Source organism: Helianthus annuus, chromosome 9 (assembly GCF_002127325.2).
Source record: "Helianthus annuus cultivar XRQ/B chromosome 9, HanXRQr2.0-SUNRISE, whole genome shotgun sequence".
Classification (NCBI taxonomy): Eukaryota; Viridiplantae; Streptophyta; class Magnoliopsida; order Asterales; family Asteraceae; genus Helianthus; species Helianthus annuus.
Genome location: NC_035441.2, coordinates 128,821,763 through 128,887,932, shown reverse-complemented (window position 1 = coordinate 128,887,932; position 66,170 = coordinate 128,821,763). Strand labels below are relative to the sequence as shown.

Sequence of the window (66,170 nt, the reverse complement as noted above, 5' to 3'; positions counted from 1 at the left end):
ACACAATTACTTGTCGTATCTTGTACAACATAGCAAAAATACGGACTTCCACCCCATTATCGACATCATTAATTCATCAAAATAACTCTACATTCTCACCGCCGACGCGCCCATCTATATTTCCATACTTAGAGAATTTTGTGCAAATGCAAAATTATCCCATGCAAAACAAAAAACCCTTTTTCATTACTTCCACCGTCAATAAAGAACATGTGGAAATCACCACGTAATCCATCTCCACCATGTTCCATCTAGAGCGTATGATAGGTATAGAAACTTACCCCAGAAATGAATTACAAGCTGAATTCATAGAAAGGGGCTATGATGGTCAGATGGTGGGAGCAACACTTTTTAAACCAAAGTTCCCACCTGAAATGAAATTCTTTTTCTATACTCTCTTGGTTTGCCTCTCTGCTAAAACCACTACTTTTAATGAAATTCCCCCAAAAACTCAGTATTTGGGGTATGCTATTTTGAAGAATTCAAACCATAAGCTTTCTCAGACACTGTTTCTTAAATTTGAGGGCAATCAAGAGTGGTACTGGCAATCCTTTTCTTATCTATCCAAGGTTGTTGAGCTTTTACCTGAAAAACGTTTTAAGAAAAGGAAGTTTTGAAAAAGGTGAAGCAATTCAAAGCAACAGTCTTTCTAAAGAAACTTTTACTCACATGATGGCCAAAATCCATGAAAATGTGGTGATTGAAAACGTTTTAGAAAACCAAGCAACAGATGTTACAACATCTGTTGTTGGGCCCACTGCTCCTAGTGACCATGGTGGAAATCCTAGCACTGTGGAACCTACACCAGACATTTCCAAACAAACCACATCCATTCCCATCCCCAAATCAAAAAGAAAATCCACAAAAAGGGTATCTCAGGGGGTTGAGATTATAGAGATCCCTGTTGCAGCACAAAGTAACAAACTCAAACATCTGTTGTTACTTCTTCACAACAGATGCAAACATCTCCACCAAGCCAAACTCCTCACTCCTCCTCACAAAAGGAAGGTGTTGTAAGCATAGGGGACACAAATCAAGGGGAGATACATCATTTAATTATCTCGTCTCGAGCCTCTCTCCCAGGGCCGCTTCTCCTTCATCACCACCACCTACTTCAATAGTCCATTCACCCTTACAAAAATTGCTTGATGCAATTGATACATCTGACTTGTAAATACCTAGTTCCTCTCAACAATAAATTAAAAAGAATTCACTCCAACAAGTGACTAGGGCAAGTTCAGGGATCATTGTTATCCCACAAGCAAAGGAGGCTACACCTACTGTATCCAAAGAGATGCATGTTGGTATTTCAAGTGGGGCAGCTATTACAACTGTTGAGACAACAGTCTTACAGTTGGACAATAGTTACATTACTAAAACCCCCTTGAAGGCAACAACTCTTGAGACAATAGTCTCTAAATCAGTTGGAAGTCCCTAGTACCAAGAACAAGTGGCACTTGATATAAAACCAAGCATAACCACCTCTGGTGGGAATTCAGATTATCTTGTTAACTCAAGTGTTGGATTAAACTATCAAAAATTAACGAAGAGGGTAACCAACTTAGAAACATATGTTGGGGAGATAAAGGACATGATGCAAATCTTGCTCAAAAATTCCAAACCCAGACCAACAAATGTAGAAATTGCAAAAGAAATGTGGGAACATGTTCAACCGTACCTACATCTTCAGAAGCAAGCTATTGAAGAACGATATACCATACAGGGGCTTGCTAGACAAACAGTGGATGCCAGATATCAAGATACACAGGCAGAAGTTAAAGCCATCAAATACTTTATCTTTGAAAACACTAGACAAGCTCTTACTCTCCCAAAATATGATGATGCCAAAAAGGGGGAGATAGAAGATTGCATGAGGAAGCTCCCACCCTTAGTCAAAAAGGCTGGTAAAAAGCCTGACACTGTTGCACTCAAAAGGGCTAGAAAAGAAGAACTTGACAAAGAAATTGTGTAGCAGAAAAGAAGGGATACAAGGGTAGGTAACTTACAGATCATAGTGCAGGAGATCATTAAAAGAAAGAAATCCAAGACAACCAAGGTTCTTCAACAGAGGTTCCAACAAAGGTCAGTCCAAGCATTGTTGTATCTGGTCAAACCACTACTCCTAGGGTTGTAAACGAATCGAACGAACAAGAACAAGGCCTTGTTCGTGTTCGTTCGTTAAGGAAATAAAGGTGTTCACGAACGCTTCATGAACACTTACCTTATGAGATTTTATGTTCATGTTCGTTCATTAAGGAAACATGCGTGTTCAATGAACGGTTCGTGAACAGAAATAAATTTGGCGAACGCGACGAAGGATAAGATAAATGTCCCAGGGAGTAGCAATGGAACTTGAATCCCTTATTCTGGAACGGGTGTCGATCTTATTCGTCGATGTGAATAATGAGAAAGGAAAGGGGAATGGTGCTGATGCGTGTGTAGTGTTATAGGTTTTTATGTATATTTTTAGCCTTTTTTAACACTTTAGTCAAGTTTTAAATTTATAAAACACGATATTCTACTAACACTAAACAAACATATGGGCAAGTGCACCCATCGTGAGCGTAGTATAGCGTTGGTAAGATACCGAGGTCATCCAAGGACACAAGAGCTTTTAATACCGGTTTATCCTCAACGTCTAATCAAATCGAAATTTTAGAAAAAGGTTTTAAACATGAAAATAAAAACTAAAAATGCTGAAAAATAAGATAAAATAAAAACAGATAGACAAGATGAATCACTTGGATTTGACTCGCCTTTAGTGTAACCTTTGATGTTTTCCGCACTTTTACACTTTTTAAGAGATTATCTTAATTATAGTAGTAGGCCCTTCTTTTGAAGGTGACGTTACCCTTAATCCAGTAGTTTGAGTCAGCAAGGATACAATCCTAAAGGGTCGGAATATTGAAAGATAATTAATTAAGTTATTAATGCGTAATGTGGTAGGCCCCTCTTTTGAAGGTGACGTTACCCTCGGCTAAGTGGTTTGAGTCAGCAGGGATACAATCCCAAGTAGCCGGGTTAATGTATTAATAGTAGTTTACATATGAGGGGATCAAGTCATTCGCACCCCCGCCATCCAATACCAGTGGGTATTGAAGGAGGTCCTAGTAAGCTTGACCCAGGTCCTTGCAGGATCTATACAGTGAACAAGGCAAGAACCTTACCAAACCATTCCCTTAACCCCCGACCAGGTAGCCAACATATCTCTATATAGACCGTAGAGATATGAATGGTGTAAATCTTCTATTTTATATAGACAGTAAAATAACGCCAAGACACCACGGACAAATGATAAGGAAGTTTCACCTTCAACATAAGAAACTAGTTATTAAAGTCATTAATACAAAACCAAATAAAAAGTGCGAAAAGATTAAAAACAAAAGTATTACACTAAATGCTTGTCTTCACCAAGTGATGTAAGAGAGTTAGGCAAACATGGCCTTTGATTGTCAAGAACTCTTACTATCAATCTTCGATCCCGAGACTACTACACACACTCTATGATGGATGATGGATGATGGTGGTGGATGAGGGTGTTGTGATGGTGGTGGAGTGTGGGTGAAGTGGGAGAGAGGTGGTTTGCCAAGTGATGCCTTTGAAGTGAACCAAGCACCTCTATTTATAGCCTGCACAGAAGCCCGGACACGGCCCCGTGTCCATTGGGCACGTCCCCGTGTCCATCCACTTTCTCTTTCTTCATTAATTGCAGTTTGTCTGCATTAGTTGACCACGCCCCCGTGTCCGTTGGGCACGGCCCCGTGTGCAGAAGCGTATCTGTACTATCAAGATTTGATTGGATTCTGCGAATCTTAGCGTTGACCACGACCGTGTTGAGCTGGGCACGCCCCCGTGTTGGGAAATAGAAGCTTCTACAACTTTGTCTTTTCTGCAGACACTTAGGCACGCCCCCGTGTCCGCTGGGCACGGGGCATGTTCAGCCTTCTGATCTCTTGTTTTTGCTTGGAAAAATGTTGTCGAGGGGTCGAGCATGCCACATTTATTCCTTTTCTTGTATTTATGTTAGATTTAGCTGCATTTTTGCTTCTTTTGTTTATTTGCGCTCATTTAATCTTGAAAATACAAAAGGAAGACAAAAGCACACTTTTTCCAACATTAGTACTAAAAAGGGTTAGTTTTATGCCTCACTTGATGTAATTTATATGTTGCATTTTACACACATCAGTGCATAAACAAAGTGAAATAGGGTTTTCTAGTTTAATTGTTAGAGTAATAAAATTAATAAAAATTTAACAATATAAAAAGTAAAGATAAAATATATGAAAGTACACAAATCTTTAAATAAAACACAAACAAACGAACGCAAATGAACAAATGTTTTCACGAATATCTTACCGAACGTTCACAAACACAATTGAACGAACAAGACCTCTGTTCATGTTCGTTCATTTAACTAATCAAACAAAATTTCTTGTTCATGTTTGTTCGTTTATTAAATGAACGAAGATAAACGAACTTTGAACCGAACGGTTCACGAATTGTTCATTGAATGTTCGGTTTGTTTATATCTCTAACTACTCCACCTATCACCCAAACCGTTGTTCCCACCTCCACTACTCAAATCACCACTATTTCCACTGCCAAAACATTTGTTCCCACTACAAAGATGATAACAGAGGTTACAACTATCCAAACACCTCCTTCAAAGTCTTCCAAAGGACTTCTGAAAAGAAAACCAACCACAACACTTCCACAACCTTCATAAATAACACAAAAATCACAAACCAAAACCAGGAGAATTAAATTCACTATCCAAGAAGATGATGAAGAAACTCCTGATACATCTCTAATCAAAACCACAACCACTGTTACTTTTCTACCCTCCACCACCACAACATTAACTACCACAACTTCCACACCTACTATCCTTAATCCACTGGAATTAGAAAATGTATAAAAAAAGATACAATCTTTCTATTCCACAACTGACCCTAGCCAAGTTACCTTTCCATCCCTCAAAAGATATCAAAAGCCCAAAAAATGTACAAGAATACCTTGAGGTGAAACTTGTGCAGGCTGAGAAGATAGTTGCTTTCAAAAACAAGGGTAAAAGTGATAAGGAGGCTCAGCAAATCATGTCTGCAGAGTTTACAAAAGTAAACGAACTTGAAGACTATGCTAAAGAGGTCAGTTAAAAGGCATCTCATGAACCAGTTTGCAACCCTAATCTCAAAAAGGATCTAAGGGAAGACTATCTGGACTTCATCATGAAGAATAAGCCCTACAGAGCTTCAAGAGCTCAATATACTGGATGGCTTATGGAAGAAATAGCCAGAATTTAGTTAATGAATGTCTGTTCTAGGGGGAGATTGTTAGACCTACAAAATAACAGATGATATCCAAAAGCCAAAGCATGATCTACTGATCAAGAAATAAGCAAAAGATTGAACCAGACTCTCCCCAAAGATAGTGAATCTTGAACACCTATTCAGAACATCTGTTCAAGATCATGGCTAACATCTGATGAAGACTTGGAACCGCTGTTCAAGAGTACAAGCATCTATTAAAGACTAGCATCTGTTGAAGACCAAAGCCCTATATTAGTTAAGGTCTGTTGTAGAAGACCAAACATCTGTTAGGCTAAATAGATGTTTGGACAACTGCAATAGAGGATAGTTTAGACAGTGTTTTCTCAATGCAGCGGTACTTATTTCATAAATGTTTTAGTATAGTCTAGATCAGATGATAGGATTTGCTTAGATGTTTGCAAACATCTGAGGAATATTTTCTGTTAGGAATGTTAGATGTCACTATCAGGGTGACGTCAACTGATCTCATAATAGAGCTTTCATACTTGTATAAATAGATCACACATGTTAGTGATTTATTTATTACACACCATCACATTTTCTCTAGTACGAACTGATTTGTTTGTGTGATCAATTGAGGGGGAGTTTGTAGAGTCAATCAAGTTGTAAAACTTTTGAATCATTAATATTCATTGAAAACAATCGTTGATGATAACTCCCAGTTTGTGAATATTATTGTGATAATCAATATTTGTTTGCAAACAAAGAAACTCAATTTCTAACAATGTAGAAAGTCACGGGGACTTCACAGGGGTATCAGAGTATGATGCTTGGTTCAGAATGGTCTAACCGCCTTCCTGATCACCATTGCTCTTGATTTGATGTTTGTTTCCGCTAAATATCACGAAGACGTAAAATTTTAGTGAGATTTTGATGAGTTTAGAGTGTGTTTCTGGATTGTGGATCAAAATCAATGTGTTTTGATGTGTTCAGATGGATTTTATGCAAAAAAAAAAAATGAAGAAATTTGAGCTATTTTGAGTGTTTCTAAGATGAATCAGCGTTTTTTGGAAAAGTGTTGGTGATAACTGTTAGTTCCGGATTATTGGAAGTTTGTTACATTTGTTAGAAGCATTGAAATTTCAGTACTGTACTATTGAGAAGTTTAGAAGTATTGAGTTAAGAAGTATTTAGTTCAGAAGTATTGATTTGTTAATACTCAATAGTATTTAAAAGGTTAGAGGTATTAAATGTTCAGTAGTATTATGAGTTCATAAGTTTTATATGTTCAGAATTATTGAGTTTCAGAAGTTATTATTGTTCCATAGTATTTTTAAATCTTAGTGTGAAGTCACACTTTGATTGATACTTCATAAAGGATTAATTCAGAAAATTGTATTACGAAAGTTAGTTTATTCCGAGGTTTACCAAAGACTTTAGAAGTTTGCTTGTTCCAAAGACTGTTGGTTCTGAAGTTTTAACTACAGTCCGGAAGTGTTGGATAGTTCGGAAGATTATATACATCATGTAGTGGTTCGGAGAACTCTAAGTGTTTCGAGTTATATTGGTTTGTTCACTGTTAAGTTCCGGAGAAGTGTAGTTTAGGATTACTTGATGTTCTAAAGAAAAAGAGACTTGGACTTAGGATTTTTTGCAAAGAAAAGGGGGAGTAAACCTTTTTTTAAATTATTTGTTTCTTTTCAAAAACAAAAAGCTCGCGGTGTATAATAGATACAAGTTCGTGTTGCAATCTTAAGACTAGCTAAGGATTGATCTTATCGGTGGCGAAATGTTTTTTACACGAGGCAATTATAAGCTCACATGGGTGATTGATTTTTATCAAGTATATCCATGTTTTAATCAAGTGTGTTCGTGATGAAGTTGATTTCTCGATTGACAATTAGTTGAAGGTTGAGCTTTTATCTTATGCCGATTAGAGTAGAGAAGAATAGTATTATTGGTCCCTCTTCCAAGATTCGGTGCTAGTCGGATTCTTAAAATAAGTTGGAGGTTCTTACATTGAGGGGGAGATCGGAAATGAAAGCCATCGGGGATTTTTTTGGATTCGTGAAGATATGAGATTGAATCATGAAGATACATGGCGAAATGAGATCATACATGTAAGGTTGAAGACTTTGGTCAAGCTTTGGTGGATGTACGTTTTCGGATTTCAGTTTGTTATTCACTTATCGAACAGAACTTCATGTTTGGTTGTGAAGTTTGAAGTATTTGATGCTGGGCATTGGAAATCCGTCGTTTCTATCTTTTGCCAGTTAACCTTGAAGATCACCAGATCGAGCGATGTTCTTACATTAGGTTGTAGGTTGGTTCACGTTAGAATCTTATGTTCTGATGCGTGGTCTGCTGCACCGTCCTCTCTTCCTTTGGAGTCAGCTTTATTAGGGACGGATGTCCCTTAGGATATGGAAAGGGTTCATGGTTGTGCTTAGCTTTGTCAACCTTTATAGTTCAAACCCGTGACCTCTTTCTATGTGTCCCAATCAGTTGGAACTCGCAACCGGTTTTTCTTGTTCCGCTATGTCTGACCGTGGCTGTTTGTGGCCGCCACAACCGCATATAAGCCATATTTTTAGGGACTCGTGGCTAGGGGCTTCCTCGTACTTCGTGTGTTTGGTGACTATGGCGTACCCGTTGTCGCGTCCGACGGGTCTACACTAGTTCACCGAATCATCCATGTTATGGAATTTCCAATGAAACACTTTGGGGTTATAAAACAATTTTATTAAATGTACGACAACTTAATGTATATAAATAAATGTTATACCTGTTCAGTTTTAAACTCCCTAGGTTCGTCGTCACCTTTACCCCCAAACATCGATCCTCCATTACCAGGCGGCGATTCTCTACTACCGGACAGCGGTGGATCACTTCCGTGATAGTCACCTAACCCAAAATCGTTGGGATTAACTATAGCATTATTACCCTGATAGGCATCCAAACCCCACAGATCTTGACTAGAATCAGACACAAGACTTAGATCGAATGGAAGATTTAAATCAAACAACCTTGAATTGTCATTTTGATTCAAATCATATGTCGTTTGAGTCGGCTCGCTAGTCGAGTCTCCACCGAAAAAATATTTGTCACCACAAAACGACATTTTTAGCTTAATATAACTTGAATACAGAGAGAATATAGAAGAAATGAATAGAAGTTAATGAAAATGAATAAGACTATGATCGTTTATATAGTAAGTTTTTATGGAATATTACGCCTTGTCAAATTATTAACGCGCGCATCGAGAAAGATTACGTCGAATCAAATAACTCACACTAGAATCGAGGAATCTTACGTCAAATCAAGGAACCTTACATCGAGTTACACGCTTATCAAGGAATATTATGTCGATTCATAGAATCTTACGTCGAGTCACACACGTATCGTGGAATATTACGTCTAATCAACAAATTAAAAGAAATAAAGCAATATATACAGACCGTACAACGTTATACAACCCGCATACAGTGGTCGTAAACAATGTATACGAGCAACATATAGTGGTCGTAAACAATGTATACGAGCAACCCAAATCTTATTTTCACACCCTGTATACAATTCGTACCTATAACGTTATACGACTCGTATACAATGTGTGAAAATAAGATTTTGAGCTGTGACTTTATTAACTCCCTTTATAAATGGGCTATGATAGAACGAAAAGAGAAAACAAAATCAATGTGACCTAATACGAAATTCGAATTAAGTTTAGTTCAAATTATAGATTTCTAGATTCCCTTTCTAAAAATGAAAATACAATCAAAGGTACAGACAGAGCTCTAGCAGTATCTAGATAACTTAAAGGACTTTCTTTAAAGGGAGGTCGCGTGACAAAGTATCATACGCAAGTCATGGGTTTTATCATAATGGGCCTTCGAATGGTGAAGACCATAGAGTGGTCGGGAGTAGTCCACATATTAAAAAAAAAAAAACAATGAAGATGAAAATATATAATTAAAAAGGGCTGTACCTACATAGTTTCGGGTTTGGGATAATTTCCGTAATCCAAGGGAAAAGAAAGATGCGGGCAGCGGCCTTTGAAACTCCACCTCTCTCAACGCTCCGTCGTTCAACCATCATTCCGGCCACCGTCTGCGGTGGCAGCAGCTTCTTCAACTCATATAACAGTAATAAATGCGCTCTTACTATTTCACCTCCAGCTTCTTACAGTTATCGCCACAAAAGCAAGCACTTGAATGTTAGGGTTAATGCTGCAAATGCCCCCTCCGATGATCCCTACAACTCTACTAACCAACTTGCTGTTCTTCTTGAAGTTGAAGGGTAATTCATTTCCTTAATTTTAAGTTAGTTTCTTACTAGAAGAACTGAATTTATGAATTTTGCTGGTTAACCTAGGGCTTATACTATGCCTAGGGCATGTTTGGTTAGTTGTAGTTAATTTCATTATAAAATGTGTTTGTATGAAGCCTTTTTATATTGTTTCTATAGTTCTAGGGGTGATTATGTCAATAAGAAGCTTGGTTTTAAATTGCGTGATGCGCTTCGATGCGTTTAGTCCAAAAATCTGATGCGCGATGCGAGCGCTACGTGATGCGTTCTTTATAAAAAAATAGTTAAAAATTATTTATACATAAAAACTTATAAAAACATACTTAAAGTAAAACAACTGACGTAATTAGAAGGTAAGAGTTGTGGTTTTTTGGTTCAAATCAAGCATAAAAACCGAACACAGTTCATAAAATCTGGAAAAAAGCATAAGAAACAATGTTGCGTGCATCAGAGCGCATTATGCGAAATGCGTGCAATATTCTCGCATCACGTAAACGCATCGCATCAGCTGTTGCGATGCGCTCTCATTAGCGCATCGGGCGCATCACGCATTATGCGCGCATTTTAAAACCAAGATAAGAAGTAAATTTTAAATTCCATTTCACTCTGCCAACCAAACAAGCAACACATTGTGCTTCATTCAAGTTCTAATTTCTTCAAATGTTCCTTAAATGTATATGTACATTGTTGTCGAATGCACAATCTAGTAAGTAACAACATAGGACTAGCTTACTGCCTTGGTTTTAAAATGCATGCATCAGGAGCACATAATGTGTGCATCACATAATGCGGCGCCTTATGCAATTGACTAGTATTTGAACAAATTTACCGCAATGGCAATGGGTATGAGTTTTTATGATTCAGCAATGAGTTGAGCATTTGAACTTTGACTAGAGATGATGAAAATATCTTATATTTTTGTGTTTAAAAGTTGACGGATTAAAATATTATCTATAAATAATGCTTTAGTATGTTTAACAACAAACGCCGTGTGCGCATTATGCGTTGGCTTTTGGGATCAAAATGCATCGGATCGCCACACGCTTTTTAAAACCTAGCTTGCTAGTTGCTACTAGCTTATATGTTTGAACTGTTGAATTGATCTAGTTACGTTAAGTGTAGTAAAGTTGGAGCCATAGTTGTTAATGGCGAATAGCGACAAATAGCGATAAGGTACCTATATGCTACATAGTGAATAGCGACTGCTATTCTATAAATAGTGATACACTAGAATTTTTTTTATATGTATATTATACCAAAATACCTTGGTATATATGCTATTCTACATGTATATTTAACAAAAACCTATAATCCAACTATTTTATAGCTATATTTAATTGCTATTTATATTTAAAAAAAAAACTGTCGCTATTCTCGCTATCAGTCGTTATAACCCTAATAGCGACACTACATTGCTTCGCTTCGTAGCGCACTATAGCGATCGCAATAGCCGTTATTGACAACTATGGTTGGAGCTAATTTAGTGGTTACATTTTTCTCATTAAGTTGCAATGATTTGATTTAAGGTCGAGCTGTAAGGCTCCCTCATTGTGACCGGAGTGGAATCTTGTAAAAGCTATTTAACTTGTGGTTTTTCAATGATCTTTGACCATTTATCAGGGTTCTCATGGATGTATACCGTGATTGCCAGCGCGAGGCCTTTAATCTAGGTGAGTTGTAACAGTAAATTGATGGGGTGTTTTTTTTTATTGTTTTTAAATATTATTTTGTATGATCCCACAGGAATGGGTAGCAAGTTCATAAATTGATTTTTTGTTTTTCTTATTTGTCCAGCATTTAAGAACATGGGATTGGATTGTGCAAATTGGACGGAACCAATCTACTTAGATCTCGTAAGGTGTGATATCTATTAACTTCATATATGTAATTATTTTGTTGAACACGTAAACTGAAAAACCAGATGGCATGGCCATTCTAAAACATTCTTGCCATTTTTTGGGACAAAAGTACATAATGAATTTGTTTGGATCTTCCTGTATTCTCTATCTATTTGTTTTACTTCATTCCACTGTACTACTTCTGTGTTTAACTGTTTCCGATAGTATTTATATTGAATATTTTTCGATTTTTCTAACGTGTAATAAAGATTAGGGTCTGTTAACTTGGAGGCTAAGTAGTTAATGCAGTAAAATATCGGATATCGGTCAAGGACCGATATTTGAGATATCAGTTATCGTGGTGGGATAATGGTAATTTTATTGTCATGCTATGTTTATATATATAGCAATTTAACACTAACAATTTAGTATACTCTCCTATCATTAACAAAGTAACCTTTTGCAACTTGCAAAACACTAACAGTTGTAGCAAGTTGGAACTGATTAAGACTTAAAACACTAACATTTAACACTAACAACTAACAATTAAGACTTAAAACACTAATAGAAATAATAAGAAGAAAGACGAATGGTAGAACTAAGAAGAAAGGTACTGATATCGGGGAAATCGGTGATATATCGGTCAATATCGCCGATATCATCGTACCAATATTCTGGCCAATATTTTTCACCGATATCTCACCAGGGGACCAATAACCGATATATCAGTGATATATCGGGATATTAACTACATAGCTTGGATGGTCTTTTGGCATTGTTTTTTTTTTGGTATGGGACTAGCATTAAAACCTTGAAGTTGTATGTTGTGAGCAACTGTAGGCTGATCCTAGAAAGCATACAAGTTGTGCCAAAACACACATAAAACATAGCAAATGGACACTTTTGGCTCGCAAACAGACCTGACTTGTACCTTGACTCATGATTTTTTTGGTTGACTCAGACCTAGTTGAGTCAACTCAACTCAACTCAACAAAGTAGTATCACATTTCCATCATTTCAAGGATATGAGGGTTCTTATTATTATTTTGCTCCTTGAACTGAGCCTTACCTTTTCGATTTTCAGTTGAGTTTGTTGCGAAAGATTTTCGTCTTAATCATTCTCATTTTCATATTATAAACAGTTGACAGCATTTGCTGGGTGCTGGCGTCATTTCTTTTGTATTAAAGGGTGCTACATTGATGAGGGGTGTTTGGGGTTCGGGCATCTGAACTTAGTCTGTTCTCTTTCTTGGTGGAAAGATTATGTTTATGTATGATTTGAAGATCAACCAAACCCTTGAGTGCATAACTTGTGAGGGAGAGTGAAAGCAGGATCTAACTGTCCTTCACCACTTTGAACTCTATTATTAATTTGTATAATATATTAATATTACGGATTTCATTTAGACTTTAATTTTTGTTACAATATTAAGTATTAGGGGACATTGCAGGTGTATTACACACACTAGCTTATTTACCTGTGCATTACACGGGCAGATTAAGAAAAAGTTAAAATTAATTATGAAATAACATTTAATGGTTATTAAGTAACAAACTAATCATAGTTGGTAGTTGTAAGTAAAAAACAAAAAACAAAAAAATAGATAATTTAATAGAAAAGGATTTAATTCGCGTATATAAATTTGTAATTATGTATGCTAGATAAATACAGATTATAAATTACAAATGTAATACAATTTATTTCTAAGAAAATTATGTATTACTTTTGTTTGTTTTGTAACTAGTTGATTATGGAAGAGGGTAACATAAAACTTTTGATAATAATATAGTTTACATGCTTTCTTAATATATTTTGTCATGAAAAATAATACCATAAGATAGCATAAAGTTTCAAAGAAAATGAAGTGCATGGTAGATGGAGAAAAATACCACTTTGATTAATCTTGGAACCATAATTAGTCGTTTGAGTTGGAATAAGAAAAGAGCATTAAAGTATTCTCCTTTAGTCTTTTTGTTTCATCTTTTTTTTTTTCTTTTTGCCATGAACTTACAAGAGAGGTTTTAATATCTTGTACTCCGTCACTTGGGTTTCTTTTCTCTAATATCTAAGAAACTTCAATTTTCATATGTGATCCAACTTGTCAATAACCATCAAACTTATGTGTTTGCTATTGGTGATTCTTACGTACCGGTTCACTTTGTAGGAAATGCTTTGGTGGTGAGGAGGAAATGCTAACATTGTACTTTAATAAGGTAATTTATTAAAAATATGGCTAACATATATTGTCATTCCATGACATGGCGTTTGCTTTTGCTAATCCATCTCTCAGATAGGTTGGCCTACTTCACTTCCCACTAATGAAAAAGGAAGTTTCATGAAAAGAGTTCTGCGAGAGAAGGTATGATTAACATTATTATTTTTTTCAGTTTCTTTTAGTTTTTAAAGTTTTTGTTAGTTAAAATATCATATCATTTATATGGCTTTTGATCATGTGGCATGTTTAGCGTAGTATAAAGCCTATAAGGATTATGCAGTTTGTAATAAACAGGCCTTAAGTGCATGTATATGAGAGAATCACTTGACATGTGTCTAGTTAACTAGTATTGCTTCACGAATATCTAAGCAGGTTGCGTATCTGCCTCTACCTAATAATATTAATTTATTATTCTTATAATTAATATCATCTGATTTTTTTTATTATTATTACGATTACTGCTTTTCTTTTTTGTTGTTGATATGCCAAGACAATGGGACTTGTTGGCAGCAAAAAGCATTGGAAGATATTGTCAAGTCAAAATCTTTGCCTCTAAGACCTGGTGTTGAAGAGTGAGTCGTCTTAACACTTCTTTATAGATGATATTTATCATTACTTCAGTTCCGTGTGTACTTTGTACCATCAGTTCTTTTTTTTTTGACTAAATTACAAGTTTTGTCCTTTACGTTAACACCATTTTTCAGGCGCTATCCTTTCGCGCAAAAGTCGACGAGTTTTGTACTTAACGTTTCAAAATCCTGCACGTTATGTCCTTTAGCCCTAACCCAGTTAGATTTTTCTGTTAAATCAGATTGCACAAGGGTAGTTTGGTCTTTTTACCCATATATTTTAAAATTCATATTTAATAAAAACAAATAAAACAATATATATAAAGATTAATGTGAATCATCTTCTTTCTCAACCCATAGCCCTCTCTGTTCATCCCTTACACCCCCATTTGCTCTCTCTCTACCTGCAAACGCCAGCAATCATCGTCCCCCACCAGCAACCACCCGCAACCACCTAATATATTCATCTTATCCACCTCATTTTGTTCTAAACCATGGCCCTCCCACACAAATCATCAAACACACCCATGTCTTGTATCTGAGGGAGAGAGATTTGAGACAGAGCAGTCAAATTATCAGTCGACGACCTCCCATTCATGGCAGAAGAACAAGCCTCGATTCGTGCGGCGGTGTAAGAGATGAACAGATCTATATTTTCGTGAACAGATCTAGGGTCAAATCATCAAGCCCAACTGGTTAGATCTATATTTTTGTGAACAGATCTTCGGTGTTTGGGTGCGGCGATGTAAGGGGTGAAAGGGACAAAATGACATTTGTAGGTAAGGGTGTTTGGGTGCGGCTGTGTAGGGGGTGAACGATCACGATGGTGCTTGAGGCAGTGGTGCCGTGGTGGATGGTGGTTGAGGTTTTCATCCGGCGGCTGGGGTTTTCTTTATTGTGGTGGTGATTGATGGTGATAATGGCGGTTGATCTTTTATCCGATTGTTTTGTTTTTGTGATGGGGATGGTGACAGTGGTGGTTGAGGTGGTGGTGGTGTTGATGGTGGCAGAGAGAGAGAGAGAGGGAGGGAGGGAGGGAGGGGGGGAGGGGGGGGGGGAGGGGGGGGGAGGGGGGAGGGGGGAGAGGGGAGAGGGGGAGAGGGAGAGAGAGAGAGTAGGTGGTGGGTGCAGGGGAAGGTGGTGGTGGGTGGTGGTAGTGAGAGAGAGGGGGAGAATAAAGAGAGGAGAAAACTCTGTAACTAAATTAATGAGTAAGTAAAAAGACCATATTACCCTTGTTTAATCTGATTTAACAGAAAAATCTAACTGGGTTAGGGCTAAAGGACATAACGTGCAGGATTTTGAAACGTTAAGTACAAAACTCGTCATCTTTTGCACCAAAGGACAACGCTTGAATAATAGTGTTAACGTAAAGGACAAAACTTGTAATTTACTCTTTTTTTTTTTAATTTATGTCACATGCAATGATTATATCTCAATCATGTTTGCTTCAGTTATAGATGATGACCATGGTTCCTAATTTTTGCCATTGACACATTACTGATTTTGTTTATCTCATGATTACTTGATTTTCTTGTTCATACTCACAATTTGGTGAAAGGTCCCCACTAGTTTATAATAATGTAGGTTGTGTATTGCTTTTTGAATGCAAGCATAGAAATCCAGTGTTAACAGACGCAAAATAGGTACTTTTAAATCATGATACTTAATCTGAGTCTTTAATGGGGAATTTCTTATAATGTTAGTCTACTAGTGTTGGGCGTATTGTGTGGAGGATTTGGCCCAGGGCAGCCGGCCCTAATGCTTCAAATCAGTTAATTTGGCAGGTTGCCTAAATTAACGTTTCTTCTTCCTATAGCCTGTAACTCTAATCTAGTGATTATAAATATAGATGTCTAGGCATTGTAACCCATGTATTTAAACAAGTAACGTGTTGTAAATGGGTTGTCGTGTTGTGAACAGGTTGTAATTAATTGGTTATATGGGTTGTAAACGGGTTGGCTTGTGGACCTTATAAAATCTATGTTCTTTTATACAGGTTGATAAGTCGATTTGTTTAATTAAACGGGTTAAAAAGATAAACCCGAACAAGTCCTGTACTCCTGTTTATTAAACAGGCTAGATATGACAACCGATAACTTGATTATTTTTTTGTGGGGTTCTTGTCGTCTATTACTCGTTCTGTTGTTCATGCATATAGCTTTTTATCAAACATTTGTTTTTCCATCTATTATATTGCAATGATAACTTTTCTTTATAATATAACAATTACTTTTCTTCCATCTTCAGATTTATTGATGAAGCGCATAACGATGGTGTTCCTGTGATCGTACTAGCCTCTTACAGTAGAAATGGCGAAAATGTAGCAATGTCAGTCATCGTATTCAAATTCATGTGATTGCGCTTATTATTTTCCAAGTTATAAAATAATTTACAGAGATTAAAATGAATTATATTGTAGAAAAAGTGACACGGAAGAGTATGATTTTTGTTACACAACACCTAAAATCCTATGAGGCTCATAAATCTTTTCTTGTTTAAATAATTTTCAGGCCCATTATTGAAAGACTAGGTGAAGATCGAACGTCAAAGATGAAAATTGTTGGGAAAGCGGAGGTGGAACAGAGTTTTTATGGGCAGCTCGTTCTTGGTAAAGGAGTTGCTTCCAGTTTGGATGAACAATTACTTAATGAAGCAAGAAAAGCTGGTAATCCTTAATTTCTTTTGCAATATGTATATGTTTATACACACACACACACGCGCGGGCACGCATATTTATTCTTATAAGCTTTGATGATGATGATGATGATGAAGTGTTTTTTTAACAGCATCTACTGAAAAGCAAAAAATTGCTAAAGAGGTTGCATCGGTGCTTAAACTGAGTGTTGACATTGATACAACTTCAAGTGAAAAGTAGGTGTATCTTCACTTTTTACTATGTGTTTTTTGTGCCTATCATTATTGGTATGGCTTATATAAAACCTTAGCAGTTACACATAAATATGGTGTATCTATTCGTTCAGCTTGCAGAAAATTGTGGCTGCACTGAGAGCAGGAGCCGAATATGCAGAAGTACCTGTTCCCAATTGCGTTCTTGTTGCTGGAAGTCTTCCTGGAGTCGTTGCAGCTGAGCAAATTGGCATGCCATGCGTTGTTCTTCGCAGCAAGTATATATGATTATTAAGTTGATATATAGGGGAGGGTTTAAATGAGAACGCTAAATATCGCGAGAACCGTGAGAGCGAATAAAAAAACCACGAGAACTTGGTCAAAAACAATTCAAATTCAAAATTTCTTTTTATACTTATCATTATTATTTGAATACAATGTTAGAAATTAAATTCACACATTAAATTTACATGAATTCGTAAATAACGAAAATTTACACATGTGTAAGTTTGTCAGTTACACGTGTAAATTTGGTATATTTACACGTGTAAAAAATCTAGTAAAAGTGATTTTGAGAGGAGAAATGAATTATTTGATGTTGTGAATTCTTTTTTGATGTTGTGAATTCTTTTTTGATGTTGTATTTTAATTAGAATGAGGTTTGTATTAAAAAAATTCGGTTTTGATTGGTTTTTTCATTCGTTCTCACGGTTCTCGCAATATTTAGCGTTCTCAAGCTAACCCTCCCCTATATTTACATTTATTGTATTTTGAGTAAAATACCATTTTCGTCCCTGAGGTTTGGCCAGTCTTGCAACTTTCATTCAAAAGTTGGTTTTTTTGTATCTGGATCCAAAAGGTTTGAAAACTTGCCATTTTCATCCGGCTCGTTAACTCTATCCATTTTTCTCCGTTAAATTAGGGGTATTTTCATCTTTTTTGTTAAGACGAAAATACCCCTAACTTAACGGAGAAAAATGGATGGAGTTAACGAGCCAGATGAAAATGGCAAGATTTCAAACCTTTTGGATCCAAATGCGAAAAAACAAACCTTTGGACGAAAGTCGCAAAACTGGCTAAACCTTAGGAACGAAAATGACATTTTACTCTTGTATTTTTTTTTATAAATAAAATTTAAGGAACCAACTTGATAAATAAAATAATACTATAGTAGTAATAGTAACTGCAATAATAAGAATATAATTTTTTTTTTTATCAAATTCCGAAAGTAAGTGACCCTGGACTTTTTGCAAATTAGCAATTTTATTTTACTTTTTTTTTTGTTTCTGCCGTTTTGTGATTATGTTACAGATTGACATCTAGGGCTGAGTTTCCTTCAGCGAAGGCTGTACTCGATAGTTTTGGTGCTCCGGATTTAACAATTTCGAGACTACGACGCTTGAGGTCTTCCTGAACGTTATTCAATTTTGTTTGGGCACTTGTGGAGATGAAATTAACCGTCGCGAGCTATATCCAATTGTCAGGAGATTGTGTTCTTGTGCATAGATTGTGTGTTTCACTTGCTGCTGTTCTAAGATGATTCATCAAACAAACTTTTATGGTGGTACAGTTTTAAAAAAATGGTAACAAGCATGGAAAGTGAATTTATATACGTGTGTTTGAGAGTCTAGTTGGTTAAAAGTTAAAATTGACCCAAGGTTAATGGAGTTGAGCTCAAGCCTAAATTGAAGCATACAAACACCTTTGATTAAGCTTGCCACCGAGTTTTTTTACGTATATAAGTTACAGTAAATGGAAAGTGTTGTCGAACAGTGTTGTCGAATCTTATTTTTTATGTGTAGTTCCATTTTACAAAGCTCTAAGTACTGACCTTTGTCAATGGTAAATCTAAGTTTGGCCCAATTAAAAACTTGATCAATTTTGCAATCCATCTTATAGTTTTTAGTTTTTTTACCATTAATGGGTCAAAACTTCATTTCTACCAAAAGCTCAAAAGAAACCCATATGTATCACCTGTAATTTTGATGCTGAAGTTAAGTTTCAGAAACAAACCTCTTAAAGGGTCATGAATCTCTATTTTCTATTCTCCTATTTCTTTCAATCAAATATCCCAAATAAAAGGATTGAGTTTGAAAAAGTAACCAGATAACCCCTCAACTTATGTATATTTTACTTTTACATTTATCACAACTAGTATTAAGGACCCGTGCGTTGTGGTGGACCCGTAATTGTATATGTAATTTAGGTATACTATAGGGACCATTCGCGTAATTAGTTCCAAAAAATAAGTTAGAAAGCAAATATAGATGCTTAATATAATATAAATATCCCAAAACCTAAATTCCCCATTCGTGTATTTCAATGAAGGTGTAATATTATGTATGATAAAGAGGCAAAACTTTCATAAAAATAAACAATTTATTAATCAATTTTTTAACTATTAATAAAAGTTTAGATTTTTAAGAAAGATTAAACCCTAAAAAAACTATCATATATCAAGAGATGAGGGATTAATATTGTGTATGAAGTAAAGTTAATTAAACCATAAACCATTTATAATCTTATCATATATCCTGTTGTGTTGAATTTTTGCATACTTAGTAACGAAAATGTGAATTTATTCACATTTTGTAACGAAAATTTTGGAAGCCTTTCAAAAAAATATTATTTTGTAAGCCATCTGCATTGCATTTGTTAAAGTCCAGTCCCATTCAGAATCATGACCAACCAAAGGAAGGAGACCTTGAATCATGATCAATAAAAAGAAATAGAAACTAACGCTAATGTTGTGAGGGACTCAATCTTGTTAATTAATATAGAGGTAATTTTAAATTTATATTGTCACACCCTCAAAACCCACACGCGGAGTATTACCACGAGGCGTGTGACGACCAGGATCTTAGCCACTAATTATTTTGAACGGATTAGTTATTGTTAAAAACATTAGCATAATTAGTGACCTAATTTAAATTTTTCGAAACATAGTTTTAAGTTCACAGCGGAAAGGGGAAGAAAACGCATCATAATTGAAACCACAAGTTTATTAACATGTTACTTACGAACCACACACTCCATCCGATTACAACGTCCGTCCAAAGCTGTATCGAGCAACCTGCAAAGCATGCAGTAGAGTGTCAACATAACGTTGGCGAGTTCACGTGTTTGCGGTTTTCCAGTTTTAATTCCAAAAACTTGTTTAACCAGTTAATTTACTCGTTTATACATGCCATGGGGAGCTACCCCATAAGTAAGCGACTAAACTGTTTTTCCAATACCGAACACTAGGTAACCGTTGCGTTTCCGCAGAATGCCCCGATGTCAATGTTCTATCATCATTGACGGATGCCTGAGTCCATTAGTTCACGCCCGATCCCATACACGGGCACGGTGTGAGGCTGGTAAAACCTAAATAGCGCTATCAACTAATAACCCGTTCGCCTGGCCCCGGCGACTAATCGGTATTAAGTAGTAGGGACTTAAGTGATAGAGTTTCGTTTAGTGTTGCTCGTTGCATTTCCGTATAAACAGTAATTAACTAAGAGTCCCGCACAAGGGGAGAAAAGTAGGTTTGTATCCCTCACAGGGGATAGTGTTGTTACCCGTATCCCCCACAAGGAGATAGAAATACCGCATCCCGCACAAGGAGATAGTAAGCAATTCCAAACCAGGAATAGTTGTTTCGTTCCGTTTCCCAACCACCGGGAACGCATGCTTTAAGTAAAAAGTAGTGAACTCACCTTTGCTTTGCTCGGTAGTCAATTTACTTGTGTTACGTAGGTCAACCATACCCTATTATGGTTATTAAATATTCATTAGGTTCGTATGCAAGTAGTGTCACGTAGTCACGTATAGTCCTACATGTATCTAACACGTAGCATGTAAATCCACATTTCATATAATACACACACGTTGCATAATGTACAGAAATGGTAACGGTAACACGTATCATACCAGCATACATGTTATTGGGCCTACCCTAGCATATAACAGATAAACATTAACAGTAACACACGGTCCAACATCAGTTTGTGCGGCCCAATAACTAAGCAAGGCAGTCTAGTCGAAATCGTGCGGTCTCGACTCGAGAGCAAGGGGTCTCGAGTCGCAACTATGAGTTCCTGAGTCGAAATCAAATGGTCTCGGGTTGGGCATAATCGAGTCGCAACCTTTAGTGTCTCGAGTCAGGTCTCGAGTCGGGATTAGGGGGGTCTCGAGTCGCAACCAAGCTAGTCTCGACTCTTGGAGCACGTTGTCTGGTTTCGAGTTGTAATTTGGTGGTTTCGAGTCGCAACCATGAGGTCCCGACTCTTACCTATGCAGATGCCTCTAGAACCCTTATCCAAATAGTACTATCCAATCAAATTTTATTAACATGTTTTATTATACCGTACACTACCAAGTTGGATCAAAACAACATAATTCAAATATTCATCACATATTCAAACTGTTCATCATGTTCATATTTCTAAAAGGATCTAATCAACCCTCATCCAATACTACTTTATCGCTACATTCCAACCGAAACATATGCATCCATTTTATCACAAAAATCACTCTATCATGCACCCTGAGCATCCTAAAACAAGCGTTACCATGATTTTGTTAAGCAGATTCATATTTTTGCATACCATCTTATTATCAACAATCATCACTCAAAATAGCTACTTATATATACTTGTGAACACATAATGTGATAAATATTTATTCATACAAAATGCACTTTGTTAAACATGTAAACCTTAAACGAACAGGCAACCTTGTACACCCTATTATTATAACCATTAGACTTGTATAATTTTTCAAACAATCACTTTTACTAACACTGTTAATAGATGAGTTTCAACCATTCACACATCCAAAATATCAAGTGGTAACAATTATTTATTACCACACACGCACCCTTGAATCGAGTAAACTGCCAATCATTTTTCAAAATCACAATATAAACATAAACAGTGGGATAAACTGACCGATGGTTGAAGGAACGCACGAGCAGTCCCTGCTCCTGATCTGGACCAAGCCTAGACCAAACACCCGAAGAGATCTGTCCCAAACCACTATGAGCCAAGGTCTGATCCGAACATGTTTGCGGTTGACCCGAGTAGAACCCGAACAGAAACCCGGTTTCCGAGAATGAAGCCTTCACTCCCACATGAACATTGTCAATGCAGCAACATCATCGTCGGAAAACGAGAGAGAGAGAGAGAGAGAGAGAGAGAGAGAGAGAGAGAGAGAGAGAGAGAGAGAGGTGTTTACCAGCGAAACCTGTCGGAGTCAGAAGCACCACCGCCGCCGTCGCGGCGGCGCTGCCGTCATCAGTGCCGCTGCTGCTGCAACTTCTGTTCACCACCAAGACCCCACCATCCGCCGTCTTTACCGGAGCAACGACCAAAATCAAAGAGGGGGAGAACCAGGTCCGCCGCTGCTCATGGCGGCGCTGTCGTCGGCTCGCCAGTCGAACCTGAGAAGAGATCGGGTAGGGGGTGGGTGGTGCGAGAGGATAAGAGAAGAAGGGTGGTGCTGATCGGACGAAAAACCGGTCGCCGGAAGTCGTGGCTCCGGTCGCCGGGAATTGCAGTCGAGAAGGAGAGAGGGGAAGGAATATGGGGTGTGGCTGATTGCTCAAAATGTGGATTTAGGGTTTATAAGGGTGCTTAAATAGTAGGGTTTAGGTTAGTTAGCTTGGGCCTAGCCCAAGTGCGTGAGCCCGTTGAACAATTAGGAGTCTTGCCCAACCGACTGACCCGGTTTTAGTAATAATATAACGGTAATCCCAATTATTTTAGTAAATAATAATCACGCTAAAGAAAATGATAACAATAATAATAACAAGCTCGTCTTACAACGATCAGGATCAAGGGCTCGAGTTGTCACATTCTCCCCATGTTATAGGAATTTCGTCCTCGAAATTTAAGCAAACGTCACACGATGTGCTCTACATACATGGATTCCATTACTATACATAGATACAAGCATTTTCACGAAAGTCCACCAAAACGAACATGCAAGTCACATAGCACATAAAATCACATAGTACGAAAAATATCACGTAGCACATTATCCACAGAGTTCGTACACATTTCACTTAGTGTAGAATTTCACAAATTAATTGTAACATCCAAGTAACGTACAGGAAAAAAAAAACCCGAAGTGTCACATTATCCCCAAGTTCAAGAAATTTCGTCCCGAAATTTAGCGCGCAGCCACTGACAAGCTAGTGTGATTAAACGTTTTCGTGGGGTGTCACATCATCCCCTTGTTGGCTTGAAATTTCTTCCCGAAATTCAATTGTAGCTTCAGTGCTGGAAGTAATGTTTGTAAACAACTGGGGATACATGCGCATCAGTTGGTTTTGCCGTTCCCAGGTAAACTCTGGGCTACGTCGTGAGTTCCAACGAACTCGGTCTGTTGGTCACACTACGCTTGAGGGTTTTGATTTCTCGATCCTTGATCTCAACCGGTTCCTCAACGAAGCGTAGTTTGTTGCTGATCACGAGTTCCTAAAAAGGAATAACGAATGTTTCATCTGACAAACACTTCTTCAGATTGGGCACGTGAAAGACGTTGTGTACCGTACTCGGCTCTTCAGGCAGGTTTAGTCTATAATAGCCTCACCGATCCTCTCGGTAAATTTCGAACGGTCCAACATACCACGGATTAAGTTTGCCCTGTTTGTCAAAACGTACCACACCCTTCCAGGGTGAAACTCTAAGTAGAACCCAGTCTCGAAGGAGTTCTAGAGGTTTCCTACGCTTATCCGCGTAGCCTTTCTGACGGTCTGGAGCTGCCGCCATGCGTTGTCTATGCTGGGCAACCCTACCCGTTGTGTCAAGTGCAAGTTTTGGGCCGGAATTTTGGCTTCCGCCCAACATAGGGGTGACCGGCATCTGCGTCCGTGCAATGCCTCAAATCGTGTTGCCTGAATGCTAGTGCGGTAGCAGTTGTTGGAAGAGATTTCCACATAAAGGAGGTGTCACTCGTATCCATGGTCAATACACATGTTCTCAACATGCCTTTGAATGTTTGGATGGGGCGTTCGGCCCGACCATCAGTTTGTGGGCGATAAACGGTGCTCATGCCTAACCGTGAGCCAAAAGTCTTGGTGCGCAGCCTGCGATGAATTGGATGCAAAATGTGTGTTTCGATCAAAAGCGATAGAAGCCGGCACTCTATGCCCAGCATCTACTTCTTATCAAGTAGACGGTTGCAAGTTCGAGGGCTTGTCGGTTTCTTTGGTCGCGTGCCATTACCAGCAGACATTTCATCAATGCCTTGGGCAGGATAGAATAAAATAGAAGCACTTCATAGATTATCTTCCAATTACTGGAGTTGCGGATCGCTGAGCATCTCTCTAAAGCCAGATGATGCTCTTTCGAGTCAAAATCGTGAGGAGTTGCGTATACGGTCGAGAAATGCGGGCGTTGCGACGTTTAAAAGTCGTGTGGGAAACTTAATGCAGGCGGTGGAGTTGTAGAGGTGCCAGGTAGCGCAGAGGAGTCGTTCGGACCACCTCGGGTTTTCGGGGTAGGTTCAGATGTCGTCAAAAGAAACAAGCGTCAAATTTTGACAGGATAGAATAAATTAGGGTGTCGTGACTAGGTGTTAATCGCGTCAAGTTTGAAGAGCAATGCTTGTGGTACCTTTACCCCCGGGGTACCCTGGGCTCGTCGCTCCAACGAGTAACTTTCGTAGGAGTAACTCGTCCAGACAGAGTAGAGTAGGACGAGGATCAAGGGATATGTGAATCATAACACGGGTAGCGAGATAATGCAAGAAGGGTAGTCATAACTGATGTGTTCAACTTGAGATAAAACATGAAGGCTTTGGGATAGACAATAGGGATTTATCTGACGCCGATAAGATAGCTGGTCGAACACAAGTTATGGGTGTTTAGAATAAAGAATGTCGTTTGCTGACAGGGGGTGTTACATCGATTGGGTTAGCACAAAAAGAAGTGGCTAGCGAGGGATGGTCTTCGTGCGGGCCTGTAGGTTTTAGGGTCTACTGAGACATCTGGCAGGATGTGATTCCTCAAATCGGTAATAAACCAAGTTCGAGTGGACTGCTCTAAGTCGCGCGAATGAGTTTGGGGTGGCGTTTGCGTCGTCGAGGGGTTCGATGTGAAATCGCGAAAACAGGTTTTCGAGAAAGCACGGTTGGAGTAATACGTTGCTGAGTTTCAAGGGCTAAAAAGTTTGCCGGCTAAAGGTCGAGTTTGTTGAATTCACCAAACTAAAGAGAGATCTGGTCAAGGTTTCTATACGAAGAAACGTGGACGCCGGGATAAAGAAAGGATAGAAACAGGGATGCCATCTTGAGCAATAAATGCGGATTCGTACGAAAGCTAATGAAAGGATTCACGGAATCAGATAAGTCGTCGAGGAATAATGGTTCTGGCAAATGGAGGATAAGGTAAGCATCTAGATCACCGTACTCGTCGGTGGGTTGACTGGCTCGTGTCTTCGTCTTGCCACGCTTTCAAACACATCGGTTTGTAAGAAAGGTATCACTTTGCTGGGTTTCGGGGCGTGCTATGGTATAAAGTTCAACTTGAATAAGGATTAAACATTTAACGAGGAATTAGGGGGAAATAGCTTCATGGTCGACGGAAAGGCGATACGATTGCTGGCACTGCAATGAGAGGCATACACCGCGCAGGCTTTTCGTGTTCGATACGTGCAAACAGAAACCCGGAAAGTGCAGACTTACTAGAACGCTTCAAGAATCCAGGTGATCAGTCGTGTGAGGGAACAAGTCTCACTACTTAACTTGGGAAAAGAATTATGCAAGTAAAAGAATGCAAATGACGTCGTCGATCCTTCTAACATCCCATGATATAGGGGTGGCTCCCCTTTTGCGATTCGTTCTCGTAACTTCTCTATGTGTTTCGTAGCAGGCCTCTCCTAAGCAAGTATATCGAGTAACCGTTCGCCGCGTCGTTTCGTCCCAATCCAGGGGTGATATTAGGAAGTACATGGACGAGGGCTTGGAATAACTTGTTCCTTGCCCTAAGTGTATCGTGGTTTCGAATCGGGTTTTAGGAGGACTCGCTCCTGTTTAACACGTAACATGCTAGCCTAGCCTTCGTATGATCCACTGTGTTAAATACTACATATACTCATACGTACTAACACATATATGCTAATTATACACATACACATGCGTGTTCACACACATAAGTTATGCACAAGTAGATGCCATTAGCCTACCATTACCAGGTGAGCATCTGAGGTTGACGAACCTTGCAATCCGGAGTGTGGCGTAGTTGTGGTTTCCATTCAAGAACGGTTATAGTCTGGTTTTCTTATAAAAATATTTTATTTCCCAAACCAAAATATTTTATATTTAAAACCTAGTTCGCTATAACCAATGGCTCTGATACCAATCTGTCACACCCTCAAAACCCACACGCAGAGTATTACCACGAGGCGTGTGACGACCAGGATCTTAGCCACTAATTATTTTGAACGGATTAGTTATTGTTAAAAACATTAGCATAATTAGTGACCTAATTTAAATTTTTTGAAACATAGTTTTAAGTTCACAGCGGAAAGGGGAAGAAAACGCATCATAATTGAAACCACAAGTTTATTAACATGTTACTTACGAACCACGCACTCCATCCGATTGCAACGTCCGTCCAAAGCTGTATCGAGCAACCTGCAAAGCATGCAGTAGAGTGTCAACATAACGTTGGCGAGTTCACGTGTTTGCGGTTTTCCAGTTTTAATTCCAAAAACTTGTTTAACCAGTTAATTTACTCGTTTATACATGCCATGGGGAGCTACCCCATAAGTAAGCGACTAAACTGTTTTTCCAATACCGAACACTAGGTAACCATTGCGTTTCCGCAGAATGCCCCGATGTCAATGTTCTATCATCATTGACGGATGCCTGAGTCCATTAGTTCACGCCCGATCCCATACACGGGCACGGTGTGAGGCTGGTAAAACCTAAATAGCGCTATCAACTAATAACCCGTTCGCCTGGCCCCGGCGGCTAATCGGTATTAAGTAGTAGGGACTTAAGTGATAGAGTTTCGTTTAGTGTTGCTCGTTGCATTTCCGTATAAACAGTAATTAACTAAGAGTCCCGCACAAGGGGAGAAAAGTAGGTTTGTATCCCTCACAGGGGATAGTGTTGTTACCCGTATCCCCCACAAGGAGATAGAAATACCGCATCCCGCACAAGGAGATAGTAAGCAATTCCAAACCAGGAATAGTTGTTTCGTTCCGTTTCCCAACCACCGGGAACGCATGCTTTAAGTAAAAAGTAGTGAACTCACCTTTGCTTTGCTCGGTAGTCAATTTACTTGTGTTACGTAGGTCAACCATACCCTATTATGGTTATTAAATATTCATTAGGTTCGTATGCAAGTAGTGTCACGTAGTCACGTATAGTCCTACATGTATCTAACACGTAGCATGTAAATCCACATTTCATATAATACACACACGTTGCATAATGTACAGAAATGGTAACGGTAACACGTATCATACCAGCATACATGTTATTGGGCCTACCCTAGCATATAACAGATAAACATTAACAGTAACACACGGTCCAACATCAGTTTGTGCGGCCCAATAACTAAGCAAGGTAGTCTAGTCAAAATCGTGCGGTCTCGACTCGAGAGCAAGGGGTCTCGAGTCGCAACTATGAGTTCCTGAGTCGAAATCAAATGGTCTCGGGTTGGGCATAATCGAGTCGCAACCTTTAGTGTCTCGAGTCAGGTCTCGAGTCGGGATTAGGGGGGTCTCGAGTCGCAACCAAGCTAGTCTCGACTCTTGGAGCACGTTGTCTGGTTTCGAGTTGTAATTTGGTGGTTTCGAGTCGCAACCATGAGGTCCCGACTCTTACCTATGCAGATGCCTCTAGAACCCTTATCCAAATAGTACTATCCAATCAAATTTTATTAACATGTTTTATTATACCGTACACTACCAAGTTGGATCAAAACAACATAATTCAAATATTCATCACATATTCAAACTGTTCATCATGTTCATATTTCTAAAAGGATCTAATCAACCCTCATCCAATACTACTTTATCGCTACATTCCAACCGAAACATATGCATCCATTTTATCACAAAAATCACTCTATCATGCACCCTGAGCATCCTAAAACAAGCATTACCATGATTTTGTTAAGCAGATTCATATTTTTGCATACCATCTTATTATCAACAATCATCACTCAAAATAGCTACTTATATATACTTGTGAACACATAATGTGATAAATATTTATTCATACAAAATGCACTTTGTTAAACATGTAAACCTTAAACGAACAGGCAACCTTGTACACCCTATTATTATAACCATTAGACTTGTATAATTTTTCAAACAATCACTTTTACCAACACTGTTAATAGATGAGTTTCAACCATTCACACATCCAAAATATCAAGTGGTAACAATTATTTATTACCACACACGCACCCTTGAATCGAGTAAACTGCCAATCATTTTTCAAACTCACAATATAAACATAAACAGTGGGATAAACTGACCGATGGTTGAAGGAACGCACGAGCAGTCCCTGCTCCTGATCTGGACCAAGCCTAGACCAAACACCCGAAGAGATCTGTCCCAAACCACTATGAGCCAAGGTCTGATCCGAACATGTTTGCGGTTGACCCGAGTAGAACCCGAACAGAAACCCGGTTTCCGAGAACGAAGCCTTCACTCCCACATGAACATTGTCAATGCAGCAACATCATCGTCGGAAAACGAGAGAGAGAGAGAGAGAGAGAGAGAGAGAGAGAGAGAGAGAGAGAGAGAGGTGTTTACCAGCGAAACCTGTCGGAGTCAGAAGCACCACCGCCGCCGTCGCGGCGGCGCTGCCGTCATCAGTGCCGCTGCTGCTGCAACTTCTGTTCACCACCAAGACCCCACCATCCGCCGTCTTTACCGGAGCAACGACCAAAATCAAAGAGGGGGAGAACCAGGTCCGCCGCTGCTCATGGCGGCGCTGTCGTCGGCTCGCCAGTCGAACCTGAGAAGAGATCGGGTAGGGGGTGGGTGGTGCGAGAGGATAAGAGAAGAAGGGTGGTGCTGATCGGACGAAAAACCGGTCGCCGGAAGTCGTGGCTCCGGTCGCCGGGAATTGCAGTCGAGAAGGAGAGAGGGGAAGGAATATGGGGTGTGGCTGATTGCTCAAAATGTGGATTTAGGGTTTATAAGGGTGCTTAAATAGTAGGGTTTAGGTTAGTTAGCTTGGGCCTAGCCCAAGTGCGTGAGCCCGTTGAACAATTAGGAGTCTTGCCTAACCGACTGACCCGGTTTTAATAATAATATAACGGTAATCCCAATTATTTTAGTAAATAATAATCACGCTAAAGAAAATGATAACAATAATAATAACAAGCTCGTCTTACGACGATCTGGATCAAGGGCTCGAGTTGTCACATATATCAAGCAAGTTATAGAACGTAACATTTCTTATAAATATGATTTATCTAATTAGCTCTTTCTTTGTTTAATTCTAACTAAAAGGTTGTCCGCGCGATGCGACGGGAAATACGACCACTGTTAGGGTGTGTATGGTTCGGTGGGTTCGGCTATTATCCTCAACTGAAGTGAAACCGAAGTCATCGGTTAGTCTAATTTACTAAGCAATCGGTTTTGGTTAATCAGTTCGGTTTATTCGTTTAGATTGGTGGTATTTGGTTCGGTTCATTTAATTTTGGTTAACAGCGAAAACCAAACGTGGGCTAAAACTTTTGCTTCGAAATACATACATGAAATTGATGGATAAATACATGAAATGGAAGTATAAATACATGAAATGGAGGTATAAAATATGAAATAAATGAACTGGAGATATAAAAGCTAGAATCATATGAAAATATGACTGGTTTGGTTCATTTAATTTTGGTTAAACGAGGGTAAAAAAACGATAACTGGTTTTTGGTTAATCTTTTTTTAGTTAATTCAGGTTTTTTTAGTTATTCACCAATGAGGTGGTGGTCCATTGGTAAATGCAAAACCTTTAAAACACTAACGTTGGGAAGATGGGGGTCTTGGGTTCAAATCTCACAGACGACACGGGATTAAAAAAATAAGCCGTTCAAAAAAAAAAAAAAAAAACAATTCAGTTATTCCTCACCCTAAACACTGTTAATCACATAACATATATTTTTTAATTAAAAAAAACTATAGAAATATTGTGCTCAAATAAAAGAGAAAAAATGCTCATTTTATATGGTATATTTTTTTTAAACAAATATTAACATACGAAATAGTTATGGTCGTTTAAAAATTGTGGAAATGGTTAGTATTTTATAAGAGAATAGTTAGTATTTTATTAAAGGATTAAATGTAATTACCAACTAATTATTCGAAACTTGAGGGAATTACAATGTTATTAAGATGAGAGGATCAAAGGGTAACCACTATTTTTTGAAAGACGAATTTACCCTTGTTTATTAATTTCCATTAATAATTATATTTATGAATTTACATCGAGATAGTTGGTAAACGGGCAACAAGCTGCGCCGCTACCCCTTTTTCAATAACAATGCTAAGCCTTTTAAAAACTGCGTCCATAGATCTCGCGGTCATAACATTACTATGCATGACCCTTTGAACTCGACTAAGCAGGTCCACAGCCTCTGGTGCCAGAAAACCAAAAGTATCAAAAGCAAATGTGATAAACACGTGCTGGTTGTCAAGGCACGCTTTCTCATGTTTGGTCACTTTACCCGAAGCAGCCTTTAAAGCACTCTTATTTTAGATTGTATTTTATGTATTAAACTAAAAATGATTTTAACATTTATTTTCGCCTTGGTATTTTCTTTGACCTTGACCAAAACAAATTTGGGCCCTATTCGCAAATTTCCTCAAGTGCCAAACCAACCACCCAAAAATGGAATCGTCGGATTTTTTGGATGTAGTTAGAGGCGGGGAGCAAAATGGCTATATCATGCTTGCAAAAAGGAGTTGGAATCCACCCAGGGGAAATGGTCTTTCCGGGCGGCGGATGAATGAAGATTCCTTCGGGCATCTGTTCCACCTGCAACGACGACTGTCATAAGAGATTAAATTCTCGCGTTTTGCAATTTTGACGCAATTGCCAATACGTTGAAATGCTCCATAGTGTCTTCTCGGTGACTTCACCTATCCTCGCGAATTGGAATAAAATGAGCTGAAAGGAATATTGTAAAAACCTACCAAAATTAAGTCTATTTTTGATGTTTTGGGTAGTGTCCGGTTATTCAACAAGCATAACAACACAAGAATAACATGATTTCTTCTTCTTAAACGACTTGATATTTTAACATAATCCATGTTTTCCAACGGTAATAAACATTAAATGGGCGGGTATTAGTTAGTGTTTAAGTGTATGATGCATTATATAGTGGGTAAAAAGCTTTGAACGAAGCTAGGTTTCGACTCCTTTGCATATTTACCCAAGTCTAAATAAAAATTGCATATTTCCCTGTCATGCTTGGGTTTAGGTCAATTGAAGAATTTATTTTAAAATTTCCTTTCCAAAAGCATTATAATATATTATAACTCACAACATTAGTTAACAACCTCACATGTTTCAGTTTTGCACCAAGTCCCCTCTACTTTCTTACCCCTCAAGTCAAATCATGTAGATCAAGGCTTCCCCAACCTTTTTGAGGGCCTAAAACGGGTTCTAAATTCAGGCCTATATAAATCGGACACTTACCGTAAAAAAATTCGCTTTGGATCCAATCCTAAGATGTGGAAATATAGTGACACAAAGTTTTATAAACGATTACTAAAAGACGTACAATCATGCATATTATAGTTGGAGTGAGTTTTAGTAAAAATAAAAACTCTTTAGCCATATAAGTTTGTTTTCTTTGTCAAAAACTGAAAATAAACTTACCCTCACACTTTCTAATACGTTGAAAAGAAAAAAAATCACAAAGCAATGTTAAAAGAAAAAAATTGCAAAGCAATATTCAGAAATCAAACCATCCGAAAACGATGAGAAAAATTAATATAATTTTACATTGACTGAAAACCATAAAAATGAATATGGGTATGGTTTACCGGTACCAATTTCGGTATTGGTCGGTTCGGTTTGCCACGATATGAATACAAGTTTGTTTTCAACAAAATATATACCGGAATGTTGAGAAAAAAAACTTAAACATAGTGGCGTATTCAAAACAAGGCAGCTTTTATTCATGTGACCCGATTTACCTTTATACTTTAAACTTGATTTAGCCCTTATACAAATACATGACTACCAAAAAAGTAAACAAAATCGATGCAAAATAAACTTTAAAGGCCATTTCAATGTTAAAACAGCAACTTATATCTACATAATTGAATGTCCATGATCGTATATTCTGACTGACCTGACAGACTGCAGTTTATTACATAAAAACAATAAGATCTTAACTGGTACGGGTTAACCCACTAGAGTCCTTCCAACTAGTAATGGTTTGAAATCAAAAACGGTTTGAACGTCAACAGTACTCCAATTCCGTCTATCACATTCAAGAGGAAAAATATCATTTGGTCGCCTGCAGTTAAACAAACCCGTAAAGCTAGTATTGGTTGGGTAACAGTTCAAAATGGGTTCAGACCGGTATATGTAATGCAGGTCAGGTTGGGTTTTACAGAACCATGTTAAAAATATTCATTTTAAAGGTTTTATTTGATTGAACACTTCTCTTATTTTCAACACGTGTTGACACATTTGACCATTTTCCTTTTCAGCTATATAGATCTTATAGCTTAAACAATCTGAATTATTAGAAACAAATTATAACCCAACTTAACTCAACTCATTTGTATAATATATCAACAGACTATTTTTTAATTTTGAAAGCATGTACCTGGAAGAAATGCTGCATTAAGTCTCTTTTGAGACCATGATAAACTGCAGAAATTTAAGATTTCATGTGATGTGACACAAAAATTGAAAAAATAAAATAAAAATAAAAACAAATGAGTACTCACAGTGCTCCCCCACATGCAGGACCAATGGCTTTACAAATTGACATCAAAGTCATGGCAATACCATTGGCTGCACCTCTTTGGTGTTGATCCTGTTATACATGCACATTTGTTTTAATATAAACTTTGACCAATATGCCTAAACAATGTTGAAAGATTAAATAACAATTATGAATACCACAGCTTTATTTTGCAGCATTAAGGTCCCAGTTGTGATGCACACCTGGTTAAAAAAAGTTGATATTCAAATCTTTATATTTTGTAAGATCGATTCATATGATGTACCTTTTGGTAATTTATGTGGTTGACCAGTTTCAGTTTTACATAAAATTTTGAAGTTTACGCATTTCAAATTAAATGGTTGCAATTATCTCGTCTGCCTGTTTATGAGATCAGAAGTAAACACCACATACTCTTACCAAGTACACCATCAATGTGTTCACAATCACATCTTAAATGAAGTAATAGATAGCAGTTAATCACGTGATTACATAAAGTAAACAATAGAAAGCCACTAAAAACTTACTGATAGAACGCTTCTCACAATCGAAGCACAACTTAATGTAAAGAAGAGCATGAAGCCAGATAGCATCGCTATGTATGGATAACTTGCGAGTAGAGGTATAGACAAAACCTACACGAGAAATAGTTGTATTACATAGGATAGTATGCAAAGAGCAAAAACATGGCATCATGGAAACATGGGTGTGGTTATCCGAATCGTATCAGACTACCAAAGTCAAAAGGTAGACAAATAACGAGTCAAGAGGAAGACTTACTCCTGACATGCGAACTACCATTATGGGCCCAAATCTCCTCTCTGCAATCGGATATAATGCCATTTGGAAAAGGAGAAGGCTTAACCCTACAACAAGTCTTGGTGATTAGTGGAGATTACTATAAAAAATGTATTTTAGTCAGATTTAAGCTTTCAAATTTTGACATCTTGAAACGCTAGCGTATAATGAAGTTTTGACATCTTGAAAACAAACAAATATTCTAGTTCATCATAGTGGTGTCCCAAATTTAGTACAAAAATAAAAATTAAGAAACTCCTCCAACACCTTCACATGTTAACTTATGTATTGCAGATTGTTTTGTCCAACACTAAAGAGTTCACCTGTGATAGATAGGACTATGCCAACATCCTCAGTAGTATAACTAAGTCCCCCCAAACTCCTCGGGCTAACAGCCCATAATGAGAAAATCTGTGAACGATAAAAGTCAACGCCGTTTTGTAACTTATGATGGTTGAACTTATACAAATGAATACTTGACTGTATATCACCAACTAAAACCATCGATTTTTCAAATCAACCTCTAGGTTGAAGGAATGGTAGAAATTCCTCATTTATGATTTGAAACTAGATTTTATAATCTACCTCCGAGTAAGCCATGTTCTGGAGAGAAAAAACACTATAGACAATGATAGAAGACATTAAAGGCCAGTTCTTAAGGAGGCTTATCAAAGTAGAATCTTTTTTCTCATTTGTATTTTCCTCGGCATCAACTACATATGAAGTAGACTCCACCTCATTTTTTTGGTGAAAGTGTAGCGTTTCCTGCAGTTTAATAAAAATTATCATCTTAAGTTCCAAAAAATAAAGATAGGTCAAATGTCTAACACCCTATATGACTCTTATGACATGTTAATATTTTGTTTTTTTTTTGTTAAGTCCATGGTTATTGGTGTTAGAATATTATAAACATAATTTCGTATTTATGTTATGTAACAAATCTAGGATATATGTATACTTATATGTATGTGTGTAATAATTCGAAGAGGTGTGATTTGTGGTTGGCATCGGTTTCAAATGGTGGTTAATCCCGCCAAATTCAACCGCCACTCCAACCGTCACTCCTCCCAATGTATTTATGTCTTTTGCCGGGAACTTACTCGGTACCAAGACAATTAAAACCACCATTAATTGTCCACATCAATCTTACACCATTTGTCTAATTTTCGATTCATTATCATACTGTTTTGATATCATGAATACCAATTCATATGGTGATTCCGCTGCATCACAATCTGATGGCCAATATAGTGGTATCAGAGCACCAGGTTATTCCGATCTTAGGGCAACGTCTACAACAATTCCGTGTCAACACCGTGCAGACGAAAGAAGGGGAAGAAGATGGTTAATAAAACGGTGTTACTATTGTAACAACCCAGGCCATCAAGTTTCAAACTGTAAAAGGAAAGAAAATGATGAAGAATCCCAACTAATACGTCTTGCTATTAACACCGGTGTGCAACAACGGGATGTCGAGAATGAAGATCACAGAAGAAGTCAGGAACCAGAATTTCTAGTGGCCGGAACCGACGGAGGTTTATGGTCGGAAATGTGGTATGTCACTAAAACTTTAAAACGTCATTTCTCTGGAAATTTAAACATGTTTAAGCGTATTAAGAGCATGAATGGGGTAGAGTTAAACACGGGTGAAAATCAGTTTTATTTCATAAGGGGTATCGGAGTTGTGGAGGTTATTTCAGAGATCGAAAAAATTCGTATCAAAGTGTATTTTATTCACAAGACATAGATAGGAATGTCTTAAGTTATGATCAGTTAATCACGCAGGGGTTTACGGTAAAATTCTCTGGGGATAAGTGTAAACTCTATCCTACTTTTAGTGTTCCTTTAATAAATGGTGTAGATGCAAAATCTGGGCTAACAAAGGAAGAAGAAATGGGTATTTTAGAAAAACAGAAGATGATGAATAAAGAAACAGAGTTTATGGCATTCAAAACAAATTACTTGAACAATTATTTCGAAAATCTTGAAATATCATCAAACGAACCGGATTGGAACGTGATGATACTTCAAACTATGGAGTTCAAGGATTTTTTGGATTGCAAGGCTTTACTTGACATGATGGACGATGATGAGTATATCGGAAAGTATAAGTATATTCTTCAAACAAAATTTGAAGAAATGGTAGAATGGTTTATAACAAGGAAACTGGGGATAACAACCAGACCACTTCCGGCCTACGCGTCAAATAATCGGAAGGTGAGTTTGTTGGATCTGTATCTAGAAACAGAAAAAGAAGGAGGACACAGAGGTGTAACTGAGAATAATCTGTGGCCTAAGGTGGCCAAAGATATGGGATTCGAGTATAGTGATGGTGAGTTAATGCGTCTCATATATGTGATGTACTTGGACGTCCTCGTCTATTACTATAAGTTCAAGATCATTCAATCAAAAGTCTGTGAAAAAGAGACAGCAGATGAGAAGGAAGTGCTAATTACTAAGATGGATCTGCGGAGCAGCCGAAGTGAGGGAGAAGACGTCAAGCATGATAAAGGTGAAGATGACGGTCAAGAGGTTGCTGGAAGTCCAAAGGAGCACTATGTCTTTTTCACTAATGATGGGTGGAATGAGATCAAAAGGAGAACACAAATCAGGAGAACCTTCGACTTCAACAGGGCAAGGGCAGCCATGGATGCGGCTAATGAGAGTGTTCTTAAATACTCCCGTAAACCCGATTATGTTTAGGGGAGAGTGTTAGAATATTATAAACATAATTTCGTATTTATGTTATGTAACAAATCTAGGATATATGTATACTTATATGTATGTGTGTAATAATTCGAAGAGGTGTGACTTGTGGGTGGCATCGGTTTCAAATGGTGGTTAATCCCGCCAAATTCAACCGCCACTCCAACCGTCGCTCCTCCCAATGTATTTATGTCTTTTGCCGGGAACTTACTCGGTACCAAGACAATTAAAACCGCCATTAATTGTCCACACCAATCTTACACCATTTGTCTAATTTTCGATTCATTATCATACTGTTTTGATATCATGAATACCAATTCATATGGTGATTCCGCTGCATCACAATCTGATGGCCAATAATTGGGGCGTTAGTTACAGCTCAGAGTTAGACATTCGTTCTTCTTACCAAAAAAAGATTTAACATTTATCGTCAACTATTTCAGTAGATCAAAATCATTCCTATTTTCATTATAGTCTCACAATTTAAACTTTTTTTTTTATCATAGTGGAGGTTGGCTTTACAGAAAATGGAGGCTTAAAAGTAGTTTTGATAAATAACACTTATGATCTGATACCACCATCCCCTAAACTTAGCATCGGTAATGGCTCGTCACGTCGGCTTTGATGATAAACGCATTTTTTTTCTTTAAACTTGTCATGATTCGTCCATAGATCCACCTTGATTTGTTTCGTGATGCCGAGTACGGTAATATTGTTGTTCATTACCCATTTTGTCGCTGAAAGTCTTTGATCTGTCGTTAAAAATTCTTCTTCTGTCGCTAAAGTCTTCACTAGATTATCCTTTCTTCTCTGTGTCATCTTTTCAGATTTATTTGCAGAAGTAATTTTTGTATAAACTTCTTTAGAAAACAGACCATCATGCCATTGCCTCCGATTGTTTTCTTGTTCTTCTGTCGCTAATAATCGTTCTGTCACTAATCTGTCTTCTGTCGCTATCTTTCTTCTCTTGTCACTAACTGCCGTCGCTAAATCTGGGTAGCCTTTCTTTCCTTTTTGTTCCCACCTTTTCTGCATCCTTCTCTTCTTCATTTTAACGTCTGATGTTCTTCTATTTTGATGATCCTCTATTTCCATTCCTTTCATATCTTCATCCTTCGTCCTTCTCTCGATATCTCGGTTCTCTTTCTCTCTCACATGTAATCGGGGACTCATATAACCGGGATCGCTTAATTCTAATCGTAATTCTGATCGTTCCATTTCTATGTTCTGATCATCGAACATCTCCTTTTCTTTCATATCTTTATTTTGGTGATCTTCCTTGTTTACATCACCATGAGAATTGAAATCTCCCATTTCCGTTGTTTGTTCTCGTCTTTCTTCTTTCTCTTGTTCCAGTAACGCGATTTCGATTTCTAATTTCATTAGAATCTCTCGCTTCATTCTTGCGAACATTCGTGATCGCGGAGTTGTGCGATCGGGTTTGAATTCGTCTCCGTCTCCGTATACTCTGTTTTTGTTCTTCATACGGTTGTGCCCGGAATCGTATAATATCGATCGATCTTCATCGATTTCCCACCATGGCTCTGATACCACTTTCTTAACAGCGGAAGTCGGTGATACTTCTATCATCGTAAGCATCATCATCGTCATCGTATTCATGTGTGTGTTTGATATGAACGTGTGTTGTGCAGAGAACATATAAACATACAGATAAGGATATTATAATGTAAAATATCTTGGTGAATTACAAATGTTGAGAATACATTCTATATATAGGGTAGAGGTGACGGTTGTTAACCGACACACCCTTTCATAATCGTTTAATAATATATAATTCCTAATGCTAACTTATGATCTAGTTATCCTAACTAAATAACACTAATAAATAATATATGCTAAGTTTATATTCTAACATATCATGATAAGATACACGCTAATGGAATTATTAAGGAAAAATTAATTGCATAAAATTGTACCGGAAGCCATATTGCACCAGTGGTCACAAAAAGTGCGAAAATAGAGATGCAAAGGCAAGGCAGTAAGTATGGAAATCTGCATCACAAGTCACAGTTGCAATTTGTTGAATTTGCATAACTATAACAAGAATAATTTTTTACCGATAATATCATCATTGTTGAAAAATAAATAAGTTAAAAAGGGGTAACACTACCTCCCCAATAGAGAATCTGAAGATACTAGACTTGAAAATTTCTCTGCAGGCTTAATTTCAAAAGAAGCACAAATTTGAAAGTAAATAGTAATATATTTGATAAATTAAGTAGCAAAATAATCTACTTTTTCCAATCAATATCACCATGAATGGTTTCTTTTTTATATCAATTTAAACAGTAAATAATCCATTGGGTGAAAGTTGTAATCTTTTTTGTCATTAAGAACACCTACCAACTGTCATTTAAACTATATGCAAGATTGTGATAAGAAGATTGTGACCCATGCTTAGTGAAGAAGTGAACTGGGCATAAATACAGTTCTTTCAATCAATTTTCAAGATATATGAAAAGCCATATAGCATATCAACATACAGTTGGAGATATAAACCTGTGCAAGGAAACCTCCCAAAGCTGGACCAATGACCAATCCTATCCCATATGATGTACTAATCTGAAATAGATCACCCAGTTCATAAATCTCCATGCGAAAAACACTAATGGAGTGTAATAAACAATAACGACAATCCAAAAATGCAGCAACTTGAAGTTGATGCCATAAGAAATTATAGAAAAGAAAAGGGCCTGATTACTTACAGATGACAATCCTAAAGCTTGATGTTCCTCACGGAAAAGTTCACATGCATATGCCTGTTTATAGGAGCAGAGAATCAAAATTAATTACCAAATCTAAATGGCTATGAAATAAGATGTTAGATAAGGATTACCCTTATAGGTCCAAGTAGCCCATTTAAAGAGCCAAGAAGAAACCTTGTAATGATAGCCATCCAATAATTGACACTAAAACCGAAAAGTGTGTTGAAAATAACGCTGAAGGAGAAGAAATTTACAAGTTGTAAGACAACAATGTATTCAATTCAAATATTAATGAAAAGCAAGGGGAAAAGTAACGAACACAGTTGAAGTTCCTATAGTAATAACCGGTTTTCGACCATATCGATCAGCACACATCCCCCAAAAGACAGATGTCAATGCTCTTCCAATCATATATGCAGACCCTCAAAAATTTGAGATAAGAGACATGGTTTCAGTCAATGATCAATCAACCAATGCCATTATTCATTCGTGAAACCTAGGGATTGTTCGTACATCTGGTTTATTCATTAAAACACTATTTTACACACGTAAGATAATGTGTTTGTGTTTGTAGCTCACCGTGTTCAGGTAGGTGGTGCAAGTTGAGAGTAGCCACAGGAGTTTTGTGTGACAAGTGGTTCCTAGCAAAACATAGTGAAATTCTATAGGATCTCAATTCACCCAACTATGCTATTTGGAACCAATTGTTAAGCCAACAAGAAAGCAAGAAAACACGATCGTGAAAGTTGGGGGTAGCATAAATGAAGATGCTAAGGTGGATGAGTGGGCACACAATGTTGGTTGGATAAGTAATGATGTTTTTTGGGATAACTGGTGTTGCACACAATGCGGATAAGATAGGGGAGGGGAGGGGAGGGGAGATTTAGATGGTTTGGGGATGTGCAAAGGAGACAGACGATGACACCTACAAGAAGCGTACAGACCCTCATGGTTATGAGCACATTAAGAGTGGTTTGTTAGCCTTGCACCACCTACTACTAGTATAGACTTTATGTTATTTGTATTTTTATAGTGTAAGATAAAAAAGAAAAAAAGGAATGTATCTTGAGTTGGGGTTTTATAGAGGTAAGGTTTTTCATTTTCTCACACTCCCATACCCTACTCTCTGATAGTATGTTTGTTTGTCAGGTATGAAATATCACATAAACGCTTTCAAAACACATATCTAAACACACATATAATGAGAAAAATTTGCCTACCTACAAAACCAGCATAGTAGTTAATGTCTTCCTCTTTCTCTGCAATATTAAAATCCCTTATCAACATCATAGTAGCTACCCGTCATACCGATCCACATTACATCTGGGACAACTTCATAGTATACTTTTCCCAAAAGTGGCTTCTTAAGACCCTATTTGGTCTCTAAACTCACGTTTTGGTCTTGTATAAAAGTCTCGTTTTTAGTTGAAAGAAAACGGAAAATGAATCAGGTATCTCAAGGCTACAAATATTACTATAAATGGAATGTATCAGTTTGGCGGCTCAATAGAGAGAATGCATTGTGCATAGGATGGATAGCTTTGGTTCTGTATATCAGTTGTAATGTAGTCTAACACTTGGTAAGCAATGAAAACGTTTACAAAAGCTGTTATAGATAACACGTGGCAGTCTCTAGGGGTTACACGTAACACGTCTGCAAAAAGTGTAACACATGACTAAAGGAAGTCTATTCATTTGGATTTTATAGTTTTAACTAATGTGAGATTTCTTCCTATAATTGGCCTCTCTCTCTCTCTCTATATATATATATATATATATATATATAGAATTGCGCTAAAATAAGAACCACCTCGAGTTGTAAGAACCGCGAGAACTTTTTGATCCGGGCCTTGGTGGACCAAATTTTTTTTTTCAGAAACGTAGATGCATGTATAAAAACAACATTTGTAAAAAAAAATTCAAAAAAAAAATGTTGTGGGTGTAGTTTTGAGCAACACAAGTTTGTGTTTACAGGACCCGTAAATTTTCCGACCAGATTTACGGGTCCCGTAAACACAAACTTGTGGCGCTCAAAACTACACACACGACATTTTTTTTTTGATTTTTTTTACAAATGGTGTTTATATACATGCATCTACGTCCATGAAAAAAAAAATTTGGTCCACCGCGCCCCCTACGGTGTAGTTCTCACGGTTCTTACAACTCGAGGTGGTTCTCATTTTAACATTCCCCTATATATATATATATATAGGACAAAGATCCGTTAGGAACCACCCCTTATTGCGAGAACCGCGAGAACCAATGTGAACACTTGGCAAAATTGTAATTATGTGGTACTTATTATAAAACACGCGCCCCTCTGTTTCATAACTCTGTTCACGATTAATAGTTAGGGTTTCATTCATCAGATCAGAACTTTGTATACATCGACGACGGTGGCCGACGACGTTCACATATCTCACCGGAGTTCACGACGGTGGCATCCGGTCACGGTGTTTTCAGCGGCATTCACAACGACAACCCACCATTTACACCCTCTACATGGCATCCTCTGATTCATCAATTGTCAATTATCACACATCTGATGTTCCTCATACATTTTATGATAATCCTCCTCATATCTACATGGCATCATCTGATTCATTAAGTGTCGATTCTCACACATATGATGTTCCTCCTCATACATTATCTGGTATTCCTCCTCATATACATCTGATGCTGTTCTAAATTGTGATCTGGTTTGTGTCCTAGGGTTAATTTTGAGTTCTACTTTTCGTGTGTATGCGTTAGGAACAAGCTATGAATTGGTCATGATCTAAGTTGTTCTTATGAGTTTCCATGAGTGTAAGGTAGGTAAAAGTAAAGTAGAATGAAAGAGGAGCCAGTTGAAGCTTGCTTACGTAGCCGATTTCGTATGGTGATCTGCCAGTATTTGTGTTAACCGAGGTTTTTAAGAACGTACTGATAGTTAGGTATGGAGTAGACTGTTATATAATCTTTTAGTTCTTCATCTGCAAGTAGTCTTGTGGTATTCTGGCATAGACGATGAGTTCACGGACTTAATAAGATCATTGTCGATATATTTTTTCGTTTTGCAGTTTTTAGCTAATTGCATATGGTGATCTTCCTTGATTTGTGTTTACCAAGGTTTTAAACTTTTAAGAATCTACTGAAAAATAGCTATTGAGAAGACTATTATATAATCTTTTAGTTCTTCATCTGCAAGTAATTTTGTGGTATTCCGGCGTAGAAGATGAGATCATGTACTGGTTAAGATCTTTGTCGATATATATTTTTAATTTGCATGTTGTAGATACTCTGTAAATATTATATTAAATGATATGCACATATGCATTATATTTACTGTAAATGATCTTGTATTAAATTATATGCACATGTGCATTATATTGATTGTAAATGATATTGTATTAAATTATATGCACATGTGCATTATGTTGAAAATTAGAATATATAATTGATGTATGTATTCTGAATAAGTGCCTTATAGATAACTATCCAATTATGTACAGAATGGCAGCAAACAAAGGGTCTTGGGTGGCGGACAACTACAAAAAAAAATAGGGGAGGTCACTGTGTGAGATTGGCAATGGAATAATAAGTCGACAACCGGGGAGGCATGGGTGTATTATATGCAGCAAAGTCGCAGAAGAAGTTTGAATCGATCTCTCGCTTGGGATATATCGATTCTCAAAAGCACCGTATATCTAACCATTCTCGTTCATCTACTCCTGGTAAGAAATGATTGATATACGGATATACCAATTTCAGGTTATTATAATATTAAGTTTTGCAAGTTCTAAAATTTTACTTTCTATGTAGGTGGATGTTTGCGTCTTGTTCCAACGAAAGAGGTAGTTGAGTATGTGACCAAACTGCTTTTAGATTCACGTGTCAAGACCTACAGGAACATACAGAATATGCCGACGTTTATATTAGACAAGAGGGAACGAATGGGCTCTAGGTTTATTTCGGATAATGGATTAGTGGAGGACCCTATTGATGTTGAAAAGCAAAGGGCCGTTGTCAATCTATGGACCGAAGAAGATAGACAAATGTTCTTAGATAATTATGCTTTGTTTGGCAAAAACTTCAAAAAGATTGCATCTTTTTTTCAACACAAAACAGTTGCTGAATGTGTTGAGTTCTATTACAAGAATCACAAGTCTGGGAGTTTCCAAAAAACAAAGAAGAATTCAAAATTTTGCGAAAGGGAAGTCGTGTGATGTTAATACTAACAGTACGTGTTTGGTGACTCATGGGAAAAGACCCAATCGGGAAACGGGGGCCACTTCTCTCGACATGCTCGGTGCTGCTTCAGCAATGGTTGCTAATGTGAATGAACGGTCGAATGATTTTACTATCTATTGTAACGAGCAGGAAACCGTTGCAGCCGATGTGTTGGCTGGGATTTGTGGGTCGATATCATCAGAAGCTTTGGGTTCTTGCATTACCAGTTCAGTTGACCACCCGAAATTGGGTCGTTCTTCGCTAAACGATGTTGATGAGCTGAGGAGACTTGTTCGGATGACAGTTGTGGGGAAGATACGAATGTTGGAGTTGAACCTACGGCATCATCCTAATTTGTTATCAATTATGTATTACATGTAATTATTTGTGATTTTATTATTACCCACTTAAAATAATGTAATTTTATTACTACCCATTTAACTTACAATATTAATATTAATGCCTAACTTACAATATGCACATGTGCATACATATCGACCAGTTGTATCTAACAGTTGAATCATCTTGTTTATTGATATACCATTGTTTATTATTATACATGTTACTAATATTAATATAAAACCCCGTTTGTTATACCTTATATATAACTATACCCATTTGTAATACATTACATATTACACTGTACGTTATATAACTTTATGCACATGTGCATACCCATCATTTAATTTATTAACCAACATAATATAACATATTTTAACAATCGTGCACATCTATAACACATTATATATTACTAACACACATTTAATCATTACTAACATTTATTACCAACCATCTTGTTAGTTTAGCCATTTTAATGCACATGTGCATAAACGACAACAACCAATACGAACTCCAAACATCGATTATATCAGCTAAAATACCAACTAATTACGATATCAACTACTATACCAGTTGTTGTCAACCAAATGTATTAGTGTCATAATAGACCACTTCCAACCACATTTAACCAAAACTATAAACGACATCATAACAAAGTACCATCTGACGTGTTAAAACAAACAAAACAAAACAAAAAGTACTAGTTTCATTAACATAAATCACCAACAAAACAGAAATACTATATGTTCCTAAAGTTAATAGCCTGTTGTGTTAACTCGTACCCTCAAACTTATCCTCATTCTTCCATTTATCAAGCATATTCCAACATTTTTCTTGTTTCATCGCCTCTTTGTCTATCGTTTTCCGCATTTTTTTCATCTCTCAAACCACGTGTTTTCTCTTTTGCAAGTTCCATAACAGTTTCCTTGTACATGTTTGCATCTGATAATAACAGTTTTGTTGATATCTTCATCCTCAAGTTTTTCAGCTGCATGTCTTGAATATCTTTCCGCGTACTAAAATCGCTTTCAAACTTGACATCGCTCCATTTGTACATCTCCATGTGTTGAAATTTTCTTTTCCAACTTTCTTTCCATTGCAATTCTGCAATGAACATGTGCATATACGTTAAATACCTTAATAATCTAGTATGACAAATTATGCGCATGCGCATAGTAACATGTTTTGTCATATTATGCACATGTGCATATATGTATATATCACACCACACTATCTTGTTACCACATTCTAACATAAAATAATCAAATATTATAACCTTTTTGTTTACCATGCATATACTTTTCCGTTGTGACTGCGTCTTACAATGATGACCCTTCGTCCCTCGACTTTAATACAAATATAACTTTTTTCATTTTCTTTTCCAACTTTTTTTCCATTGCAATTCTGCAATGAACATGTGCATATACGTTAAATACCTTAATAATCTAGTATGACAAATTATGCGCATGCGCATAGTAACATGTTTTTGTCAGTTTATGCACATGTGCATATATGTATATATCACATCACAATATCTTGTTACCACATTCTAACATAAAATAATCAAATATTCTAACCTTTTTGTTTACCATGCATATACTTTTCCGTTATGCATATACTTTTCCGTTGTGACTGCGTCTTACAATGATGACCCTTCGTCCCTCGACTTTAATACAAATATAACTTTTTTTCATTTTCTTTTCCAACTTTCTTTCCATTGCAATTCTGTAATGAACATGTGCATATACGTTAAATACCTTAATAATCTAGTATGACAAATTATGCGCATGCGCATAGTAACATGTTTTGTCAGTTTATGCACATGTGCATATATGTATATATCACACCACAATATCTTGTTACCACATTCTAACATAAAATAATCAAATATTCTAACCTTTTTGTTTACCATGCATATACTTTTCCGTTATTGATACGTGGGTGAAAACCGGTGCTTGTAATTGTTTAACTTAACGTTTTTACGTGAATTTTAGTTTCGAATAGCCTACTTTTAATCAAGAATGTGTTTTGCAGGTTTGATGAAGTTTAAGGAGCTTTTCGGGAGCTTTACGGGTCATCGGATTGAAAAACGGAACATCGGAACGCATTACGGATCAAACGGGAGCGAAACAAGCGGAAACTGGAAATCAGGTTTTGAGAACCCGTCGCCGACGGGTACCAGGCCGTCGGCGACGCCCCTTGGATAAGCCCGTAGGCACACTTTTCTCCGTCGGCAGACATTTAGGCCGTCGGCCAAACAAGGGATTTTGGGGACCCGTCGGCGACGGGGTGGGACCCGTCGGCGACGGGCTTTGGTTTCGTGAAACGCGAATCTTGGGCAATTGGGGGTTTATTCCGATTTTGATTGGCCAAGACTCATTCATTACGGGAGTTACAACATTCTTGGAGTTTGAAAAAACATTCTTGGAGCCAATTATCACTATCTTTTCATCACCAATTCATCCCCAATCCATAAGCCATCCGCTGAAGAACTCGAATCAACATCCGGAATCAAGAACAAAGGCATCATCATCTTCTTGATTTCAAACCCTAGTTCATCATCATCACAACCATTCTATCACCTTCAATCCATCCATCACCACCAACCGTTTCCAAACCCTAATCATTCCACCATCCATCCTCAAGCTCCAAGATGATCCAATTGAAGTCTTGTGCATCCGTTGATTGTACCGTTTACACCATGAGCGGCTAATTTCTTGGAGGTTTCACCCCGGTGTAGACTTTTGTAAGATTTAGGGTTTACTATGTTTTGTTGATTGTTTTGTGACAACTTGAATTGCGTTTGAATCTTAGACAATTGTCCTACGTTGGTATTGAATTTGCAAATTGTCGAGTGAATGATTAAATTTGACTTTGTGAAATGAATGCACGTATTTATGCTTTGTCTTTTGGTAGGATTTGTTAGTCCAAAGTAACGAAGTGTATCATGGTCCGTTGTTTACAACGTTGATAGCGATTGACACCTAAGCTTTGTGATTGCGACCCGTTAACGAACTATTTCAAGTAAAGCTAATTAAAATACATCGTAACCCTAAGTCTTGCAATTGTTGAAACCGGGTGTGAGCCTTGTTTTCTTCTTATTGTTTAAACAATCATTTTCACTTCTTGCATTTAGTAGTTAATTTTAGTTAATCGTTTTAGTAATTTCAACTCACATCTTTTAATCAAATCAAAATATTCAAAATCAAGTTAGCAAGCTTCATAAAAGTGACAACTATTCATCATTCAATCAAATCCGCACACAAACCACATACTCTTCGTGGTTCGACCCCTTGCTACCACTAGCTATTTGTTAAGGGTAATTAGGGTATATAAATATTATCTTTGACCGGAGCGCGACACTCCGATCAGAATGAACCCCCTTCGCAATGGAAGTTAGTGGGGAAGACATCTCGAGGAAACATGACGATGTCTTTTGAAACTATGAATCGTATTGCTAGGTTTGATTCTTTGGGGGTACAAGCCTATGATTATCCATCCATTGAAAATTTTTTGGATAATCATTTGAACACCAACGACATAGATCAATTGGTAGATGTTATCTTGCCAACCCACCCGGGGGGTGATATGAAACGAAAGCATATGTCACTCGAGGGAAAGATCCTTCAAGGGATCTCGGTTGAGAACATTTTAGCAAGATTTGGTGATCGTGGGGGTGTGAGAGTAAGTGATTGCAGGGTGGCGCATGCCTTATTGTATGGGACCCCGACACTGTCGTGGAGGCACATAGTCATGATGAACACATGGGCTACCAGAGAGTCGTCTCAGAGGCGGTTTATTCCGTATGCACGCCTCATTAGTGCCATGCTTGTGCAGCAGAATTGCTTGCCCGAGGAAGCGCTATGGGTTTCTAAGCCAGTGGAGGAATTTACTTGGGGTTACATGAAGAAAAATTGGAAGATAGAGGTCAAGTTTTCGGGAAATAGGTATGTGGTGACCGATGAGTTGGGGAACAAGTTTGAGGTTCGTACTTCCGGGGCACCACCCGTGCAGGAAGAGGATGTGGAGATGGAGGAAGAAGAGGAAGTAGAGGAGGAAGCTGAACCCTCCGAGGCACGAAGGCCAAGGCAACGTTATATGCGGCCACATAGGGAGATAAACGCTGAGGTGGCAGGTTTTGTGACCCGACGACGGGTACCCTCCTACAAAAACTTTGACAGGGGGCAACAGGAGATATATGATAATGTCTCCGCGTGTATAGGAGAGGGTCGGGAATACAATCAAAGGAGAGAAGATTGGCAAGGGTCTTACGGAGCTTCAATGCAAGAATATTGGGACGCTCAAGGAGCCCAACGTGAAAGAATGAATAAGTTCATGGAAGAGCAAGAACTGTTTCAAGCCATGCAAAGATCACATATGGAACAGTTAGCAAAGCAACAGGAGGATGAAGCAGCCCGAAGGCGGGCATGGGAAGAAGCGGAAACGGCGCGTCGACAACAAGAAGAAGAATTGAACCGCCGCCGTTGGAGTGCCATGTATGTCTCTCAAGAGATGGCGCTTAATAACGCCAAAGTGTTGCATGATCAGGAGCGACACCATAGAGACTACCAAGCCGGCCTCCCCTACGCCGAGCACTCGGGGTGGACAAATTACTCCGATCTTCCCTATCCTCAAGGCCCATCCAACCCGACTCCGCATTGGCCTGAAGCGGTAGGGTCTAGCTTCGTTCCAATCCCATACCAACCACCACCCCAAGGGGAGCAAAGCCCCTTAGATAACTATAGGGAGATGTTCGAGGCCCTCACTGGTTATCCATACCAACCCAACCCGCCCATGGATCCAAACGAGCGATATCAGCGGTAGAGGTATGGTATGTTTTATGTTGTTGTTGTTGTATATTATTTTCCGTTATTTCTTTTTGTTTTTACTTAATTATTGCCTAGTTAAATGAACTTTGTGGGTGTGTTCCCTATATAACCCTCACGAGACCTACTCGTCCTCCCGAGCTATCGGGAGGTTTAAAGGGCTTGTTGCATACGCTAAATGCAACCGTGATTCCTACGAAAGTGAGTTAGGATTGTTATTGTTGTAAATTATTTTTCCACATAAAGTTAAAGGTACAATAATGTATGGCTTGGTAATAATTTCATAAAAGTGGTAGAACTAGGTAACTAACAAGTTTTGATGGTCGTGAGAAGCATGCTTCTACACGAGGGTTAAAATTTGAAGGTGCGCTATGTTCGTGAGACGACCGCTTGATTGAAAAGATGAAGAGCACACGAGGAACTAATGAAAAACCAGGTGCATACGTTTCTTTTTACCTTTGATTTTTTTAGCAAATAAGTGGATTGTATTCTGTATTTTATTTTCCGGGGTGTAATTTTGGGGAGGTTAGCCGTGTCACATCCCTTGCGTTTTACAAACTCTAGTTCTTACATATTGAGGACAATATGTACCTCAAGTGTGGGGATGGGGGAGTAGTAAAAATTTTTCGATTTTGACCCGTTCATTTAAATACTACACATTGAGGACAATGTTTACCTCAAGTGTGGGGATGGGGGAAAATTTCAAAATTTTTTTTTTCAAAAATGTCTCGTTTTCAAAGCAATCTCAAAAGCACAAGTAACCAAGTCAACGAGGGATGTCACAAACCATTTGGTCTTTTGTCATGGTCAAGTTCAAATTAATAAGCATATCGGGTATTTAGTGGGTGGTTATTTGAGAATAATTCGCCTAAGGAACTAGCAATGTATGCATATCACATATCATACCCTTATACGTGAGGATTGAGCCATTCTACATCATAGATTCACATTTACATGTTTCATTGTTGAGTGGGCCATTAGTCGCGTATTGTAGAACTTGCAACTTTTGATACATTCGAGACTATAGACCGAATACAAGCACGAGAATGATTAAGGCATTAGGTAAACCTTTTTTCTTTTACACCATTTGCTAACCTTTACCCAAATAAATCCCCTAGTCGCCCACTTCGAGCCTAAACCTTTCATTTGACTACCCTATAGCCCATAACCATAGACCATTTTCTTTTAAACCCATGTGATGGAAATTCGATTTTAGGATTATTTGTTGTGGTTTATATAAAAATAAAAAAAAAAAAAAAAAGAGAAAAAATTAGAAAATATTGCGAAAAAGAATGAAAAAGCAGTGAGAAAAACACAAAAAGATGTGCTAGTAGTTGTTGAATAAAAGGCGAAAGTTTTTGCCCATGTTGGATGTTTATAGTTTACTTTTGTTTAGGATAGTCGTTGGTAATAAAAATCGAGTTTTCATCACCATAGCCACTTAAAAATATCCTATTCCTACCCTTCGCCTAGCCCCGTTACAACCCTTCAAAGACCTTTTGACTTGTGCTTAGTATTTGTGTTCAATAGTGGAGAATGATTGAGTTGCAAGCCTATGCGGGTACGTGTTCTATTTGGTTTTGAGCGATTAACTGTTGAAAAGCTAACACATTACATATGTTAGCATACTTTAAGCCGAGTGGAGAGCACATTGTGAGGGATATGCACGATTTGTTAGTTTTACGGGCGGGCTAATCTTGGGTAACCATTTGTGTATCTAAAGCACGTCACCGTTAAATACTTTGAATTTTGTGAAGAGTTTGAACTTTTGTATGACATTAGACCTTAACCTTTGTCTCGGGAATGGGATGTATATTCTTTGTTTGACCCACGTGAAAGTGAAAAACAGATTTGCTTGAGGGCAAGCAAAAGACAAGTGTGGGGATGTGATACGTGGGTGAAAACCGGTGCTTGTAATTGTTTAACTTAACGTTTTTACGTGAATTTTAGTTTCGAATAGCCTACTTTTAATCAAGAATGTGTTTTGCAGGTTTGATGAAGTTTAAGGAGCTTTTCGGGAGCTTTACGGGTCATCGGATTGAAAAACGGAACATCGGAACGCATTACGGATCAAACGGGAGCGAAACAAGCGGAAACTGGAAATCAGGTTTTGAGAACCCGTCGCCGACGGGTACCAGGCCGTCGGCGACGCCCCTTGGATAAGCCCGTAGGCACACTTTTCTCCGTCGGCAGACATTTAGGCCGTCGGCCAAACAAGGGATTTTGGGGACCCGTCGGCGACGGGCTTTGGTTTCGTGAAACGCGAATCTTGGGCAATTGGGGGTTTATTCCGATTTTGATTGGCCAAGACTCATTCATTACGGGAGTTACAACATTCTTGGAGTTTGAAAAAACATTCTTGGAGCCAATTATCACTATCTTTTCATCACCAATTCATCCCCAATCCATAAGCCATCCGCTGAAGAACTCGAATCAACATCCGGAATCAAGAACAAAGGCATCATCATCTTCTTGATTTCAAACCCTAGTTCATCATCATCACAACCATTCTATCACCTTCAATCCATCCATCACCACCAACCGTTTCCAAACCCTAATCATTCCACCATCCATCCTCAAGCTCCAAGATGATCCAATTGAAGTCTTGTGCATCCGTTGATTGTACCGTTTACACCATGAGCGGCTAATTTCTTGGAGGTTTCACCCCGGTGTAGACTTTTGTAAGATTTAGGGTTTACTATGTTTTGTTGATTGTTTTGTGACAACTTGAATTGCGTTTGAATCTTAGACAATTGTCCTACGTTGGTATTGAATTTGCAAATTGTCGAGTGAATGATTAAATTTGACTTTGTGAAATGAATGCACGTATTTATGCTTTGTCTTTTGGTAGGATTTGTTAGTCCAAAGTAACGAAGTGTATCATGGTCCGTTGTTTACAACGTTGATAGCGATTGACACCTAAGCTTTGTGATTGCGACCCGTTAACGAACTATTTCAAGTAAAGCTAATTAAAATACATAGTAACCCTAAGTCTTGCAATTGTTGAAACCGGGTGTGAGCCTTGTTTTCTTCTTATTGTTTAAACAATCATTTTCACTTCTTGCATTTAGTAGTTAATTTTAGTTAATCGTTTTAGTAATTTCAACTCACATCTTTTAATCAAATCAAAATATTCAAAATCAAGTTAGCAAGCTTCATAAAAGTGACAACTATTCATCATTCAATCAAATCCGCACACAAACCACATACTCTTCGTGGTTCGACCCCTTGCTACCACTAGCTATTTGTTAAGGGTAATTAGGGTATATAAATATTATCTTTGACCGGAGCGCGACACTCCGATCAGTTATGCATATACTTTTCCGTTATGCATATACTTTTCCGTTGTGACTGCGTCTTACAATGATGACCCTTTGTCCCTCGACTTTAATACAAATATAACTTTTTTTCATTTTCTTTTCCAACTTTCTTTCCATTGCAATTCTGCAATGAACATGTGCATATACGTTAAATACCCTAATAATCTAGTATGACAAATTATGCGCATGCGCATATTAACATGTTTTGTCAGTTTATGCACATGTGCATATATGTATATATCACACCACAATATCTTGTTACCACATTCTAACATAAAATACATTGTGCATAACTATTCACATGTTACTATAAAATATGCACATGTGCATATTAAATTAATATCACAATCTTTGCACATGTTCATAACTATATATCACACAAACTTACCTTAATAACAATACTAATATTAACAGTAAGTTCTCAATACTTTCTAACCTTTTTGCTTAACAACCGCATGCTCGTCTTCTGTCGCATCAGGCATTCTTTTTGACCCTTCATCTCTCGGCTTCAGTAGAAACGTAACTTTCTTTGTTTTTTTTTTCATTTTACTGCATACAATGAGAATGTATATTAACACTAACACACGCGCATAACTATAACTAAGCAACTATAATTATGCACATGTGCATACACACAACTATTAAACAATTTATCAATATATACACATGTTAACACATTGACCCGACAAAAACAAATTCGGTTACAAATTATAAACATACTTTATCATGTTATGCACATGTGCATTCTAACACGTTATGCACATGTGCATACCAATCAAGCATAGATATGAACCAAAACTATAAGTATAAACATAAGTTATCACATTATGCACATGTGCATTCCAAATCAAACACAAACACATATGCACACTACACGAACAAACAAACACAAACACATATGCACAACATCGGCTGTAATCTACACGAACAAACATTAAAACCTTCAGTCTGTTCAACCAAAATACCCCTGGAACTTTTACCGCAGGACCAAATGAATAACTGATGCGGCCAGCTGTTAACAGCCATACACAAGCATTTTAAGGCTATATTAAGATCCAGCAGCATCATAAATTCAGCACTATGCTTTAGGCTCACACTTTGCAGACGTACAAACAGTAGGTATGTTATCCGGTGCACCATTAACATAATACTCACAACATGCAGCAAACTACCAGAAACACATAATCGTATTTACATGCGGATTTAATATAAATATGCACAGTAGCCAGTACCTCGGACATACAATAAAGAGTGGATGTAATATAACTATGCACATGTGCATACATACAACAACATTATGCACATGTGCATTCCAAAAAAAACACAAACATATAATCGCAACAATATTATGCACATGTGCATTCTAAAACAAACAGAAACACATAATCGTATTTACATGCGGATTTAATATAAATATGCACATGTGCATACATACAACAATATTATGCACATGTGCACTCCAAATCAAAACACAAACACTAACTACACGATGAACCGACCTGCATAAAAAATGTAGAGAAGACGAAAAGAGATTACCTGAATTCTCGCTGGAACACCGATTCAAGTCTCTGATTCAAGTCTCTGACTTCAAGAGCACCTTCAAGTGTCCCATTCTATATCTAGATCGGTCGATTCAAGTCAATGACGTTGCGGTTGTTCAAGATAACATTCAAGTGTCACATTCTGTATCTAGATCGGTCGACGAGAGACACTGGTACCCTCGCCGGAACCCTAGACACACAGTAGTCATGGTCACCACCACCAGACCATCACCACCGCCGACTTATGCCCCGCCGTGGAACCCGTGAACGCCGACTGCCGCTCCACCGTTAAATCCGTGAACGGTCGATGAGATACGAACGGACCCGTGAAATTTGTGGGATCGACCGTTGTTTACTGCCGTGAGAACCACCGTACACTCTTGTGCGCCGCCTGTATGCCGCCGTGAACAGCCGTGATCCCTCAATGTGTCGCTGCTGATGATGCAGATTGTGGTTTGGGAATGAATGAATTGAACTTGAGAAACCCTAAAACAGGGGACGTGTCTTATGTTAAAGTTCAATATAATTACAATATATGCCACCGTGTGTTTTTTTGGTATAATTCAATATATTTACAATTTTGCCATGTGTTCACATTGGTTCTCGCGGTTCTCGCAATAAAGGTGGTTCTCGCATGAACCCCTCCCTATATATATATATATATATATATATATATATATATATATATATATATATATATATATATATATATGATTTGGTTCAAGAGTAAACCACCCCCACTTGTGAGAACCCTAAAAACAAGTATTAACCAATTAGAAGTTGACACCTCATTAACCATATTACCATATTTGAAAAAGGGTATATTAGTAATTTTTGCCACCTAAAATTCCTAGAAATCACAACTCCCAATATACCTCCCATTATTTCTCCTATTTTCTAAATTTTTAAATTTTCCACTCTCTATCCTAAATCCTCTCCCCCCCTTTTTCTCTTTATCTTTCTCTCTCCTTCTACCTCAAACACCCAAACCTCTTCCACCTCCATTGAAGACTACAAGCCTACCACGTCTTCCACCTTCTCCCATCTCAAACAACGAACCAGAAACTCGTATTGTTATCCCCTTCAAAAAAATCGAGCGAAAATCCAGGGATCCATCACCACCACTACCTCCCAGCGACATCTTCCATTCTCAACTGATGCTAACCACCACACACAAATGCAAACTATCTCTATTTGAAAAGAAAAAATATCAAAAAATTCAGATCTGAAAGAAAACAAGGGTGATTGGTGCTTACCGAGGCCCTAAGCTTCAGATCTAAGCTAAAGGCGGAAATGATGTCAATGGTGCATTGAAGGCGTTGAAGGTGTTGATGGTGATGGGTGTTTGGAAATGAAGATGGTGGGTGTTCGGGAAAGATGAAGATGCCGAGTTTAAAGCCAAAAACATAGGAGGAACTTCACGCACCCAAAGATTTGCCACCACAACTTTTTGTTCATCAAGTTAACTTATTCTCTTGAATCTTGTTGTTAACGGTTAGAATATTTTTACTTATGCTGACCTTTTAGTTTTACGTGAATATAAGTGTTGAAGGTGTTTCGAATTGCTAGACGATGGTGATTCGGGTGAGACGACGACTAGTTCTTTTATTTATGGGAGTTAATAATAACACATGGTAAAATCTTATTCTCACATGGTGTATACGGGCCGTATAAGGTTATACGGCCCATATAGAATAAGATAAACTGAAAAAGGTTGTGGGCGCAGCCTTTGTCAGTTTATCTTATTCTATACGGGCCGTATAACATTATACAGCCGTATACACCATGTGAAAATAAACTTGGTCGTATACAATATACACGGTAGTTATATACGGGCGTAATCGGATTTCCTTTTTTTGGGAGTTAATGTTCACACATTAGGGTTTCGATCTGGCAGTCTATATAGTATATAGTGTTCAGAACCATCAAATCGAACGGCGTATGCCGTCCGATCACATTACCCTACCTCATCGGATTTCCGATGAGGTAGGATACTGGTTCTGAACACTATATAGACTGCCAGATCACACATTAGAGAGAACTAGCCATTCTCATCTTCAAGATCCAAATAGTCTATGTTCAACACCAAATCTCATTTGACCAACAATCAAGATGGTGGACTGCAACACCCGGGTTCCACCAATTTCTCTTGCGCTGACCGACGAAAGGCAACTTTTAACTATCAACGAAAGCTGGTTTTAGTTATCTTTTTACTTTGAAACAAATCCCATTTCATCAAAGAGAAAGAAAACTCAGGCAAATGACCAGTTGATAAACATAAAGCAACAGCAAAAGCAAGGGTGCATTTTTATTTCCATGAAGATGAAGAAACGAGGGTTTAACAACAACAAAAGCAGTTGATAAACATGAAGACGAAGAAACGAGGGTTTAACAACAACATAAAACCCACGAATCATAGATCAACAAACCGAAAAACTCACTCACAATCACACCTAGAGAAAATCATCCACACATACGACATCGATCTATGTCTCCAACCCTCCACACAACTTGTTCAACAATAAACAATCATGGAAGACTCAATAGCATCAGTTGAATCATTATTATTGTACAGTTTCAACCGTTCAACAATCAATAAGTATGGAAGACTCAATAGCAACAGTTGAATCATTATTATTGTACAGTTTCAACCATTCAACAATCAACAAGCATGGAAGACTCAATAGCAGCAGTTGAATCATTATTATTGTATGCATTCTTCTTGCACCGATGGTTTGTCATATCAGCGCTGGAGTTATTAGTTAATCTTAAAAAGTTACAATCTTCCTTTTCCTTCAATTTCCAGAACATTCTCCCCAAACAAACCTTCATCATCACCCAAATTCTTAACAGACCCAGAAAACTTTTACAAGGAACGTATAATTTGATATCAGAACATCGTTTAAGCAAGAATCTAGGCTTAAGGAGACTATACGCGATAAGGTGGTGGTTTTGGAGGGAAGAGATTCACAGTTACGAGATTTTAGTTAGGTTACAAATGGTCTGTATTGGTTATTCAGATCCTTTTGGGATGGTAGGAGCCGAGTCAATGTTGGGTTTCCTTTTCTAAACTTTACAAATGCAAAAGCTGCTATCAAGTTTAAGGATGCATTCAACGGTAAACGACGGGCCTTCTCCGACAGTTCTTGATATCAGAACATCGTTGATAAATACAAGACGCAGGAATCCGTGGATTTTGGTTGGCTATGATCTCTATTCGGTCATCTTTCCAAACTGCAACACACGAATATGTGGTTCCCAATTTGTAAGATATCGTCTCAAAGCCCCTGTGTTTACATGCAGTGTACAGTGTTGTAATATCACCATATTGGTGTAATATTAACTAACACAAACAAAGTTCGTAGTTCTAAATCCTCAACGTTACCGCGTTTTCGTCAATTCCACATATACTAATTAAAAAGCGGGTTAGTTAATTCTATACGGGTCGTATAACATTATACGACCCAAATACAAGACATAAAACAGTGCTCGTATATTGAGTATACGAGCGAATAAAAAATTAATAAAGGTTGTATACGTCCCGTATAACTTTATACGGACCGTATATAATCAAAAAATGTTCGTATAATATGTCCATACATGCATTTAGTTACCTAACATCAGTACAAATTGTCAGAACATGAAATAAGATCAAGCTTAACATAATGAAATAATGGATATGGTAACAACTAATAAGGGGATAAGGGATATGGTAACAACTACCAAGGCATGAGAGAATCGGGTAACTACCACCCACAACGGTTCTCCAATTCCAGATCAGCGTTGTTTATCACCCTGTGTGAGCATTGGAAGCCCGACAAACAGTCTTGCAATTAGTCAGCAGTCATTACTTCTTAATGAACTCGAATTCAGGAAATGAAGAGGAATGTAAGGAGAGGGGTTGGGAATCAAGGGTTTAGACGCCATGTCGCGTGGGGATGGGTAAAAAAACCACCAACAAGGGGATAATGGATATTATATAAATACCAAAAGCTTCAGCCATGACGGTTTGTTTTTCGACAGAAGATTGTTGGTTTTCCAGTGGAAGAAGGTGAAGAGTGTGGGTGAAATGGTGTATGTGGATGGGTGGGTGGGTATATATGTGTAACAAAAGGGGGATGAGTTGTTTCATGGTTCATGGACATTAATGTTGAAATCATTTCCACCCAAGACTGGACTTCAAAACAAGGACTTTTCATAACAAGAAACCTTAAACACAACGTTTCAAAATAAAACATACCAAACCATTAGAAAGTCCTAATCATCAATTACAATTACTCAAACTTCAACCAAAAGCTTGTTAATTAACATGGTTTATAATGTTTCTTTCCTTTCTTACGCCCCTTCTTCTTCATGTTCTTGCTACCCGGGTTTCATACCTAGTTCTCGAAGAATCTCGTTCCGTATTTTCTCCTTTTCTTATTCTCGAAGAATCTCATTACGTATTCTCTCCTTTCTAGTTCTCGAAGAATTTCGTTCCGTATATAGATGTCAATGATAGATGTTAATGATAGATGTCAATGATAGATGTTAACCAAAGTTACACAAGGCAATTAAACCTTATAAACACCATCTAAAAACTTATATGATATGCTTCATATATTAAACATAAAATAAGTAAAATATATTCCTCCATTCATTGCTTCACTTGACTTAAATGATGATAACTTTCACCAAGGAGTTTATAATAAAACTTCAAGCATTCTGAACCCTAGCTACAAACAACCCAACAAACCCTAGCTAAAACGGTTCCCATAAACCAACTTATACGCGACGAATCCTCTGTTAATCAACTTATTTTCACCGATTCCCGCTCTTTTAGCACGTCTAATTTCGACGTAAAGTTCACCGTTATCTGCTCGCATGAACACGATGGAATCACCAACAACAAGCTTTTTTAGGTTCACGAAAGTACTCCATCTGGTAGTTAACAAGAAACGTATAACTCGACATCAGAACATTGTTGATTAATACAAGACATATGAATTCGTGGATTTACGTTGGTTATGATCTATATTCGGTCATCTTTCCAAACTGCAACACACGAATATGTGGTTCCCAATTTGTAAGATATCATCACAAAGCCCCTGTGTTTACATGCAGTGTACAGTGTCTAGTATCACTATATTCAAGCATTCTGAACCCTAGCTACAAACAACCCAACAAACTCTGGATACTGAAAACATTCAGCAATCATACTCTCAGTACTCTCACACATCCACCATCGTCGCCACTCAACAAACTCCGGATACTGAAAATGCTATCTAAAGAATTACTAAAAAACTTATATATGGATCGTATAGCATTATATGACCCATATACAGATCTTAAAAACCTAAAAATCTGATTAAATCTCACAAAGATAAACACATTTGGGCGTATAGCATTATATTGCTCGTATACAATTATATATGGCTCGTATAAGGTTATATGGTCCGTACACATGTAAAACAAAAAAAAGATTAAATAATAAAATGATAGAAAATATATATTATTATAAAAATAAAGTTACTATATATGAGCCTTCGTTAACAATATATATATAATGGTGATTACAGGGGTGTTCATTTCGTTGTAACAACTCTCACTAAAATTAATACTTAGTGTGATAATTATCCAATCAGGAAACCCTAAGTAAGACACCCAAGTGATTCTGCATAAACCCTAAAATTTTCAGAGCAATCGGAATCAGGATCAGGGCCCCTAAAACTCAAGGGGGGCAAAACCTAGTTTACGATTATCTTAATAAATCGTTGTTTAAATTCTATTTGCCAAAACTGTTGACTCAGCAGGCCTAGTCCCAACCGTGGCCGACTTATGAAAAATAGGTGTCCCTTACGGACCGTAAGGGATATGGCTTACGGTCCGTAAGCAGGAGCAAATTCGTGTATAAATAGCAGGCTTCGGGACTTGCTTCTGGGCACAAAAACGACGCTCAAATTCCAAATTGACGTCGAGTTATACTTCTTCTACTACTCAAACACACACCTCGAAACGCTGCCGCAATCAGGGTATTAACTCAATCGCTGTTCAATTCTTTTCTTTCCGTCAAGCTTTTATAGCTCGGGATTTTACCCTCTAAAATCCCTAAACTCTGCTCGTTATCAGGGTAATAACTCTAATCGCTGCTACGATTCAATCTCCGATCGATTATGACTATCCAATGATTGTCTGAGTGCTGCTCAAATTGAGTTATACTTTGTTATTCATCGTGATTTCGACTTGAATGTTTGAGTGCTGTCCAAACTCGGACTATACTCTGTCATTCGTTGTGAATCCGCTGAATTATTAAGTATTGCACTTGTAAATCGTTGTGAGGGTTTTATCTCGTGATTATCGTTAAAGTTGAATTGAGTTAATACACTAATACGAGTTCTTGTGTCTAGAAATTAGAACTCATAATCAGTAAGCTGTTAAACTAGTATATCAAACTTAGCAGTTAAGTTAACTGAGTAGATTAATTAATTTGTTAATTAAGTTTAGTATGATTAATTAATCAGTTAATCAATATTAATTAAGCTAACAAGATTAATTAAGCTAAGTAAGGTTTATTAAAAATAGATATATATGGGGTCGTATGAGAGCGTTTAATATTAATAATTATAGATATTATTTTTTTTACCTTACTCCGTTTTTAATGAAACTTAGGTTAAAACGTAGATAAAAATATGCTCGTTCTAAAGACATATTCGTCGTTTTATAAAACGTCATATTTTAAAAGTTATACGAGAAAAACGAGTGAAGCAGCTGAATTAATATATATAAGCAAGCTAGCTAGCATGTCAAGCAGGTAGGCAGGCACGTCAAATCTATCCCACATCGATCTGAAGATTATTTGAGGTGCTTGCTTGCTTGCTATAAATAAGAAGCTTAGGATTCATTTTTCTTTGCTCATTTCTTTTCTTCTTCTCTCTATACGTTGGTGTTCTAACCAATAATCACTCAATCGCTATTACGATTCATTTTCCGACCGATCAATATATCCAATGGATGTTTAAGTGCCGCCCATATTAGGGTTATACTTTGTCGTTCGTCGTTAATTCGATGAATGTTTAAGTATCGCAATTTGTCGTTCGTTGTGAGAATTTGATCTCGTGAGTTATCGTAAAAGCTGTATTGATCATTAACCCGGTTTTTGTGAAATTCGTTAAGGTTCGAATCTCATGACTACCGTTAAGGTTTGATTTGGGTTTTACACCAATACGTATTCCATTCTGTTAAACTATGTATTTAACTACCAAAAATACTCCCAACTACACCCTTACAATCAAACAAACTATTAAATCATCAGAAGATCCAGAATAATAAAGTGCATGCTTAATTATCAGAAGAAATAGAATCAAGAAGTTTGTTAACTCAATCCTGCATGCTGATTTGTGAGTCATTCTCTCTTTTTATCAAATGTTTTACAATACTCTAAATTATTTTCAGAATTATAATTACAGTGATTAAGTTGATGTAATCACCAAATTACAGCCAGTATGTGGGGTATTGTGCACATTACTATTGTTTTTATCACGATTAGGTGGGCGAACCTAAATTTTAGTGATACGTCATTCATTGGGGCAGCCAATGGTGATATGACCACTGTCACAGATCCGGTCGAGTGACAAATACTGTGGGTAGTTGGTTGATATCAGAAACATGTGTAAAAGATCTTAACACTGTGAATTATAACAAATGTGTCGTTTTCAGTAAAATGAATGATTCACTCAGTATTTCCCGCTGACAAAACCTTTTTAAAACGCGTTTCAGGTAATTACAGTAGATTGGAGTAAGGATTGGATCCGGCACTAAAAGACTTCAAGAAGTGGCTTATTTTATTAATTAAATCAAATTAAGAAATATTGTTTTTATTAAAAGCTACCTTTGTAAAACATGAAATTTATTCCATCTATTTAAATAAAATCCGGTGTTTCTAAACTATGATGTTTTCCTAACTCACGGTCCTGATGAAATTTCCGCTGCAATATTTTTCAAAATAACCCACCGGTACCACTGGACTGCTCGCGGCTCCCGATTCCGTCCAGGATGGGGTCGGGGGACGTGACAGAAGGTGGTATCAGAGCCACTGCTTTAAGCCTATAAGTGTTGTGATAATAATACTTAAGCTTAAATAAAAAGAGTTAGGAGATTACTATTAATTGGTAGCACAGCCGATAGCAGTTAGACTTGAACATAAGAAAAGATGCCTTAGTATAAGCTAAGCTACTTGTCTATGCAATTAGGTGTTATAATAATACCTAAGTTTAAACGGAGAATTAGAAACTTAATATTATCTGATAGCACTCTGAATGATATTTAGACTCGAACTTAAGAATTTTGTCTTAATATAAGCTTCAAGATAAAATTACTTATATAAGTATAAATAAGTATAATTGGTATTCAACAAGAATAACGACTAGCAGGCAATAGCATTTAATTGCTATTTATTCTTGTTTATTGGTATTACTTGGTCAAGAATAAAGATATATTATGGAAATACAAATTTCCTTGATTCTGGATAAAAGCCCTAATAAAAAAGAGGCACTTTTTGAAAAGATACTGTTTATGGGAAATAGGAAATTTTCTCCGGAACTGGGCATAGAGTAGCAGACTCTCCAGCTTGTCCGGATATACTAAAATTACCGCTCCGGCGCGAACCGAATAAGACGGGATAAATGGTATGTCAAACCAGTAACAAGATTTCCCTAAATAGTATCATGACCAAATATCTGACTGGTTTTTGGAAATATGAATCTATTATATACATTTAACCCTATGAAAGGTATGTATATTACAACATGTGAAATATATAATATAGATATGTATATCTATAAGGAATTCCAAAAGTCAATTAAGAATAAAGCACAAGCATATGTATATAGATTTCTTTATCTGGAATCTCTCGCATATATCTTTAATTTCGATGTCAAACATTCTTTCGTTTGATCATCTACCTCGTAACTCGTGCAACAAAATAATATTGGAAACCCATTAAGTTGGGGCACCATCAAAAATATATAAGAATTACCAATGCGTTACCATAAACTATTAACGCCAGTAAGAAGCAGGTAAAGTTGTGCTAATACACAAGAAAATACATGAAACTTAAATTATACGTCCACAGATGTTGAAGTTTATCACACACAACTTCCAAGGCAAGATCTTTGAAAAATATAAATTAGGCACGATGATACCAACACTAATTCCATCAGTAAAAGAACTCCTCATAAAAAATCGGCACTTTGCTACATGATCTTACAAACGATCAAAATATCGCTGAGGTACGTTGGAACAATATTTCACAACCATCGATGCACAGTCTAATTATAGTCATAATTATTGGCACTATAAAAGAAGTCATCTACCTTTGCAAATCCCCTATTTCATTTCATTTCATTCGACATTCCTTGGTAATGTCACTTAACAAAGGTTATCACACGAGATTTCAGATAAAGTTCTTATATTTCTTTCGTTGCAATTCTGACTTCTGCCTATAAATAAAGTTGACTTTCGTGTTTCTACTTCTTTTAATGATCATCATACCATAAAGATTTCTTTCATAGTAGCAAATATCGATTCATTTCATTTCTTGGAGAATCCACACGGTACACATGCACTGTTTGTTGTGCATGTGGGTCATTTGAGTTACGAAGACCATAGGAAGGCTCCATTCCAATCTGTTGTTTTATCAAAAAATTCAAATATCATTTCGCTATATTTGATCTTTGCATTGTAAACCGCGTTTTTACAAAGCGTTGATTCTTTAATATCGAGTCAATGAATTTCTTGAAAAACTCGATTTTCTTTTTGAAGGGTATACATGGTTTCTGTTGTGATCATGTCCGAACTTCCTTATTAAAACTCGTGATATTCAAAATCAGTTAACTTGCTCACAAAACATAGGTCCCATATGATGAATTGAAGCCATTATATTCAAAATAATCCCAACCAGCACTTCAATTCTCTTGAACTATAACATGCTTGTTGGTCTTCAACTTCATTAAATCATTTTCTTTACATCACAATCACCTTGTAGTGACTTTTTGACAAATTTGAAAATTGCGCTAATCTCGTTTACATTTATGACTAGTTATTATTATTATTATTATTATTTTTAATTAATATTTGTAATAAAATATTAATAATAATGGTGTTAATATTATTTTTAAGATTATTGTCAAGGACAGGTATTGGGTAGCCTAGCCTTAGTTAGGCATGGACTGGCCACCTATGCTTAAACAAGGCGGCACTAACCAATATCCAACCATGATAATAACTATTTAATATATATAAATTAAGTCATCATACTTATTTAATAAATTTCAATTATATGTAAAAATATTTTCTATATATAGAAATATATATATATACTTCGTACTGTAAAGAGAAAACATATTTTCATAAAACAAATAAAGGGACGAATAAATTATCTAAATAATCGTCTAAATATTCATAAATTAGATATGTTATAAATAAATTTTATCTTGGTTAATATTTCACAACTATTAAATACTTATAGAAATATTCTTTTATAACATATACATATTAAAATATCAAATGTCATTTACGCAAGCCAATATTTAAGTATGCTCGATATTAAAATAAACATTTATTATTCTACTTTTATGATTTAAAATACCCTAATCTTATAGTTAAACACACTTGATTTTAAAAATAATAATCATGAGTTCTACGATATTGGGTAAACCTATTTATAAAACATATATCATTATTTTATCAAAATTATTACGGGTTTTGATATTTTAAACCTATCTATATTTATTTATTATTCTACTTTATGATAACATAAAAGGAAAAGGTATTTAGTAAATCAAAATATCATCTATCTTTAAATCAAACATTTTGATTAAAATCATCTGAATACAATTGTGTATTAAGACAAAAATACTCTAACTTCATTATCTTTTCATGTATTCTTACAAATCACCCATCGCAGCACATTGATTTTCTCATATCATAATTCAATATTTGACAAAACATTTTCATGTTTTCATTTCATTTTGAACCGGTCAATCTTACGTCTTCCTTAGGTACCAATCAAAGTAAGTTTTCTTCTAACAAAGAAATTTTATTAATTCCAAAAAGTTCTTCACATTCATTTTAAGAATCTATAGATCATATATCTTTTGGCTTGAACCCAATCACCTTGAAAAACTATACCATTTCATCTCATTCGTTTGAACATTTCATCTTTTGAAATATCTAGACCCGCTTCCTTGAAACTCTCAATTTCGAAAACGGTAAATTTATTCGGTCATCATAATTATTGAAATTCTTTCAATCATTACAAACGCTTTGTAGCGCCCGAATAGAGTTGTAGCCTGTGTTAAACCCTATTCATGAGTCATTCTTTTGATTTGACATATTCTTGGTACAATTATGTACTCAGATTACGATACACTAAAATTCTATTGTCTAGTGTATCCTTACCATTTAAGTAAACAATGTTGATTTTCGGGATAATCATTAACAAATCATTTTTCATACTTCTACTCACAAATAGAGATTTATCAATTAAGAATCTCTCTCAATTGATCAAAGTAAGTTCCTTTCTGACATTAAATCCTATTGTTTCTCCAAGTCATTTTATTTCAAAATTCATGCCTATCAAATATCTTTTGATTCCATCCCATAATATATTGTTTCTATTAAAAGAAGTAACATAACCCCAAGAAGATATCATAGTCCAAATCTCGAGCACGAGATTTTTATTAAGGTGGGGAGGATGTAACAACTCTCACTAAAATTAATACTTAGTGTGATAATTATCCAATCAGGAAACCCTAAGTAAGACACCCAAGTGATTCTGCATAAACCCTAAAATTTTCAGAGCAATCGGAATCAGGATCAGGGCCCCTAAAACTCAAGGGGGGCAAAACCTAGTTTACGATTATCTTAATAAATCGTTGTTTAAATTCTATTTGCCAAAACTGTTGACTCAGCAGGCCTAGTCCCAACCGTGGCCGACTTATGAAAAATAGGTGTCCCTTACGGACCGTAAGGGATATGGCTTACGGTCCGTAAGCAGGAGCAAATTCGTGTATAAATAGCAGGCTTCGGGACTTGCTTCTGGGCACAAAAACGACGCTCAAATTCCAAATTGACGTCGAGTTATACTTCTTCTACTACTCAAACACACACCTCGAAACGCTGCCGCAATCAGGGTATTAACTCAATCGCTGTTCAATTCTTTTCTTTCCGTCAAGCTTTTATAGCTCGGGATTTTACCCTCTAAAATCCCTAAACTCTGCTCGTTATCAGGGTAATAACTCTAATCGCTGCTACGATTCAATCTCCGATCGATTATGACTATCCAATGATTGTCTGAGTGCTGCTCAAATTGAGTTATACTTTGTTATTCATCGTGATTTCGACTTGAATGTTTGAGTGCTGTCCAAACTCGGACTATACTCTGTCATTCGTTGTGAATCCGCTGAATTATTAAGTATTGCACTTGTAAATCGTTGTGAGGGTTTTATCTCGTGATTATCGTTAAAGTTGAATTGAGTTAATACACTAATACGAGTTCTTGTGTCTAGAAATTAGAACTCATAATCAGTAAGCTGTTAAACTAGTATATCAAACTTAGCAGTTAAGTTAACTGAGTAGATTAATTAATTTGTTAATTAAGTTTAGTATGATTAATTAATCAGTTAATCAATATTAATTAAGCTAACAAGATTAATTAAGCTAAGTAAGGTTTATTAAAAATAGATATATATGGGGTCGTATGAGAGC

General features: G+C 37.1%; 2 protein-coding genes across 2 annotated transcripts; one reads left to right on the top strand and one right to left on the bottom strand.

Annotated features, from left to right (window-relative positions):
* The first annotated feature begins 9,245 nt into the window (after window positions 1-9,245).
* LOC110937117 (CBBY-like protein) lies at window positions 9,246-18,679 on the top strand. The gene is made up of 11 exons (XM_022179527.2): window positions 9,246-9,569; window positions 11,199-11,248; window positions 11,373-11,436; window positions 13,582-13,630; window positions 13,708-13,776; window positions 14,143-14,204; window positions 16,452-16,532; window positions 16,715-16,869; window positions 16,991-17,075; window positions 17,186-17,329; window positions 18,363-18,679. The coding sequence occupies exons 1-11, from the start codon at window positions 9,310-9,312 to the stop codon at window positions 18,463-18,465; spliced, it is 1,122 nt and encodes a 373-aa protein (XP_022035219.1). The 5' UTR covers window positions 9,246-9,309; the 3' UTR covers window positions 18,466-18,679.
* A 13,963-nt stretch (window positions 18,680-32,642) lies between these two features.
* Window positions 32,643-40,469, bottom strand: LOC110937116 (protein ZINC INDUCED FACILITATOR-LIKE 1). The gene is made up of 15 exons (XM_035977032.1): window positions 40,412-40,469; window positions 39,511-39,613; window positions 39,323-39,425; window positions 39,192-39,245; window positions 38,986-39,048; window positions 38,597-38,646; window positions 38,403-38,478; window positions 34,345-34,524; window positions 34,083-34,170; window positions 33,742-33,827; window positions 33,489-33,596; window positions 33,141-33,185; window positions 32,966-33,054; window positions 32,842-32,885; window positions 32,643-32,749 (listed from the first exon to the last, which is right to left on the bottom strand). Exons 2-15 carry the CDS (start codon window positions 39,600-39,602, stop codon window positions 32,643-32,645), a joined length of 1,185 nt encoding a protein of 394 aa, XP_035832925.1. The 5' UTR covers window positions 39,603-39,613; window positions 40,412-40,469.
* Window positions 40,470-66,170: the final 25,701 nt, after the last annotated feature.

Excerpts from the sequence above, each read along its gene's own strand:
- LOC110937117 (XM_022179527.2), top strand. The coding sequence starts at position 9,310 with ATGCGGGCAGCGGCCTTTGAAACTCCACCTCTCTCAACGCTCCGTCGT. Across the intron at positions 11,437-13,581 it reads ATCTACTTAGATCTCGTAAG|GAAATGCTTTGGTGGTGAGG; the intron begins GTGTGATATCTA and ends TTCACTTTGTAG. Across the intron at positions 17,076-17,185 it reads GATACAACTTCAAGTGAAAA|CTTGCAGAAAATTGTGGCTG; the intron begins GTAGGTGTATCT and ends CTATTCGTTCAG.
- LOC110937116 (XM_035977032.1), bottom strand. The coding sequence starts at position 39,602 with ATGATTGGAAGAGCATTGACATCTGTCTTTTGGGGGATGTGTGCTGAT. Across the intron at positions 39,426-39,510 it reads ACTATAGGAACTTCAACTGT|CGTTATTTTCAACACACTTT; the intron begins GTTCGTTACTTT and ends CTTCTCCTTCAG. Across the intron at positions 32,886-32,965 it reads CCTGCATGTGGGGGAGCACT|TTTATCATGGTCTCAAAAGA; the intron begins GTGAGTACTCAT and ends AAATTTCTGCAG.